We start from the raw sequence: 57,036 nt of genomic DNA, 5'->3' as shown, positions 1-57,036 counted from the left end.
ATTCTTGATATTATATGTATGAAAACATGTCTCTGTTACTTAGGAGAGAACATTCAAAAATAACTAGATAGTATCTCAAAAAATAAAAAATCATGTCAAAATACTGAAATACTGTAATAGTAATAATAATTTAGCATCTCAAAATGCCAAAATGTATTTATGTTTCATAACTTTTAATGTTACTATTAATGGTATATTAATACTACACTTAAAGGTGAAGGATAAATGAATAGTTTAGGGAAGATAAACGGTTGACCTCTACTGGAGGCAGGTCCATCACTAACACTGAGGTCAGAGCTTCAGTCTGTAAGATATCCTGTGGAGCTTTAGAGCTGTTTTGGTGGGACAAGATGAGGGAGGCAATCACAATATTAGTCGGGCAGTTTTAATGTTATGATAACAGAGAAAGACTCAAAAGTGATTCATAAACAGCTTGTCTCTTTAATTTCAACACTAAAGCTCAGTAGAAAGCACATTATTCCTGGATTTATCAAAACCGCTTCCTCCAGTCACACAAGTAAAAATAGACGCTTTGATTTCCAGCAGAAAGATCAGCTTTGAAGCTGGAGGAGGTCAGTTCAGCAGAGTTTTCTCATCACGTTTAATCAAGTTATCTATAATCTCCACACAAAGCAACGTCTGTCTGCATCTGTTCTAATTTCTGCAGCTCCTGATCTCATTAAAGGTGCAGGGGCAGTGGTGTTTAGGTTTAATACACAGAAGTGTGTGGTTGATAACGCTAGTTACGTATGTAACTGTGGTTATGTGAATAGTGGATGACCGCCAGGGCGGTGCTTTAATGTGAATGTATCACTGCCGTGCCCACGGCAAACCGAGAGTAGTATACCAACGAAGTCACTCACGTGACACAGCGTGTGACGCATGAAGGGGTATAATACCCCCTGGCACTCGCTGCTCCTCCTCAAGTCCTGGTTCTTCTCGCAATCCGAGTGACCAAGAACCCTGGCGGTCATCCACTATTCACATAACCACAGTTACATACGTAACTAGCGTTATGTTTCATAGTTCCTGACCGCCAGGGCGGTGCTTTAATGTGGATGAAGCATACCAGCGATGTCACGAGGAGACTCCGGACAGAACTGCCGTAGATAAGCCCTCGGCGGCTGCCACATTCATACTGTAGAAACGAGAAAATGTGCATGGTGACGACCATGTGGCCGCTGCACAAATCTCCAATAAAGACACTCCGTGAAGCGCAGCCCAAGATGTGGCGATACCTCGAACAGAATGTCCTGTAGTCGGGGCAGACAGGGGACGATCCGCAGCCCTGTAGGCCCCTCGAATAACCTCCACCAGCCAGTGGGATAAACGCTGCTTCGAAAGTGGTTTTCCCAACTTTGCAGCAGAGAAACAAACAAACAGCTGATCCGTCTGACGAACAGCCGTCGTAGCTGACACATAAGCCCGTAGAGCCCTCACAGGGCACAATTTCAGTCTCCTGGTATCAGAACTGTCCACATAGGCTGGAAGATCAATGGTTTGGTTCACAAAAGCAGGATTCAACACCTTAGGCAGAAACGCAGCGTTTGGCCTCAGTCTCACACTGCAATCATTCAAGCCCCATTGTAAACACAAGGGGCTGACAGATAGCGCATGCAGCTCACATCTCCGCTTTGCTGTACAAACAGCCAGCAGGAAGGCAGTTTTAAGAGAAATCCATTTTAGCTCCGCCAGCTCCAGCGGTTCAAAAGGAGCCTCACAGAGAGCGTTCAGCACTAGCGGAAGATCCCAGGGGGGATGCCGCAGCGTATGAGGGGGAGCCAGTCTCTTCGCTCCCTTCAAAAATGCAGTCACCAGCTTATGAGAGCCTAAGGAAGTACTGTCCGCAGGTATTAAGTGGCAGGCTAAGGCCGCTACGTACACCCTGAGCGTTGAAGCAGTCCTGCCTTCCTCCAGTAATGTTTGAAGAAAGGATAAAACTGTCTGTAGCGTGCAGAGATGTGGGTCCACACCCTTGTTAGCGCACCAAGCTGCAAACACCTTCCATCGCCCTTATATAGAGCGCGCGTAGAAGGAGCTCTAGCATTATCAATTGTGTTTTTGACTTGGGCCGTACATGAGTCTAGCTCAATGGTGGGCCTAAGGGCCACAGCCACAGCTGGAGTTGTTCCGGCCGTGGGTGCCACACTTGTCCGTTCAGTTGTGAAAGCAGATCCGCTTGACGCGGGATTTCCCATGGAATCCCGCGGAGTAAGGACAGCAGAGTCGGAAACCATGGTTGATACGGCCACCTCGGGGCCACCAAGAGTACCCGATGCTGCTCCAGACGCACTCTGTCCAGGACAGCCGGGATCAGTGGTAAAGGGGGAAAAGCATAGAGCAGGGTTCTTGGCCAGCTGTGAGCCAGGGCATCCTGGCCCAACGGGCTGTACAGCCCTGTCTCCGAAAACCAGAGAGGGCAGTGTGTTGTGTCCAGTGAGGCAAACAGGTCCACCTGGGCTTCTCCGAACCGTTCCCACACCAGCTGCACTACACCTGTGTGCAGTCTCCATTGCCCTGGGTGGAGGGAATGGCGAGATATTGGTGGTGCCCGTCACATGAGATGCTCTTAGAGACAACACTCTGGGGTGAACCCACGTCCAGAGCTCCTGTGCAAGTGCCAGTAGCCTGCGGGACCTCGTTCCGCCGAAGTGATTCACGTGATAAACTGCTGAGATATTGTCTGATCTCACTAAGACATGTCTGCCGCGGAGCACCGGGAGAAAATGTCTCAGAGCGAGCGCTATTGCTCGTAACTCCAGGATGTTGATGTGGTCCCGTGCTTGCCACCTGGACCAAGTTCCTTGTACAGCTCTGTGGTTCCAAACGGCCCCCCAACCGGTGGCTGAAGCGTCTGTAGTGATCACTTCTCTGCGAGAAGGAATCTGACCCATCGTCACCCCTGACAGCAGGAAGGGTGTAGATTTCCAGACATCGAGGGCAGTCAAACATTCACTGGAAATGCGAACGAGTGTGCGCCTGTGCCATACAGCGTCCAGCCTCAAGCTGATGAGCCACATCTGGAACGGTCGGATGTGGAGCATTCCCAACGCGACAACCTGTGCAGCAGCTGTGAGAAGTCCCTGCAGTCTCAAAAGCCTCAAGTATTGCACCTTGGCGCCTTGTCTGAGGCTGTGAATAGCCGATAATATATCCGCGGCGCGGGCTGGAGGTAGGGTGGCCAGCATGCGACGCGATTCCAAGACCATGCCTAAGAAGGTTATTTTCTGAGTTGGAGCCAAAGCACTCTTGTTCCAGTTCACCGCGAGCCCCAGCGCCTGCGTGTGCTGCAGCAATCTGAGTGTGTCTGTGTGAGCCCTCTGCTCTGAGGGGGCACACAGCAGCCAATCGTCGAGATACGGTAAAATCTTTAGCCCCTGGGCCATGAGGGGGGATAAGGCCGCCCGCATACATCTTGTGAACACTCTTGGTGCCAGTGAAAGGCCGAACAGCAGAACTCTGAACTGAAACACTTTGTTTTGAAAAGCAAACCTTAGAAAACGTCTGTGTTCTGGAACAATTGGAACATGAAAATAAGCATCCTTGAGGTCCACCAGGGTAAACCACTCTGCTTCGGAGACCGCGTGAAGAACAGCCGCGGTGTGTAACATCCGAAACGGGAGAACCTTCAGAAACCTGTTCAACCGACGGAGATCCAAAATCGGCCTCAAACCGCCGTCTTTCTTTGGAACAACGAAATAAATGGAATAGAACCCCTCGGGGTGAACTTGAGGGTCTACCAACTCTATAGCCCCTCTGGCCAGGAGAGAACTGATTTCCCACGAGAGGCTTGCAGCCCGGACGGGATCCCGAACTTTGGTCACCGTAGGGCGAGAGCATAATGGTGGCCGGCGACGAAATTGCAGTCTGTAACCCTCTGTCATGGTGCTCAGGGCCCACGGGTCTGAGACCGTCTTTTCCCAATAAGCCAGATGTGATGGCGAGAGCAACAGTGTCACCGGCCGTAACGCGTCAGCGGCGGTCAGTCGCAGCAGCTGTGCGCGGCTTGGGAGGGTGGGAGTGCCGCTGCGGCGCTGAAGCGCCTCTCTCGATCGTGCCCTCGAGCTCACTGCAGCGGGCGACGAAAACTCTGCGGTTGCCCGGCACTATGTAGCTTCTGAGCCTCCGTCAGGGAGGAGCGCCGCTCCAGGGCTTCCTTGGCTGCTGGCCCGAAGAGAAACCCGGGCTTGAGAGGCACAGACCATAGCGTGGCTCGACACGATTCGGGCAGGGAAGACTGGGCTAGCCACACCTGGCGTCGAGCATGCAGGCTCGTAGCTACGAGCCGACCAGCATCGTGGGTCATATAGCCCGCAGTCAAGAGGGCCAAGTTCAGGAGCTCCTCTGAGCTATGTGAATCCTCCGTGGATGTGGGGGAATTCTGCAGCGCGATGAGCAGAATGCAGAGAGAATTCAGCAGTCTCCCTATCCACGTCGCTGAGTTGTGCATCTTGACAACCAGCTCGTCCGTGCACCTACACTCCGTGCACCTGCATCTCCTGCCTCTAGGCGCTTGAACAGCGCGTTAGAGCGTACACTCCCCGCTGCTGGTGTGTCCAGGCCAAGCCTGGCCAATGCTAACTTAATAGTTTCCTCCACCGAAGCCCTGCGAGAAGCTGCGGAGGGTGGGTCCTCACTTCCCCTGGCTTCGCCTGAAGACATGGAGAGTGGAGGTACAGGAGAGCTGTTGGTCGGAAAAGACCCAAGCTCCATCTCATGCTCGAGAGCCGATCCCTGCGTGAAATCCTCGTTGGAGGCAGCTGTGGACAGGATGTCAAAATCAGCCTCCCGCCTTGGTGAAGCAGCCTCTATCAATTCAGCCGAGGGGGTCTTGTCCGCTCGGTTCTCTGTCTGGCTGTTCATAGCTAAGATCAGGCTCTTTAGCTGGTGTAATTCCGAAACCACCGAGTCCACGCAGTTAGAAAGCGCTCCATAGCTTTTCTTTTTCCGTGGTGGCTCTAACGAGCAATCCACGCTCCTTTTTCCGCAAGCTTTGGTTGCTGCTGTGGGGAGGGAGGCCTCACTTCGCGCCTCCAGGCCTGCTAGCCGCTCGTGGCGGGTAGCCATGGGGATCATAGCGCAGTTGATGCACGGATCAGAGAGCGCTTTGCGCAGATGGTCCAAGCCCAGGCAAGAAGGGCACAGCCGGTGTCCGTCATAGGGCTCCAGGATGGCCGGGCATTGCATGCAGCCGATCGGAGATAGCATCGCTGCGCTAGCCAGGCCGCGGCTCCGGGAAAAGCGCTGAAAAAGCCGCCCACAGTGGCCGCTAGCCACTGGCTAGCCTCAAGTGTCAAGCGCTACGCTGCACGCTAGCGTGAACTCGGTGTACCGGGCACCAGACAGCTAAGGCAGAGATAGCTTAAGAGGTACCGAAGCTAAGCTCGAGCTACCGTGGAGTGTACTCACCGTGCTGAGCCTCGACGAAGAAAAGCACAGTGACTCGAAGCTTGGAGCACCAAGCTTCGTGTGAGCACTGGGGAATAATCCAATAAGATGAAGAAAAACAGCTCTAGAGGTCGGAAAAAACGAAGCTCTGAACGAGCTGCACTCAATCGGTTCTGGGCGAGAAGAGAAAGAAGAGGAGCAGCGAGTGCCAGGGGGTATTATACCCCTTCATGCGTCACGTGAGTGACTTCGTTGGTATACTACTCTCGGTTCGCCGTGGGCACGGCAGTGATACATTCACATTATAGCACCGCCCTGGCGGTCAGGAACTATGAAACATAACAGTTTGTAGCATCTAAAACAGCATAAAGTGAAGTGTATTTAAAATGTGTACTATCGGTTTTAGGCTTAATTAAACAGAAATGCAAAAATATAAATCTATTGTTAAATTTAAAACATAAACATGCAGAAAAATAACATTAAAAAAATATTTGCCAAGTTGTGTTTCTTGTTGAGGACTTATTGATTTATTTACACTTGTAAATTACCAAAATGCTTGTTTGTAATAGGTGCCAAAACTTTTGCGTAAGCATTTAAGCAGCATTGTCACTTAGTGGAAGTCACATTGATGACATGCCAGTATGTAACTGTCAGAAGACAGTTTTCCTAACCATATAATTCACACAATATCAATATATGGATTCGTAAATGGTAAAACAAACATCACATTAAATACAACACTCTTAAGATGAACTTAACACCACTGTATTGGGACACCTGCTTAATTAGGCTACGCTTACATTACAAGCCACATTGCTCAAATCCAATTTTTTGCTCAGATCTTGATGGTTCACATTCACAAATGTAAGTGGTTTGTATCTGTGGATAATGTGAACAAATCTGTTCCTGAAACATCTCGCATGCGCACATCATTACACGTATAAACGTTGCCTTCTTCACCAACAACAAAAAAACTCATATTTGGAGCATATGTGGAGCATCTTTTGCTGGAGTGGAGAGTAAACAGCTGGTCTGAAGTTCATGCTCAGGCCGAGGATGAGAAAAAAGGCCAGGCTGTTTGTTTTTGCAGCTATAGCTGCACAGCTGCACCAAGAGATGTGTGGATACGAGAGAGAAAAGCTCACATTCATGTCACAAGAAAGTGTACGTATCCGATTTAGGAAAAATTTGGATTTGGCACGTTCACACAGCTATGGAAAAATCTGAGCCACATTGAGAAAAAAATTAGATTCAAGTCACTTCAGCTTAGTAATGTGAACGTAGCCTTATTGTTTTTCTCAAAATCAAGAGTTTATCCTACTTTCGTTAGTAACTTTCTGTTAGAATGTTGGATGACCACCACCCAACTTTATACTCAAATGCCCTTCTCATTCCCAACAAAAGGACTGGATTGAGCACCAACCATCATTTCAGAGAACACAGTCCTTTTGCTCCACAGCTCAATTTTTGGGGCTCCAGAGAATCCTATTCTTTTGGCAATACTTCTCTATAGTGACTAGACAAGCTGCAAGTGTGTATATGTGCATTTGCTCATTGGTGTCAGCAGTGGATGCAACTTAAAATATCTGAATGCATTCATTATAAGATGCTGTTTTCTGGATAAATGTATAGTAGATTAAAAAGAAAATATAGAAAGAAGGATCCCAGACAGGGATTAAGCATAGTCATAAACTATGCTTTTCTTTCAATGGAAAATCTTTATACAGAATGATGTGTAGTCCAAGACTAGGTTTAATCCCTGCCCGGCAACCGATCCATAGTGTGTATGTTACTCTGTTTAACAAACTGATGCATAAACCTTAATTATCTAAGATAATAAATGAAATATTATTGAAACACAAATATTCAACATTTTCTGACATTTCTTATAACATGTTTAAACAATTTGTGGTGTCACATCTCTGTGTGCGACATCTCTCAGGGTTGATGGACTCAGTATGATGGAAACAATGAACTGAAAATTAAGAGTAAAATATAAGAAGTTATAATGCCACCTATTGGCAAATGTTCACAGAGCTCTTTGTGATGATGTGGGCCAAAGTCTTACAATGAAAACACACCCTATAGGTCATGTTACTACTTCAGGTGAGAAATAAAATGACATTATATTTCTTTTTCCTATTTTTTTTTTGAAGTTATGCAGATAAACTGTGCTGAAATTCAGCTAGCCGTTGGCCCAGTGTTCCAAGAGAATCAGAAAATACAGGCTGACAAATTAGCATTTATTTCACTGAGATCATTTGACTTGTTGTAATTATCAACAGTGTAGTGGTTAATAACAGCAGAACACTCTGCTCACTGGTTTGGCATGTCAAACCCACAACACGCTTACATAAAAAGTGTAATTAAAACTGACAGCCCGGGAGAATCTCCAAGATTTTATCTGTAGCCAGAGGGCAAATCACCAAGCAGATCTTCTCAGTGTTGCCCAATAACTTAACCCAGAGCCTATAGTGTCTAACAGGAGGAGAGATGAAGGTCAATTTAAAAAATCTCAATTAAAATAAAACTGAATGTATAATCTGAGTAATAATAATTTTACTTCTACTTAATTTGGCATATAATTTTCTGAGCAGCTGGTTTCCAAAGTCCAAGTTTTGGACCTCAGATTCTGTGCATGTTTGAGTTTTCCTTACCCTAACTGCTCTTTCTTATTTGATAGAGTCATTAAGTGAGACTTTATGTTGGTTTTGGGTGTTTATGTGTTTGTTAGATAAATGAGATAAATGGGGCAGTTCTTACGATGGAGCATTATTATTTACTCTCTTGCTGTTGGTTGGACAGTGGAAAATGATCCCCCTGGTGAACTGCCATTTTATGCCTTTGGACTCTATTTTAGGGATTATGAAACTGATATTAAATTTGACAGCAGTGTAGTTATGAGCATGAAGTGAAGAGAACTGTAGGGTTATGGGTTATAAAATAAAGATATGCTCCTCAATTCTCTGAATCTCAGTGTTAACAATGTTAGTGCTGACTGGTTCAGTGGCTGTCAGTATGCAAATCCATGTGGCTTCTTTTCCTGTCAAATCTATGTAAATAAGTGCTTTGCACCCCTTTAGGATACATTATATATGACATAGATTTGGGTGTCAATTTCCCTGATTATTATCGATAAAAGACTTCAGTTCAATTTATTGGTCTATTGAAATACTGTGCACAGCAATTTACTGGTTGAATCAATAATGGTGGTAATCACTGCCATCCTGTAGCAAATATACTACTGCTATATGCCTGTTATATTACAAGTATATCAAGTTACAAAATGTCAGAAATTTAGATTTTTTCAGGGGGACAGCAATAAAGAGAACAGTAATATAAAACAATAATCAATACTTGCATCATTTTAAACACATTTATTGTTGCATTTATTGCATAAACTTTGTAAATGCTGGTTAATTCGTCAGTATTCCCTTTTAGAATCGAGCACAGTCCTGAAAAGACTGACCAAAGCGGACGAAAGCACTTCTCCAGCCAGATTACTATAATTGTAAAATCCACAGCAGGTTCAGTCCTCTCTTTACAGGTGTGCACTTTCACAGTTTCTTTAGAAAAAAAAAACTTCTGGTGGCTTAGAGATCAAACTAAATGTTCAAGTTCAATCAAAAATGAAAGAACAAAAATGGCACAATCAATATAATAAGGCTGTGTTCAATCCTTCATAACTCATACTGTATACTTTTTCCATTTTGCATAACAAACATTAACGGCCACTCTGGTCCAGAGAAGCGCTGGTAGCCATCATGTGTGTGTGTGTGTGTGTGTGTCAGTGCTGTTTCACAGAGGAACAGTGTGAGTGTGTGGTCTCCTGCGCTGGGCAGACCAAACCCTGCTACAGTACTAAGGTTCTAAGTTCTGAGGCACATCCCGAGGCGAGGACTGACGGATGGACGTTGTAGAGGTTTCAGAAAGTGCTTTGCAGGAGACAGTGGCAGCCGCAGCCCGTAGGACACACTTCTTGGGAGCGGAACCACTCCATCATGTGGCTGGTGTGCCCGCCGTGCCCACAACTCAGGCAGAAGTTGGAGGAGCCACGGACAGCCACGTGGCAGATGGCACACTGGAAGGTGAAGCGTTTACAGACGGCACACTGAGTGCCCCGGGCCTGACTCCGACAGTGACAGCAGTACACCCCAAACTCTGCAGGAACACAACACAGCACAGCATGGAGGAGGAGGGCCAAGAGTGATTCAGGCAGCTGATGCACTAAAACTATTTTATTTTAAAGTCCCTTTAAATGTAGTCCAAATATCTAAGATTCTCTTTTAAAGATTATTGTAAGTATTATTAATACTATTAGAGATTTTATTAATTTTGCTTTTAACTTTTTTCATTAATAAATTATTCATAATTAATTTCTCATAAATAAAATAAACAGCCTAAAATGTCTTTTTTTGTCTTGCAAAGCTACAATTTATAAATATTTATTAAACACTGAACATGATTACCACCCCAGCTGATTGCACTTTAATTGTGTGATCAAAAATGATAAATTATTTAGTTTTTTCATTTATTCAGCCAAACATTAAAAATAATTTACTGGGTTCATACACTTTTTAAACAATACATTTCCATGATATTTTCATGACTTTCCATGCCTACAGGGCAATTTTTCACGACCATACGATTTTAAAAACATCAGTGTAGACATGGACAAAATAATTGATTTACAGTAGGTCAAAATGAATCTGATAATATTTGACACACAATCTTTGATAATAAAATGTGTGTCAGATCCTTAGAGCTCCATTGTGTAGGGCTAAATCATTGAATTAACTATGTGCTGATGTATTTGTTAGCTCAAAATAGATTTTCTCCATTGTTAAATGGAAACTCATTATTGTAGACCTAATTTCCATGACTTTTCCCAAAAATTCTGGGTGTTTTTGTTTTTATGACCGCATGAACCCTGAATTTAGAAAGAAAAATGCAGTTTATCCCTAATTATTATAAGATCATTACAATTATTTTTTTAATTTGTTTTAAGTAATTCTGAAAGTATTCTGTTGTCAGACAGTATTTTGCTCAATTTAATAATAACAAATTAGCTTTTGTCATGAAAAGGCAGTGGAATAGGACACTTTCAAAATACTTTAAAAGATTAGAACTTAAAACAGGATCACCTAAGTTAGTAATTATTAAATAAACACTAAATAATTTGAATAAATACTGAATAATCCTAGAAATATTTTTTAAAACAATGTAAAAATGAGAAATATCAGATATTGGAATAGTTTAGAAGATTTAAAACTTCCCCAGTCTGCAACCCATTACACTACCTGATTAACAGAGCTCAATCTTGCATTGTCTTGTTGTCGTTTAAATTCATTGTATGTGATTATGCACCAAAAAAAGGACAGGTTTGTGCTTCCAAACAATCAGCAGAGCATCTGGGTCTTACGTTTGACATCCATTGTTTGAGAGTTTTAATGTGTGTGAACTTACCTACACCCTTATGTGGTTCTGGAGGACAAGAAACAAATTTCAGCACCTCTGCCCTTTTCTCTTTCAGACCCCATCGGTACAGAATTTCTCCATAACACTTCTTAAAGTCATCAAACTGCAAGGTATTGGCTGGGTCCAATAACCTACAGTACATACAACAACAAGACTTTTAGTACAGTTGTAATTAAAACATTAATATATCAATAGCACTTCTCTCTTACTGACTGATGAGGTTTAAACGCAGTGATTACCTTTTGTTCATGTCGTGCTGCTCCTTCTCACGTTCTCGTGGGTCTGTGTATAGCTGATTTGCATAGCGATAGTCATCAGGGGAAGACTCTCCCCAGGGAGGGACCTGCTCTGATTCCCGTCCAGCTAAAAAAAATGTCTTTAATTTCAATTTTGCCTGTAACACTGATCATATAGGAGCACAATAGGATTTCCGCTCTTGCTCATAAATATTCATACATGCAAACATATCGCCTCTGATTGGCTAACAGCACCACGAGGCAGCAAGACGGACAACAGTTAAGAAAGGTATTAAAGTAAAGACATTTTTCCACTAATAACAGACTTTGCAATCTCATATGTTACTTTACAACATGTGTAATTCCCTGTTAAGTACGGTTCAGCCAATGACCTAGTCTTAGAGTCTCTGTAAAATGCGAAATCCACTGGAGATCCTATATAAACAGATGTAAACACACGGAGGTCCAGGGTCCGGGGTGGATTTTTACTTTCTGGCTGGACTACTCACCTCAGTGTGCTTACACAGGTTTACGTAAATCTCTGGTGGATTTTGCATTTTACAGAGACTCCACGTGTAGGTCGTGATTCAAGGTGGGTGAGGCCATGAATACTAATTCACGAATTGATTTAGACACAAGTGCTTTTCCTGATTGACTCGTGTTTCTGAACATTTTCTTTTCTTAGCTTCTGCAAACAATGGAGACGGAGGAAGAGTTTTATATGCTGCATGCATTTACAACTCAGAGAGACATCACAAAGAGTATTTCACAAAGAACAAGAAAAATGGATTTTAACATAAGGACACCTTTAAATCAATAAAATGATTAAGTTTGTCCATATATTGTACCATAAATCGATAAATGCAATTATTGTGACAGGTCTATTAATAAAGAAACCTAATATACCTTCTAACAAAAGAAGCCCTGATTAAAAAATAATCAGCTACCAAAAACACAATTAAAGTCAACCTAGTTCACAAACAAACAACAAAGAAAGACAAATAGATTAGATAATCTAAAGCAGCAGAGTCAGTTCATTACTCACTGGGGTTCCAGTTAGTGGAGGTGGAGTCTGAGGTACTGGAGCAGGAGCCAGATGTAACAGAACTGGAAGTGTAGCTGGGCTGAAAATGAGGTGATAAAAAACTGACACCATCAATACATCAGGAAGTGAAAGACAACACTGTGAAATCAGTTTAGCTTCCAAACAGTTATGCAAAACATGTAGTTGAGGAGAAGACTGTGGAGGTGCGAAGAAGAGAAGACGTACATAGCGGGAGTGGTGTAGAGTGAAGCCTGAGGAGCGTGGCCCGTACAGCGTGAAGAAGTCCTGGGGGCTCCCCTGGCCTCTGAACACACTGCACAGCATGGCCAGACTCTGCACATCACTCAGATGACTGTAGTGTTCAATCCTGTAGAAAATGAGAGAAACAGATAAATTAAACTGATCCAATATTGTAGTGCCACCAATGAAACGTGACACTGGAGAGCTGAACACGCTTGGAGGAGAACACTAACTGCCACAGACAGTCACCCATCTTTTAGAACAGAATCTTACAAAGTTGCAAGAAGTTTTCGTCCAAAGGGGTGCCTGGCCCAAGGGGTGTCAGCGTCAGGATCCGAGTCAGGGCAGAGGTCTTGACTGGTAGCAGCAGAAGCAAGGGCCCAAACCTTTAAAAATAAGAAAAATTATATATATATATATATATATATATATATATATATAGTAAATAGATTCATACAGTACCAGTCAAAAGTTTGGACACAACATAAATGTTTTTTGCAATGTCGATTAATAACTTTGAAAGTATTCTAAAATGCAGTCGCAAAGATCATTAAACATTATGATGAAACTGGCACTCATCAGGACTGCCCAAGGAAAAAAAGACCAAGAGTTCCCTCTGTTGAATCTGTCTGACCGGATAAGTTTATCAGCGTTTCCAGACTCTAAAAAACACCGGTTAACAGCAACCCAGAAGTATCAACCTAAATGCTTCTTCACAGAGTATTTTGGTTTGTTTAACACTTTTAATTTACTAGATGATTCCTTATGTTTCCTTCATAATGGAAATTACTTTAGTATTCATTTACAATGTAGGGAAAAAAAAAAAACATTGAATGACAAAATGTGTCCAAACTTTTGACTGGTATCTAAGATACATTGCCTCTAAAGTTATATTTTTACTTATCTAGTATACACTGCTCATAACATTAAAATAACTTGTCTAAGGCTACATTCACATTACTCAAATCCGATTTTTTGCTCAGATTGGATTTGGCTATCTTGAAAGTTCACATTTACAAATGTAAGTGAGCTGTATCTGTGTGTAACGTGAACAAATCTGTCCCTGAAATGTTTCACATGCGTACATTGATACGTGTATAAACTTTTTCTTGTCCATTTTTTACATCCACATGCGCTTCCTGCCTAATATGTAGCTTCACCCTTATAACAGATGCCACCGAAACCAGATAATCAATGATAATCAATAATCAAGATAGTTAATGTTACAGCTGATCAGTGCACATATTAAAGATCTAAAGTGTTTTTTTTTCTTTTGGCAAGTGTTACAGGACCTACCTTGGCTAAATCTCTGCGTCCTACTGCCAGAGCTGCAGCTGCATTCTTTTGACACGTGTCATGTATGTCGTTCACATTTAATCTGAAACAAAAGTCAAGAATGATGTTAAGACCTTGTGCACAGACTCATTATAAAGTCTTAACTTGTTAAATTGTTTTTAAAACACTGCAGAACTTACACGTAGGTCTCGGCGAGGGCTTTGTGGATTGGAAGCAGACAGGAGATCTCCTGAATGATGACTTTTCCCGCCAGTTTTATAGGTCTGTTGCCATAGTCTGTTCCCTCACGTTTCCCTTTCCAACGACGTGATTTCTGATGCACAAATTAGCAAAATGGCAAAAACAATCATGCAAGTCATTATTTGACAGGTTCTGATATGTGCCATGAACTATCCATGTATATATTTGTCGTTGTCATGCAAAAACCTTGTATCTTTGAAATTGCAATGTTACAGGACAGGAAAAAAAATTCTTAACTTTCAATGCAAACAAAAAAAAAACCCTGCCAAATTCACAGTATATTAAAGGGGAAATTTGGTGTAAAATGGACTAGGGGTGTAGTAGTGAAACATGATAACGAGTACAAACTTTTGTTGAATAGCACTCCATTCTCCCCCCACATTCACAAAATACAGAGCTTTTATTTAACACTTCAAGGCTTACCATGCTAGTGATAGGGGCATAGTGTTACCCATGCAAAGAAATGGCTGTTTTTACATTATTAACAAGCTCAAAGTAGTTCCACACGTCATTGGTAGAATTTTGAGGACCTTTTAAAATGAGGCACTGAGAATTTTTAAAATGCACAGGTAGTTTATTAAAAACACTGTTTATAGACACAGTACCTTCAGGTAGTTATCTGGGGGCTGCCACTTTAAAAATTAGTCAAGATAAGTTAATTGAAGAACACAAGTGAATAGGTGGAATAGGGGAACATTTTCATGGGCAAAGCTATGCCCCCATCACTACCATCATAAGCCTGTTGGGAGCATTAGATAAAAGCTCTGTACTTAAGAATGCTGCAGGTAAATGGAGTTGGGCTAGTCGACAAACTGTTGTACTTATTATCATGCTTCACTACACCCCAAGTCAATTCCACACCAGATTTATTTGAGCCAATGAGGAACTGTAGTCACTGTGAAGTCGTCCTAGTTTTTTTTTTACTTCTCATTTCTCTCTAAACAAATGATCTGAATGATTTCTGGGAACAGTTAAAAATGTAGCTCACATGAAGTGAGATCTGTAGTTTTTCCTGCAAACACTGATGTTGAAGCACATTGATATGTGCTTATTTGATTATATCACAGTGCACAGTGTTTACTCAGAGAAACCACCTTAGAAATGATCTTTGACCCTGTATCTATGAAAATCACAACCCAAATCTGCCTTAGTTTAATGGTTTGTATCAGTAAATCTGACATTTTTAATGAAATTTTCTGTGCATCCCTAAAGGGTTAAAAAATGAAAAACAACAAAAATAGAAGTACCGGTACAAGGTTTTTACTCAACAGTGGTGATATGTTAATGCCTTTAAATTATTGATTATTTTTTGTTTGTATTAGTGATTTCTAGCCTTTGATTTATTGTATTCTTCATAATTTATATTATGTTAACAATTAAGATTTACTCTGAATTCAGTTTACTCAGAGCTTATTAACGTTTTGTAAAATGACTGAGTATATTTGCAGGAAAGCACAAGTCTTGACAATTACGTCATTGTCCACCTGATCAGTAGGGTTCTCTCAGTAGGTCTGAGTTTGTGCTGAACTGCAGGGTGCAGCACTCTGTAGCTGACTGCTTATCTGTTCCTTAACATTGAAAATAAACACCTTTAATATTAATCAGAAGGAGTTTGCCAGTGTGCTATTCACTATTCACTATCACTATGATGACTGTAAAGATTATCATGATGATTATGAGGATTTTAGCACCTGCTATATTAGCCCTGATTTGAATGCAAGATTATGAGGTTAAGCAGCTGCAAGTTACAAATGAGCAGAAATGAAATAAATCAGGGGAGATGAGAGGGCAGGATAGTGATGATCAGAGGAGGCAGCTTCTCCCACATTAGAAAAGAAAGAAAGAGGAAGAGAGAGAGAGAGAGAGAGAGAGAGAGAAACGAGGAAGGAAGGGAAGGAGGGAGGAGAGGCAGATCAGTACCGGACAGTCATGAATAGTCTGCACAGACCAGCGACGAGGGGCAGACAGAGGGGGCTTCTGATTGGTGTTGGGGATAAAACAGACCACAGCAACATGTGTGAGGGAGACATGCCACCAAAACACAAAAGGAAAGAGAACATGAGGATACAGCACAGAACACATGAGTGGGCATGAACAGGCAACAGGACCAGAGCAAGCAAATACTGTAACTGGTAACGGACTGGGAATAGCAGGTGTGGATCAATAGAGGAGCAATAAAATGCATTCTTTAAAACCCTAAAACTTAAGCCCTAACCGGACGGGATTAGTTTATCCAGGGGGAGTGATAAAACTCTTGCATCTGGACTGCAATTAAATACAAAAAACAGGAGAACCAGTGATTTTTTTTTAGGCTTTCTCAGTCATGACATAGCGTTCAGTAGCTCCTCCATTTCCACTCACTGTTGTGTTTATGTGGATCTCCATGGAAACGCAGTGTAAGTATTTACTTGACAGGGACAGTGCTCATTATTTAACATAATAGTTACAGATGTTTTATCTATGGAGAATTGGTTATATTACTAAAAAATATAGTCATATGAAACATTAGAAATATTTACTGCTATCTCTTAAAATTGTTCAAATTGATCAATTAAAATTTGTTCAAATATCTACAGTATTTGTTTAAATAAAGATATATTTTATTTTCACAGGATATCCTTTTTTTTTCGCAACTGTACAAGCTTAACATACCTAGAGTCACACACTGATGACCCAAAGAGCATTTATCTATCTGTATCCTAATTTCTGTAACCACTCACAGTTACCCCCCCACCCCCTGGTCTTACCCGTTCCTTATAGTAGAAGGAGGAGATGGAGACGTGCTCTTTATCTGTGCGTGTAGGACTGCCGCTGTACAGCCTCAAAGAGGTCTGAGACTCACTGCGCATCTTCATGGGTGTCATTAGGCCACTGTGATACGCAGAAAGTGCTGAAAGTGACCTGGAACAAGACCCAACCACAACCAATAATTGTTCAATTATCTTAATTCACTACACATAATGTTATTATGGAAATCTATTATTAAATCTATAAACCAGGCTCTGAAGGTTTACCTGGGAGTGGGTTCAGCAGGAGGGACGGTGCGATGCATAGACATGGGCCTGGTAAAATACACTAGAGATCCTGTAAGAACGAGGCAAGAAGCACAATTTCAATTTCATTTAAAACTACAGCAAGTAGGGGGCTCTGACTGGTCCAGCAGGCTAAGCGCAGCTACTATGATCGGGAGATCGCTGGTTTAAATCCCATTCATGCAGCTTGCTATCAGCTGTCAGAGCCCTGAGAGAGCACAATTGGTCTTGCTCTCTCTGGGTGAGTAGATGGTACTCTCTCCCCACATCACTCCAAAGGGTGATGTCGATCAGCACAAGGTGTCTGTGAGCTGATGTATCAGAACCGAGTCAATGCACTTTCCTTCAAGTGAGCTGTGATGCTACTCGGCAATGCTGCATCAGCAGCAGTTCAAAAAGAGGCAGTGGCTGACTTCACATGTATTGGAGGAGGCATGTGCTAGTCTTCACCCTCCTGGTTTTGGGGCATCACTAGTGATAGGGAGAGTCATAATGAGTGGGTTGGGTAATTGGCTTTGTAAATTGGGGAGAAAATAGGTAAATCCTTTATCCATGGAATTATGGATTTTTTTTTTACTATGAAATAATTAATTCTTGCAACAGATAAAACAGTCATGTGAAAAAAAGGGGCACACCACAAAAAAACATAAAATGTAATTTTAAAAATCTTTTGTAAAATGTAATTCATAATTAAACAAATTCTCAAAGATGTTCAAGTAAAAAATCTCTTCAAACAGCCCACCTGTGCCAAAGAAGCGTGCACCTGAGGTGCGTGGGAAGGGAATATTAGCATCCTGGTATGAGCCATAGGTGTTAGTGACGCGTGGGAAGGCAGGAAGAGCTGGGGTTACCGAGTTGGCAAAAGCATGGGGATTGGTGCCATCCTCCTACATTACAAAGAAACAAAAAGAGACAAAAGATGTATGAAGAAATGCACCACATAAAAAATGCACCAAATAGAAATGCAGCCAAATAAAATGAATAAAATCTCTTTACATAGACTTTCAAAGAAAGTTTTTCCTTCTCTTGTATAGCTGCTATAAATCTGATACGATGTTTAGTTCTGACATTGTGGATATACACTTCATTCAGACAGAAAATCAAAGCATGGTCCAAAATGACTGGTCAAGCAACACTAACCATATCTGACTCTAAACAGGACACCAGCTGCCTCACGCAGGGCTCCAGGCAGTTCTGATTCCTTTTGACTTTCTGAAGTGACGTATCTGTCAAGATCTGTAGAGAAAACGCAGAATATGCGATGATGCTTTTCAAAACAAGTGATAACATATCAGAAAATATACATTTCAATATATCTCACATAGACTCGCAGGATGGAAGCAAACAGTTCCGTCAGTATTCATAATTTTGTGAGAAATCAACTAGTCTGTACCTTTTGGATCTTGGTCTTCATGGAAGATGAAATGTTAGTTGGAGGGACGAACTGGAAAGATGGTGCAGCGTTGTTTGGGTACTGTGCCGGAAACTTTACCACAAGCCTGACCTGATTGACTCCACAGTGAGCAGACACAAAGCAGGTGCGGTTTAAAGCATCCATCTACAAGATAAAGAGAGAACATGTGATTTTTCATTTCTGAGAACCTGTAATTAGTTTGAACACATACAGAACCGCTAAGGTCTCAAACTGTTCAGAGTTCCCACAGAGAGACAAACATCCCCTCAGCACCAGACTGCAGGTACAGTACCAGTTTTGACACAATTTCAAATTTAATGTTTTTCTTTATTTAATTTATTTTCAACATTGTAGATTAATATTAAAGACATGAAAACAATTAAGGGATACTAGTAGAGAAGTTAGTAGTAATCAGTAAAAAAAAAAAAGTGGTTGTCCTCCACAGTCCTCTGATCTAAACCTGATGAACTGAGATGGTGATTTGAGGTGATTTGGGATGACCTGGAGCTTCACAGCGTGAAGGAAAAGCAGCACGTATTGTTCAGCACCTCCAGAAACTCCTTCCTTCAAGACGCTGAGAAAACTATTCCAGGTGACTCTTTATCATGAAAACACTTAGATTAAAATATAAAAAATGTGCAGATCTATCCTTAAAAGATAAATGTGCTACTTAGAATAATCTAAAGTACGAAATAATACCATATCTGTTCCTGTATAGCTTTAATATAGTCTTTAATGTTAAATTTATTATGTAAAAAAAAGAAAAAGAGAAAACACACTGAATAAGAAAGGATGTGTCCAAAATTTTGAATCTTACTGTATAGTATGACACAAACACATACTCGTTATTCACAGTAAATAATAAATAATTAATAGTGGATACTAAAACGATAATAGTGGATATCAAATAGTTCTTAGTGAATACTAAATAAATGACAGTACTCAATAGTTCAGAGTACTTAATAGTTAAGAGTGAATACTAAATAAAAGTAGACATTGAATAGTTCATAGTGGTTTCTGAATAAATAACAGAAGATACTGAATATGTAGTAGTTATTAGTAAAATACTCATAGTAGATACTAAAAACTCACTGTGGTTAATAAATAATTTATAGCAGTTATTGAATAATACTAAATTTTTTCGTAAATAATTTTTTTATGTAAATCAGACTTTTTTTCATTTAAATTTAAGTATGACCATGGGGTTGAAGGGGTTAACTCCAGATTAACTACAGTTTATAGACTACAGTCTATGTCACAGGAGCCTTTTAGCACATTTAACAGTTAATAAAGGAGCAGATACAGTAGAGGACTGCTGGCTTGATGTCAGGGTTTTTAAATGCAGGAACTGACCTCTACATTGACATTGCGGATCTGCAGGTTGACCAAAGAGAACTCCTGCTGCAGGGTCTGGGGCAGACCAGGGCTGTCCTGCCTGCCGCTGGACAGCAGGCCAGACTGCAGACTCTCTATCTGACCTATAGAGAAGAGAGATGATAGATCTTTATTATACTTTTACTGATTTACTGTTTCCTCCTGTGTCAACTGTTTATTACAGCCCCTGAATGTTCAGATCTCTTCAGTACTGTACTGAACTCTCACCTTGTGAGTTGTCTACTGTAAGGCTAGGACTGAGCGGGGGTTCAGAGTCTGGGGACCGGAGTGTCTTCTCTGATTCAGTTGTGAGGGTCATGCCTTCCATCAGCTCCTCCACAATGTCATTAGCACACAGCTGCAGGAGACAAACAGGTTTTGAAAGTTTTTCATGTTTAATTGAATACCATGTGTTAGTTACTAACAGGAAATCTGCACACTACTGCCTATACTACATACACTGGACTTATTTACAGTATACCCATCATTCACCATGCACAACATACTCCACTAAGACAAATGTACTGGATCATAAATCCAATCTACCTCCCATATTAAATCTAAAGGCATTCATTTGAACCCCCCCCCCCCCCCCCTATATGGACATATAGACTTATTCAACTGTGCCGTTAAAAGAACTGTACGCACTTGTTCACTTTACCAGCCTTAAGCTTTCATACCTCTATATTTGCACTAGCATTAATAAAGGTAGTCTAACTATTGTCTAGTGTCTCTTGTCTCACGTATGTCTATATCTGTGACCTTGTTGTATTGTACATTTAGTGTCTATCATTGTTTTATTATTTATAATCTTATTATTGCTGTACCTTTTAGAAAGGAGACTAATGTAATTTCAATCCTCTGTGTGTCCTGTACGTATGCAGTATTGACAATAAAAATACTTGACATGATTTAACTGCTTTTTCTGAAATCAAGAGTATTAATAAAACAGAGTTTATCCTGCTTTTGTTGGTAACTGTCTCAGAACTGCTGTGCAGCATTGCTGTAAGAATTTTAATGCACTCAGCAACATAAAGGTTAGAGAGATCAGCTTATTCCCAACTATCCAAGTCCTTAAAAGTCCAACTCATTCCAAACGTACAGGATGGAGCACTATCATTCCAGAGACCACAGCTTAATGCTTGGTATCCCTTTTATGTTTTTTCTGCTCCAGAGTCCTATTCTTTTGGCAATACTTCTCTATAGGGATAAGGCAAGCAGTGGGTGTGCATTTGCACATCCGTATCAGTAACGGATGCCACTTAATGTAGCCGACTGCATTTATTAGAAGAGGTGTCCACAGACATTTGGACACATAGACTGACTGTCTGTCTATTTATCTATCTAGAAAGAAAATGTGTTCACAACTGTTCCCAATTTAACACTATCATCAAACCTAATCCCTATCAGTGTAAAGAAGACATGGCTGGGCAAGAAGCTCAAAAACGTATGTATATTTCTATACCCCTACTGACCATACAGCACATATATATGCTCTTATAAATCTCACCTTCTGTAACTGAGGATCTACCCTCCATATCCTCAAAGTCTGATCTCTGGACCACGTAACAAGCTGGCAGTCCTTGGAACCTAAAAACAAATGTACATTAAAATGTTAATGTTAGATTATCTATAACGCACACTTATTGTATGTCTTATCAGCAGATAGACTCACCTTCTTTCTGAGGCCTCCACTGGAACTCCAGCACCACGTCATCATGGCCCACGAAAGCGTGAACCGGACTGTTCAGGTCCAGAGTGCTCCACAGCAGCAGACTGTTCTCCCGTCTGAGCTGCGGCACCATCACTGTCACCAGCCCGTTAGAAAAAGGCTGAACAGAGCAGGAGGTCCATCAGTAAATTTACCAAAGGCAACTGCTAATCTAATATATTGTTAAATTTAACAATGTGGCCCATATTACAGAACAAAAAAAAACACTCACAGACATGAGTAACTGATGATCGCTGTAACTGATGGTTATTCTTAAAGTTATTTCTGCAGTTTTTTTGAACAGTGGGTCTTAAACAATAAAGATTAGATCATATGGAATGTAATAAAACTTATTTATAATTCAAACTAAAGAAATGTGTTCTAGCATAGATAATCAATAAATAGGTAGTAGTACTATTTTGCTCAAAAACAGAATACAGTATGTGCAATAAATATAAGAAGGAAAATTAAATATTTGTAATAGATATGGTACATGTAGAAAGTTTCAAAACTGCATTATAAATTAACCAACTGGAATGATCTAAAACTAAAACCATATGCTGTATACTAGATACAGTAAACTGTCCAGGAAAGCTGGTTCTTTTTAGAATTTTTAGAGAACTGCAATGAGGATTTATCTGCATTTAGCAAGAATAGCATTAGTAATGTCAGAATGTTGGATGATCACCACCCCACCTCATCCCCAACTCATCCTAAAAATATTGGAAGGAGCATCGTCATTCCAAAGCACACAGTTCCGCTGCTCTACACCTTAATGCTGGGGGCATTATATCCTTCTAGCTCACACATTTAGGTTCCATGCCAATAGGTTTATTTTATCCGTTCATTTATCTAAGTAATCCTTTTATATTACCAATACATCTCTACAAAGACTAGACAAGTTGTCTGCCTGCATTTGCACACGTTTTAGTAATGATGGGTGCAACTTGTAACACAAACATGTATAATACTGTATATAAGTAAGTGCGCATGTGTGTATACGGTACCAGTCAAATATACGGTACCATTTTTTTTATATTAAAAAAATCCTGCATTGTATATTAACACAACAGTCATGCAGACTATGAAAAAAATGTGTTAAATTATTACAAATAATTAAAGTAAAGTAACTAATAAGTGTTATATTTTAGATTCTTCAAAGTAGCACCTCTTTTTTAGATGACAGTTTTGCACATCTTGGCTGGATTTTCTTAGTCAGCTTTATGAGGTAGAGTCACCTGGAATGGCTTGCAGTTAACAGCTGTGCTGAATTTGTTAAGAGTTAATTACTTAAATTTCTTGCCTCTTAATGTGTTTGAGAGCATCAGTTGTAAAGTTGTGAAGAGGAAGAGTTGGTATACAGTGAATAGCTCTGTTTGAGTAATGTTCTAATCTATGATTCTTTATGTATTCCTTCACAGGAAGATATCTATTTTATTTACAATGTAGGGAAAAAACTTTTGACTGTTACTATAGTAAGTTAAAAAAATATATGTACATACCGTGTATCTCGCCTTCCAAACAGGAACTTGACAAGACAAGATATTGAGGTACTTTCGAGGTTGTCTGTAGTCCCAGAACTGCATAAGTCAAAACAGACAGATTAAGGTCAAAGACTGTTTCAGAATCAGGTTACTGCACAGTATGTGTTAAATATAATTTTAATGATTATCATCAATCATGACTTAATTAACCCTAACTCACCCTAACAGAGTTGTCCTGGCTGGAGGTTGCAAGGATATACTCATTATCAGGGTGCCAGTCCAAGCCATGGATCTTTGATAAGTGAGCGGCCACATATTCAACAGCGGTGTTCGGTTTCTGACAGGAAAAATACAATCACTGATACACAAACCCTTATCAACATATAATGAAGAAATTACCATATGAACAAATGCACACTATCAGTGTCACTGATCATCAGTAATTAACTTGTATAGACAGAGTACGTCCTAAAACCTTTTCTTTTACAGATCTTTTGTCACAGAATATAATAAATGTAATATTGTACATTGTATTGTATAATATTTAAAAACATACCATCAATACTGGTTTTATTGGAGGGTCCCATGTTTTAATCTTCAATTTTTTAATATAAGCCACAATCTGTGCTTAAAACCAGGCACCTGTCTGCACTCTATCAAAAGCATGAAGCTGCTAAATGAAAATGGCATCTCTTTATGAGAATACAATAACGAGATTAACAACATATGCACATATAGTTCCAGTCAAAAGTTTGGACAGGCCCCTTCTCATTTTTCATGTTTTTTCTTTATTTTGATTATTTTCTGCATTGTAGATTAATATTGAAGGCATCAAAACTATGAAGAAACACATATGCAATTATGAAGTAAACAAAAATGTGTTAAACAAGCCAAAATATGTTTATATACTTAGATTCTTTAAAGTACCTTTTGCTTTGATGTCAACTTTGCCCACTCTTGGCATTATTCTTTAAGTCATTTTCATGAGGTAGAACCTGGAATGGTTCTCCAGCTGTCTTAAAGGACTTCTAGAGGTGCTGAACTCAACAAACACTTTTTTTTTGTCTAAAAACTGATTGCATATTTGTTCCTTCAAAGTTTTTACAGTATTTATTAGTATTCACAATGTAGTAAATAATACAAATAAAGAACTAATATTAAAGAATATTAAAGAAAATGTATGTCCAAACTTTTGAATGGTACTGTATGTACATAACCAGTGTCACTGATTATTAGTCATTAATGTGCACAGATATGTAATTTAGCCCTAGTCTTGAATCATTTGCCATTAAAGATCGTTCTAAGATACGTAATAATCAAACTCTTATTTTGTTCAATAAATCAACTCATTTTCCAAATGTGACCAAACAATAAAGCTTCCTGTCTATATAAGCAATGTAAAAATAGCATGTTTGTTGTGCCACTTTGTGAAATCCCTGAGGGATTCCTATCCTGGAATCACTGCGCTCCTCTCACCCTTCTGTCCCAGATTCTGACATCTCCATCATGACTGGAGGCGAGGCAGTTCTGATTCCTTCTGTTCCACTTCACCTGGGAGGCTCCCGCTGCACCATATCAGAGAGAGAGAGAGAGAGAGATTAAGATCAATCTGGACATTAATCTCAGCACTATCTCAAGGGGATTGTGTACTCACCCACTGCAGACAGCGCTACTGTGGGCTTTCGAGTATCTCTGGGGAAAAAATCAAAGGGGTAAAGCAGATTCAATTTACTTAAACCAACATGTATTTAGAGAGATTTTTACAACGAATGTAATTTTAAAATAACATTGCAGAGACTCCACAAGGTCCAAAGGACTAAGGATGTCACTATAATACAAGGATCATGCTGTTTACCATCAGCAGCCAGAGTCAGAGAGAGCACAATTATCCATGCACTCTCTGAGTCAGTAGATGGCACTCTTTCCCCTTATTGATCCTAGTGTGATGTTGGTCACCACAGGCATCTGTTAGCTTTTGTATCTGAAAGCCCTGGTTTCCCAGTGCAAACCTTACATTAGGAGTCATGAGGAGAGAGGGCACCATCTACCCAGAGAGAGCATGCCCTATTGTGCTCTCTCTCAGACTCTGGCTGCTGATGGCAAGAAGCATGGTCATGGATTCGAACCAGCAATCGCTGAGTCTGAGACTTTTTTTGATGAAGTCAGTAAAAAAAAAACTCCCTCCATGCATGAGGAAGAGATAATGAGAGAAACCCATCTTCTTCTGGGCGACACCAGAGAGAAAGTCTGCTGAGCACATTTTACCCCGAACCCTTACCTTGTGTCCCAAATGTAGATGTACGTATCCACAGAACTTGTCACAAGATATTCTGGCTCAAACCATGACCAGTCCAAATCACTGACACCAAATAAAAGAAACATCATTAGAGCTATTTAATAGCACTGAGGAATTTCCATTAGATAACATGCAGTGTACAAACTTCACCAGCATCTTACCTTATAACTCGTGTGTGACCTTGTAGAGAATTGTGAGCCTCTCCACATCCATCCCGCCAAACATACAGGTCAACACGCTGATTACTCTGAACAAGGATGTCAAAAATGAACAAACTAAATAACACAGGCACTAACACAGGCATGCAAAGAAAGTATATTAAATAGTACAGAGTACACGTACAGTCCACATGTCCATGTGGTCCAAAACAGTTTAAAGGTATGTATTGACAAGGTATTTTAAATGCTTATAGTGACATTTGTCATTTAAATTGGTAAAAAATACACTAAAGTGTGCAATACTAAAGACACTAAGAATGTAATTAAACCAAATCATTCTCATAATGGAAAGATACCCTAGCTCTTAATTTTTGCCATGTTAAACTGTATATAGTCTTTAAATAGTCTTTAATATGACTATTGCACATGCATACAATGCGATAAAGATATAAAAACAATATATTATGTAGCCCTAATAATCACTGTAAAAAGAATAGGCATTTGGAAATCAATCAGTATTCTGTTGATACACTACCTTAAATAAAAGGTCACACACTTTAATATTTCATTAAGCCTCCTTTAGCTTTATAATTTACATTATAGTAAGTTTAACTCTTTCATTATGAGCAAATTGTCCGCACTAGGGGTGTGCTATATTGTATTGTATGCCATAAAATTGGCAAAAATTTTGAATATCATCATTGCAAACATACCCTGAAATATTGTGACATTATTTTTGGGCCATATCACCCACCCCTAGTCCACACTAATAAAGTGAATTGGGTTTAGCACAGAATATGTTGCTCTGCTTTTCCCCTGCCTGTGCATGGATGTTTTTTAACACACTACTGCTTAGGCTGTCCTCCCACCAACACTGCCAACCAGTGAACACAGTTGCTGACTAGTGGATAGTGTGTACTCTTAGATGGCAGTGGTAGTATTATTACAAGAAACCTCCATAGTAGCTCATCTACAGCCAGAATGTTTTTATTGTGGTTTAAGCCACTAAACTCCCTCCTAACTGTGATACACATTCACACTTACTGATGCAGCAAACAGATGAGCTTCTGCTCTGTGAGGATTCCACTGCACAGTCCCAACGTCCCACTTACTCTGACGACCTATTTTTCGGGGAGCCTCTGAAGGAGTCTCCAAGTTCACAACATACAAGAAGCGTCTCCTAAAACAGGTTCACATTTTCAATTAGTTTTTTAATCAATTTATTTTACTATTTCACCACCAAAATATTAATCACATTACAATAGCATAGTTAAAATGAAGAACAACAAAAACAGTGTAGGGGTCAGCTATGTGTGTGTGTTTCTGTGTGTGTGTGTGTGTGTGTGTATAAAGACAAATGAGGGCAGGATTGTTCAGAGGACATTCCACATGCAGGTGAGGCAGTACACACCCAGACAGAACAGCATGGTGTCCGAGACAGTCCACTGACATTGCAGTAGCCTGAGAAAAACGCAAACACAGGAAATTAGAGATGAAATGAAGTGTAATAAAGTTATTCCTCACTGATCTAGGCTTTCACATTATCTTGCTAGTTAGTTATTAGCTATACAACTGGTCTTCACAGACTTCCCACTGCTTATTACAACCTTTTAACCTCTCTCTGGATCTTCTGAAACTGAAACAGGCTTAGATTAACTAAAAAAATCTATTGTAAAACAACCTAAATATCAGTGTACTCACTCCTACTGCAACTGAATGAAAACAGCACACTTTGGCTATTACTCATCTAGCATACGAACTACAGTTCTCACTGTTTATTACAGCCTTTTAACCTCTCTCTGCCTCTACTAAAGCTGAAACAGCATTGGAATAATGAAGAAAATTTATTAAATACTGTAAAATTACTTTAATATCAGTGTACTAATGCATCTCCAAAAAATTTGAATATCATTGAAAAGTTACTTTATTTAATTAATTCAGTTGAAAATGTGAAACTTATATATTATATAGTTTTATTACACACAAAGTGATCAATTTTAAGTGTTCATTTATTTTATTTTTGACTATTGTTGACTATAGTTTACAGCCAATGAAAACCCACCCTAAATTTTAAATTAGAATATCATATAAGACCAATTGGTACTTTGGGCAGTGTGGGCAGGGTGACAAGTCCTGCTGGAAAATGAAATCCTCATCTCCATAAAAGTTGTCAGCAGAGGGAAGCATGAAGTGCTGTAAGACTTTGTGGGAAAAAAAAACTGCACTGACTTTAGACTTGATAATAAAACACAGTGGATCAACACCAACAGATGACATGACTCTCTGAACCATCACCGATTGTGGAAACTCCACACTAGACCTCAAGCAGCTTGTGTGCCTCTCCACTCTTCATCCAGACTCTGGTCAGTGATGGTTTGGAGAGTCATGTCATCTGCTGGTGTTGATCAACTGTGTTATAACAAGTCCAAAGTCAGTGCAGTTTTGTTTTCCCACAAAATCTTACAGCACTTCATGCTTCCCTCTGCTGACAACTTTTATGAAGATGCTGATTTCATTTTCCAGCAGGACTTGGCACACTGCCAAAAGTACCAATAGTTCTTATATACTGTAACATTCTATTTTTCTGAGACGCTGATTTTTGGGTTTTTATTCGCTGTAGGCCATATTTATGAACAATAAAAGAAATCAATGCTTAAAATAGATCACTCTGTGTTTAATACATCTATATAATATATGGGTTTTAACTTACATTTTAAAGACAGCACACTTTGGCCATGACTCATATACTGTAGTTAGCTATACTACAGGCCTATACAGAACTCTCATTGCTTATTATATCTTATATCCTCTTTCAGGTTTTTCTGCAGCTGAAACAGCATTAGATTAACTGAGTACATTTGAATTTAATACAGTCAATTGGTTTGAATTAATGAATAAAGAAGCAGTCTGCAGCTTTAGTAAGGTTAGTTAGCTCCTGAACTTCCACAGCCACACAGCTCACACCAGCCTGTCATTGTCTGTATCCCAACACAAGGAAAGAAGGGCAGCTATAGCAGAATTTAGGACAGTCTAAACCATAAACACGAGCTAAACTCTGTACCTGAGCGTCCCTAAACTCCACCACCTCATTCTCACTGGTCCAGCGGGCCGCCATGATGCCCCCGACAAAAACATCAACAAACCAGAGCCGCTTTACCGCGAGACTGCCCACTTCCTGTTTCCACAGTTATATCAGTACATGACTGCACGCGCTAGAGGGAGCCCGCGAGGGAGACATTAATGAATGGGGTGAATTGAGCTAATCGGCAAAATCCTCTAACTAAAAATATTTTGTAACTGTTTATCTGGACATTTCTTTTAATTTTAGAAAGTATAATAAAGTATTTTACCAAATAATTAAAAAAATCTGCCTGCGTATTTAAATTGTTCTACAGTAAACCGGTTTTAGGCAGTAGACAAGCTAGCATTACTTCTGTTGAAGGTGGTGGAGGATTTGTAGGTGTTTGTAGGTGTGAACGTGTTAAAGGTGTTGAAGGTGCTGAAGGTGTTGAAGGTGGTGAGGGTGCTGAAGGTGTTGAAGGTGGTGGAGGTGGTTGAAGGTATTGAAGGTGCTGAAGGTGGTGGAGGTGGTTGAAGGTATAAAAGGTGGTGAGGGTGCTGAGAGTGTGTAAGGTGGTGTAGGTGGTTGAAGGTATTGAAGGTGATGAGGGTGCTGAAGGTGGTGGAGGTGGTGGAGGTGGTGAGGGTGTTGAAGGTATTGAAGGGTTTGAGGGTGCTGAAGGTGTTGGAGGTGGTGAGGGTGTTGAAGGTATTGAAGGAGTTGAGGGTGTTGAAGGTATTGTGGGTGTTAAAGGTGTTGAAGGTGGTGTAGGTGTTGAATGTGTTAAGGTGTTGAAGGTGGTGTAGGTATTGAATGTGCTGTAGGTGTTGAATGTGTTAAGGTGTTGAAGGTGGTGTAGGTATTGAATGTGCTGTAGGTGTTGAAGGTGTTGAGGTGTTGAAGGTGGTGTAGGTATTGAATGTGCTGTAGGTGTTGAATGTGTTGAGGTGTTGAAGGTGGTGTAGGTATTGAATGTGCTGTAGGTGTTGAATGTGTTGATGTGTTGAAGGTGGTGTAGGTATTGAATGTGCTGTAGGTGTTGAATGTGTTGAGGTGTTGAAGTGTTGAAGGTGGCGTAGGTATTGAATGTGTTGTAGATGTTGAAGGTGGTGTAGGTATTGAATGTGTTGTAGGTGTTGTAAGTGATGATGTGGTGTTTCTGTTTTTTTTGTTATACTTTTATTGGAATAAAGGTATTAAACTAATGGAAAATATTTTGTGAAGTAAAAGTGGAAGTAGGAGAACAAAGAAAAAGCTTTATAATACTGCAGTAAAGATACAGTCTTTTAGTACTTAAGTACAACCCCAGATAATTTGCCTTTTTGACCAGATCTCTGATGAAGACACAGCCAGAGAGTGTTTTTTAAAGGTTTATAACTGGAGTTTTTAGATCTGATAATGTTCTGTGTTGAAGAAATGAGAACAATTTCCAGTTCAAAAGTGATCAAACATTTATAAACTCTGATTTTGCTCAATTGCTCCATTTGAACCCATTCATTTTGACTCTCTCGGAAGCGCCCTCTAATGGTCTCACAAACTCAGAACACATTCTCTAAAGTACATGTTCTCTTTTCCAGAGATGATGACCGTGTTTGTGTGTTCTCGCGAGATGTGGGTGAGCGTTGAAGATGGCAGCGGCCACGGTGGAGCATGTTGTGGCTGATGCTGCAGCTTTTTTGAGAAAAGCTCCTTTACACGTGAGTTTAAAGGCTGGGAGACTCCGCATTTACACTGTTTTATAGTAAAATACCCAGCTTATGGTCAGATGACCAGATTCCCAGTCTCACAGGGGCTTTTTTTGTGTTACACGTGTTTAGCTAGCTGTATGGCGTAGCTTAGCTTAGCCTAGCCTAATAATAAAGCCGCTAACTAATTTGTCTAGTTTTCTAATGTAATAAAACTTGTTTTTTTGCCAACATGTGTATACTAATCTGGAGCTCACATGGGTGGAATAAGGGTAGTTTGGCTCCAGGTGGGCATGAGCACGGGCTCTGAGTGGGTTTGTGTATATACAGCACTAGAAAAAATAAGAGACTCTGAAATATAATCATGAGGAAGATGGATGATCACAAGGCACCAAACCAAGCTGAAATGTTTTTTTACACCGGGAGTGGCATAAAGTATCCAAAAGCAGTGTGTGAGACTGGTGGAGGAGAACATGCCAAGATGCACAAAAACTGCTGTGCATCCTTTTTTTGTTATTTCAGCCATTTCTCATTTTCTGGAAATACATGCTCTAAATGAGGATCAACGGAAAACTTTTACAAAATTTGGAACCCAATTTTTTTTTTAACCATAAGGCAGCTCAAGATTGGTATTAGGGATGGGATGGGGTTGATAGTGTGGGGTGTTTTGTTTTTTGTTGTTTGTTTGTTTTGGGAAATTATAATGTAAAAATGTTATTAGTTGCTTGTCTTTCGAAAACCTGTTCAGTTCAGTTAAAAGTAATTATAAAAAAATATAAATGCTCTAAATGTCAATATTTTTATTTGGAATTTGGGAAAAGTTTTGTCCTTAGAATAAAACATCATTGTTTATTATACTCAAACATATACCCATAAAATAAGTGTTTTATCCTCTTCAGTAACACAGATACCATTAAGTGACTTATCGATATATTGATATGTAGTATCATTGTAATATATTGAGTACCACAGAATCCCAGTATTATTATATCATCGTTAAAGTGCGATGGTCTGTGATTCCCATCCACAATAACTACAGTGATATTATGGCATTTACTCTTATATCAGGGTATATCATGGCTCTGTTATGTATGTGTGTTTTATGGCTAATTGTAAGTGACATGTTTGTTCTGTTCTCCATGTTTTAGGAGATTGGGAAGAATATTTACACTCTGAAGGAGGTTGTGAATGAAATCCGGGATAAACAAACCAAAAGGAACTTGGCCTTCCTACCCTACCAGCTCATCTATAAAGACCCATTCCCAGAGCATGTGCGCTTTGGTGAGTATTCACATCAGCAACATTTTCACTAGAAAATGTAAAGAAATATAATTTAGCTTTACAGAGGTAGACAATATGACGATATTTCATTCTATCACTTATTATACATTTTAAAGAGAGTAAAAAAAAAAGACATTTTGTTTACAAAATGACAAAAACCCCACACTATAATATAAATTAAATGAGTCTCTGAATACATGTGTGTAAGAATCTGCCACTGATGTCTGTGCGGCAAAACATTGCTTTAAATATTTGTGTGTCATGAAAAGACTTACATTAATACAGGTGTGCAGGTGAGTGGAACATACATAGTTTATTTTAATGACAAAAACACAATATAAACAAAATAAAAATAAGTAATATAATGTTAAGTAAGTATAGTGAAATTTTGGGCACTGAGTGGTCTAGCGGTCTGATCAGAAGATCGCTGGTTCGAATCTCGGACATGCAGCTTGCCATCAGCTGGCAGAGCCCTGAGAGAGCACAATTGGCCTTGCGCTCTCTGGGTGGGTGGTGGGTGGATGGATGGAGCTTTCTCTCCACACGATTCTTAGGGTGATGTCGATCAGCACAAGGCATCTATGAGCTGTTGTATCGGAACCGAGTCGCCGCACTTTCCTCCAACAATTCTGTATGTATGTTTTGTATCTGTATGTATCTTAATGTATGTTTTTAATGTAAGTATAAACTTGGTTTAATGTCACTGTCCATGTTTGTTTGAGAACAGTAGATTGCTTTTTAATGTCATGGCAATACAATTATATTTAGCTTGCATGCCTAAAAAAATCGTCCTTTCATCATTTCCAGGGGGATTCAATCTGTTTTTCTGCATTCATAGGGAATATCATTATTCCCTATAGAAACTTAATGTATTTCCATGCTAAAATTGTCTTTTTATTTTACAGTCACTGAATTTGCCAAAAAGACAGGAGATTACCCCAGCCTTTCAGCAACAGACATCAAGGTCTTAGCTTTAACCTACCAGCTGGAATTGGAGAATGCTGGGGCAGAACATTTGAGGAAAGCACCTGCAGCACAGGTATGCATATTTAAACATACTTCATTTAAAATAGCATTTTAAAAAGCTGCAGATAAGTTTACACAGTTTATCTTTGCTTAAACTTTAGGTTGAGGTATGCAGCACACAAAGACACCCAGAAGCCCCGGTGAATGTTGCTGGATTCCACCTTCCCTCTAAAGTAAAACTGTTCTGCCTTTTTTAACTGGTACTTTAATTTAAAGGCATCTCATCAATTAATTAATTAATTAATTAATTATTATTATTTTTTTTTCATTTCCAGAAATCTTCAAACAAATTAGGCACTGATGTTCACAGTGCAGCAGAGCCAAGTGTTCTTAATGCTGCGGAGAGCTCAGAGTTTAATAGTTTCCAGTTTTGGAGGACCCCACTACCTAGCATCGAAGCTGATTTGCTAGATCTGTTGGTGAGTATGAGTGCATTTCAGGAAAGTTATCATTATTTTAGAAAATTGTAATTTTCACAGATATAATGAATACATGTCTGCAGAATTCATACATTCAGATGTAAGTAAAGGGGAGTGAGTTTGGTGTTCTGAAACGTATCAATTCTGATATTTTATTTGCCTTGGTGGTGACTGGACAATGACAGCAGTGCAAATATAACCAGTTTAATTGCTAAATAAATAAAATATTTGGATATTAATGTACACAAATATGACATTTAGTATTAATGATAAAATGGTAGTAAGTGGTAAAAAATATATACATTTTATTAGGTATCAGCTTTTAAAAACCTTTCTGCTATCAGGCAGTGTATTCATATCCATTTTGTATATTAATGTTCTGGGGAGTGGGAGTTTAACTTTTTAGACACAATCCATGCCAAACCTTTTTAAGTTGACTGCTTATAATGACTTGCCAAAAGTCATGGGATAGGTTATGAGGTGCTATCTTGTGAGTGAAGTAGCAAGTCAATATGAATTAGTGCAGTTTTAGTGAGGCCTGAAATAGTTGGCACCAGATTGATGGGACAATACATTGCTGAAGTTAAAACGTCATAGAAGGCATTATCACCCACAGTGGACAGCACAGTGGGTGGTAATGTTTGTGATCAGTGATATCTGGCTAAAATTAGCTTCGACAGGACATGGTGTAAAATTCAGCAGACATGATACTTGTTCCATTTCTGTGGGGCATACATACACATTCCTACATATTCATGATTTAAAGAAGGCATTTTAAAAGGTGCTGTAGCTGCCCTTTAATGGATAAAAGCAGAATATTAAACGTGCTGGTGTGAATGTTGTGCAGGCTGCAGATACAGTTGTGGTAAAGGACGTCACAGAGAAACTGGATTCTGTTGACTTGTCAAGTGGAGGTCAGAACACAGAATCTCAAACAGAACTGAAGGAAGATGGAGAAAATGAGGATGAAGATTTAGAGGAAGAGGGGGAGGAGGAAGATGAAGAGGAGGAAGATGATGGTGGAGGCTGGATCACTCCCAGTAATTTAAAACAAGTTCAGCTGGATGCTGGTCACTCGCAGCACTCAGCTAATGTGAAAGTGGGCTGTGTGACAACAGACTTTGCCATGCAGGTACGTAAGAACTGATCTAGTTCAGAGTCTTAATGTTGTGTTCTTTTTATTGACGTGCTTTCAAGCTGAATGTGGTTAAAATAAATCCATTTAAATAATTGAAGTTAAAACATTCAATTTAATTTTCTTTTATATTTTGCCCTGTTCCTTTTTTTTCTCCAGAACGTTCTAATTCAGATCGGTCTCAATGTTCTGTCATTGAATGGAATGCTGATCAAACACACAAGAAACTACATCCTCCGCTGCCATGCCTGTTTCAAGTGAGTGAGACCACAGTTACCAAACCACAGAATGTTACTTTACGGTTAGCAATGCCAACATTAATGCTTGCGAATAATCTGGAAACTTAACATGTTAATTTTTACAATATAAATTGATAATGTGACAAAGTAACTCAGCATTACTCACTGTTGAGTTCAGAAGATGACTTTCTATTTATGCTTAAATTTAGACACACACAAGCTCTTTCCGAGTTGTTAAAGGGGTAATATGGAGCTATACTAGCATTTATTTTCTTCATTAAAGCTCTGTTAAACTATTATTCTAGTGTAAAAATCATCAAAACTGCCCTAAGGAGGAAGAAAAAAAATTTAGTCTGGAATCTTTTCTGCCGAACCTAAACCACATTACACTCTCCCAAACATACAGGGCAATACCAGCATTTAAAAAAAAGAATCATGATTTTTATTGCTGTGGTTAAGTTTTTTTTTTTTTTTTTTTTTTTTTTAAACAAACTACACCACTAATATTATCGTAATATTATCTACAGATCCTTTTTCAAAATATCAATTATTAAAAGCTTAGTCTTAGGGGGGGAGAAAATCCTATTTTAAACTAACTGACAGCACTATTTACAGTACATTTACCTTAAATGTGCTCTTCTTTGCACATTTTCCCCCTCAGAACCACAACAAACATGAACAAAACCTTCTGTCCACATTGTGGAAACAACACACTAAAGAAGATTGCTGTGACCGTCAACGAGGACGGCAGTCTGCAGATGCACTTCTCCAGGAACCCCAAAGTGCTGAACCCTAAGGGCAAAAGGGTATGCAGTGTTCTTGTTCTTTCACAAGTGATAAACTGGTTTAAAATAAAATATATAGTATAATATTATTTATGAGTAGGCTTAATGACTGTCTGGGAAACTGACCCTGTGTATTTAAAAGTTTAGATCTGCTACACTTGTAAAAATAAAAGTGCTACAAAGCTGGATGCTATAGTAAAACCATTTTTTGGTAAATAACCTTTTACACTGATTTTTATTTTTTTTTTCCTCACGATAAAATGCTTCTTCTATTGAAGAGCTGGAAACCCTGTAGTGCCATTTATTTTATTATTATTTTTAAGTAAGGTATCAGTTTATGATGTCACACATGGAATATTAGCACTAACCAGTCATTTTCTGCTTCCTTTCCAGTTCTCTTTACCTTTGCCACAAGGGGGAAAACACGGAAGTAACCCCCTGCTGGTGGAGGATCAGCGCTTCCCGCAGCAGAGGCTGTCTAAGAAAGCTCGAGAGAAGACTGATGTTTTTGATCCAGAATATATAGCAGGCGGCTCCCCGTTCTCGGAGCACGACATCTACAGCAGAGCTGCTAACTTGCACATACGCGACGGTCAGAGTGGAGGAGGAAGACGGCGGGCCAATCCCAACGCCTCTCGCAAGAAATTTGTGAAGAAAAAGTAAATCTGTTCTTCTGATAATTAGATAAGTTATGGGAAGACCTCAAGAGAAGTTTGGAATAAAATTAAAATGGCTTCCTTCAGAAATTTCTATTTTCAAGCAATTACTTAAAACCAAACAATGTAAAACATTTAAAGAGATGTGTCCTAATTGTGAACCTAATTGTGAACTTCTACTAACTAACTAGTTATAAATTATGTAGTACATCATAGAGATAAAACATGCAAAGTTAAATATATTCATATATTTGGTATACTCAAAACCGGGTGTTTTTGAGTGTGGTTACAAAGGACACCATTATCCCACAAAACAAAACAAAAAAAATATATATTATATATAGAGTACGTTTTAGGCACCTAAGCAGATTACACATTCATTTATCTTAACAATATAAATGTTTTTGCCTGGAAAAAAAGCACCACATATGATTTAAACAGATGCACAGTAAAAAGTAACAAGAATTTATCATTTTAGGTAAGTAGGTTGTATCCTGAGCCAAGCTGTAGAACAAAGTTTAATTCCAGATTCTCCTGGATGCCCTCAGCCAGCATGTGTATATGTTCAGTTCCGTGAGCAGCTCACCTGATTTAACATCAGTTAGATTTAATTTACCAAACCAGTTGTTATGATGAGAACTAGAAATAAACTCTATTAAACTCAGTTGGAGGAGAGATTAGATGTTTTAAGAAAATTTGCTGCTTGTATTTATTGTAATGAAAGTGTTTTACTGAGTTAATAAACACTTACTGCCCAGATAAGGAGCATTTTGCTTACTTAAAATTCCCACAGGTGCCTAAAACATTTGCACAATACTGTATATATAATACAAATGTGGCATAATATAGCAAGTGCAGTGGCAAACATCCTGAACTTATTTTATGTACTACCCGGCTAAACCCCCACCATTGTAATGAATATATATTTTATAACTATTAGTATTAGTGCTTAGTATGCAATTGGGACACAGCCCACATCTTCATTGAGTAAGTTCAGTCTGGATTGACTGCTGATGTTTGGAGTGTGAAGGTGTTTCTATTCTCCCACCCTGATAAAGATGCTACTTAAATATTTTTATGGTGCATTAACCACTTTGAAAACCCCCCATGTATTTATCACAGACTTGCATAACTAGCATGAGAATTGTGCAAAATAAATACAAAAAAAAATAATAAAAACATCTCATTCAATTGTATGTATCACCATTTTTCTATATAATACACTGTATAATATACTGGACACGAAACACTTTAAACCCATACAAATTTAATCTCATCATTCAGTTTCGAAAGACCCAAGGAAAACTTTTATGTACAGCCAGTCATTTCAAACAATTTATATATTAAATACATTAATTTCCCAGGAGAAGCATAGTAACTCAATCCAGCATTTCCCAAAGACAGGAAGTAGCCAGAAAAGTGCAAGTATATTAACATAGTGTTCAGGTATTAAAGGTTTTAGTTTTAACAGATGCGATAATCGTAAATCTTCATTTCACTCAGATAGTAGCATATCTTCAGATTGTGTGACTGCTGGGGACAATTCTTCTGGAATGCTTTTCTCAGCATCTCCAGTTGCAGGTTCTGCGTGATTTGAAGGCGATTCAACAGTAGGTTCTGTCTCCGGTATCTGCTGGACATGGGAAGAAGGCTGCTGAGCGTCCTCAACTTTCTCTAAGGATGATGAAGGTTTGATTGGTAGTAGAGGTTCAGTATCTGTTGTGGTTAAACCAGTCATGCCAACAGAGAGATCCATGGCAGGGAAGATGGGCTCTCTCTTGGGGAGAATGAACTCTAAAGGCTTCAGTATTGCGCTCACACTGATACAGCCGATATTACCGTATTTATGAACTTGAGCTGGTGGGACACCTAAAGAGAGAGTGAGAATTCATGTTAAATCAAAAAAGTCTGAAAAAGACATTTAATAATATAAACACAGCAACATTTTATATACAGTTGGATCTAAAAGAAAAAAAATAGAATATTATTGACAAGTTACTTTATTTCAGTAATTTAGTTTACAATGTGAAACTCATATAGATGTATTACACTTGGAGTGATCTATTTTAAGCATGTATTATTTTATTGTTGATGATTATGGCTTACAGCTAAAGAAAACCTAAATCAGTGTCTCAGAAAATTATAACATATAAGAAGATTTTCTGGGAAAACACTGCAATGACTTTGAACTTGATATAACACATTGGACCAACACCAGACACTCTAGACCTCAAGCAGTTTGGACTGTGTGTCTCTCCACTCTTCCTCTATACTCTGCTCCCTTGATTTACAAATAAAATACAAAATTTACTGATGATCAGTGACGGTTTGGAGAGACATGTCATTTGCTGGTGTTGGTCTATTGTATTATATCAAGTCTAAAGTCAGGGCAGCGTTTTCCCACAAAATCTTACAGCACTTCATGATTCCCTCTGCTGACAACTTTTATGGAGATGCAGATTTAATTTTCCAGCAGGACTTGGCACACTGCCAAAAGTACCAATTGGTCTTGGAGCAAATACAGTTAAGGGCCTTGTTTAAGGGTGGCAGATATAAGCAATAAAGCCACAACTGCTCCCACATATTTAACAAAAATACCATGTTGTGAATCTTTGCTCAGACTTTAGAGGTGCTTTCACACCTATCAAATTTGGTCCAGACCTTCAGACTTTTTGCTTGTTTTAAACAAATATATCAGATGTGAAAGAAGCCTTAACCCACAGTCTGGACCAAAGGACCAAAATTTGACCAAAGGATGATATCTGGGTCTGAATCATGGTTTGGTTTATTTAAAATGAGACTTTTCTAGATGGTTTGGCAGAAAAAAGAGGTGCTGATTCCACTTTACATGCACACTAATCACAACAGTACAGGCACAATAGATCACACTGATGAGTCCTGCATCTACTGTAACTGTAGATTTATAAACAGAAATACACAGAATCTGAAGGTAATCTAATGCTTATTCTACTGTGACATGAATGCATGAGGGGAGTCACATTTTGGCAGGCAGGCAGAATTTGGCACAATGCTTGGAAAGACAACTTGCTGAACTGACAACATTTTTCAAACCAATCAATGTCTGGTATAGGGAGATGCACCCTTTGTGGATGATGACAAGATATAGTAAAAATCCCTTAGTGTGCTCACTGCTTAGTCACTAAACTGCTGTGTGTAACCAAAACTAACCAGACCAAATTGTCTCCAATGTAACAAATACATTAACCTAGGTTTAAACTCTGCTCAGGTGTGGGAAATGATGAGGCTGATTTATTTCTTACCAAGAATCTGTGCAAGCTGAGCTGGAGGGAAGAGAACCTGTAAACATCGGTTCAGGAATGGCACCAGGTCCTCAGCAAAGGCACAGCAGAACTGAACGAATAACTCCCGCTCACGAGTACTGAAGGCCGACTCCTCTGCTCGATGGAACACCAGGATTAATTTGGTCACCTGTGGAGGACAAAATTTGGACCTTTATGTGTATGTTGGTAGAAACACACCTTTGGTCCAGTTAAATATAACTGTGACAGATTAAAACACAGCAGTCGGATTCATATAAAGCAGTATGTTAGCCTACACTATTAAATAAATGCTTAATTCTTGAAACCTTGATTTGTTCAAGGCCACATGCCAGTGTTCTAGGCTTTATAGGTTAAGCTGTACTCAAGCAAGGTGTACGCAAGTTTGAGATAAACAAGTTTGTATGTGCCAATTAACACACAAATGGCAAATGATTCAAATGCACAGAAATATGCACTAGGGCATTTTGCCGGTATTTAATTATATGTGGTTTAATTTTTCACTCCAGACACGTCTGAACAATATTTTGAGAAAAATGTTCTATTGTGACATTTTGGTATGCCTGGATTTATCCCTGTGTGAAATAAAACCAAATCAATTCAGAGTTAGACCAGAAAAAAAGGAAATATTGATGTTAAAATTCATAAACAAAAAGTAAAACCATTGTGCAAAACTACACAAAATGTCAGCATACCTTCAGAAGAGCATCCTCAAGACATTTGGTAACTTCTTGGGCTAAACCAATGGGGCAACAGAGACGCAGATCATTGAAGGCTGTTAGGACATTATTCAGAAAGCAGGCTAACGGAGGGAAGTCCAACAAGGCCATAGGAGGCTGGAGAGTGCCAGGCTGAGTACTTGGAGCCACAGGGGGGATAGTATTGCCAAGCATTGACGGGAGAGAAATAAGAGTGTACAGATTCATGTCTTCTTGAAACTTATCAACAGCTTCTTTCACAGCTTTCTGGAACGTGTCCATGGCTACTTGCTGAAACATCGGTGCAAGCTGCCCACGGAAGTCTGCCCCGACACGACTGAAGGACAGACCAAAGTACATGCACTGGCCAAGCAGGGAGTCCAAGCGGCTTCCCACTCCACGCTTCAGATCTCTATCCAGGGTTTCCAGGAACTGTGAGATCTGCTGCACCACCCAGCCGTGAAAGATGGCACTTTCATTGACAACCTGTCCCCCCGGAGGCAGCAGGGGATCCTCATCTGAGAAAATGGCGCGGTACTGGGTGATGATATCGAACAGATGAACTCTGCAGGCCTCGATGGTTTTGGTGATGTGGAAGTAAGGGTCCTCGTCAGGGACGGCAGCTAAGACAGAACGCAGCCAGCTGCCACGAGCTTGCAGGAACTTCACACGTAGTTCTGCTTCCGTGAACACGTCCATTCTGCGCAGGTAGCCAATCACCCGGAGGCAAACCGGCAGCTGGGAGTTGCTGCGAAGCTGTTGAAGGAGCTGGTTCAGCATGAGCTGAGCTGACTGTCGAACCTCACGTACTATTCCCTATAGCACAAAACAGCACAATAACAGAGTGAGACAGGTCTATTGTATCTGACAGCAGGTCCCATCACAGCTGTAAGAACATCACTGTCTGTACCTGAATGACAGGAAGAGACGAGTGTTTCTTCTCCAGCCTCTTCACATAGGTGGCCAGCTCCAGCGCCTCCTCGTAATACCCATTACGCACACAGGTGTCCATGAGCTGGGGGATCTCCAGAATCTCCAGGATTTCTGTGTGGCGATTCAGGGTCAGACTGTTCATGCGTCGGCTCAGGCCGATCTCTTCTGCTTCTTTTACAAAGCCCCTGAAATTAAAATACAAAAAATATATAGTCACATATATTTAATGACTGCTTGCAGCAGCTGTGATTGGCTGGGTAGTAGTTGGTAAGCCAAAAGCGACCTTTGTGATTGGTAGTTCATCAGTAGTCAACATTCTATTAAAAGGAATCATCTGTCCCATTTCCCCAATTACTACTTCTTCTTGCTACTGCTCAAATTCTGTTTTTGGAATAAACTCTTGTAAGTTAATATCAACTCATTTTAAGTGTATATACCAACTACACTATATGACAGAGTTAAAGTAACTATTTTCTGGGAGATGGCCTTTAGTAGTTAAATCTGAATTCTATGACCCGAAATCTAATTTCGTGATCATTTTGCCACCTGTCCGAATACTGGAGGAGTACAAAAGAAGCAACGTAAAATCCTCCCTGAAGCTGCTTCCAGCAGAGGATACACCACAGTATCCTACCCAGGAAATGTTTTAAAGATTTTTGAGTGGCATCACTGTGGCCACGCCCACACAGCGCCTAAGCAAAAGTTAAAGAGGAGAGAAGAGAGTTCAGTAAAAGTCTTTTTTTTGCTAATTATGTTACTATTAAATGTTGATTGGGATATAAAACTGTTCTAAATGAACTAATAAAACACTAATGATACAATATTGTTGATAAGTTAAAGATAAATAGCAATACTGACGATAATAAATCCTTTATAAACAAAATACTTATACACTGAAACACTGTTTTGCCATTTGTTTCAAACGTGTGACATACATTATTTTAAGCTAGTTTAAGCTTCTGAAGGGCGGGTTTTAGACTGACTTTGGGCTGGATATTTTTTGTTGGACCTGGCAACCCTGGGTGTGTATTTACCAGCTCACAGAATGAGCTGTTCCCCCTCACAGACCTGCATTTTTCTCCGAAGCTGGGCAGTTTATCCAGCAGTTTGGACAGGCTGCTCTCCACGCGGCCGAAGTCTGTGTAGATGTGTTTGGTGCAGTGCGCGGTGCGGATGAAGGTCTTGTAGTTGGAGAAGGCGAGCTCGCGGGTCTGCTGTAGGATCTGCGCGCGCTCCTCACTCAGCCGCTCCGGCTCCCGGCCCAACCGCTCCACCCCCAGCGAGCACAGCTCCGCCAGGTACGCGGCGAAGTCCGGGTTCTCCCGCCAGTTCTCCGGGAAACTGTCCTTAAACACGGACACCAGGATACTCTCATCCTCCACGTCTACTGCCGCCATCTTTACTCTCCGGCAGGAGAAGGGGGAGGAGCCACGGCGTGACAGCGCTGACACTGCCGCCACTGCGCATGTGTCACAGCTTTGCACTCACTGCGCATGTGCCACAGCTTTGCACTCACTGCGCCTGCGCCACAGTTTTGCGACAGTGCTCACACGTGTTATACACGGTGCTCGCTGCTCCTCTGATTCCCTGTGTTTCTCTGTTTTGATCTATTTCTGCTGGAAGTTTGATTATTAATCTGGTTATAATGCGGCCGCTGACGGACGAGGAGACTAAGACCATGTTTGAGAAGCTCTCTAAGTAGTGAGTAACATTATATTAACGCTTATAGACCGGGATGTATACAGGAATCTTAGAGCCTAGCTAAGTTAGTTAGCTGCTGCTGGTAGTAGTTTAGTTATACAGTGGTTAGTTAGCTAATATTGGTCCATATCAATGTTTATCTTTACCCTGTGTCCACTATTTATAAAGCAAAATATAATCAAAGCATGTAATAACTATTTAACGATAAATGTATTATTTATTGTTAGTTGTTGTTACTCCTACTACTTAGTGTATAACCCATATGTCTTATAGCCCATGTGTCATAGACTCTTTCTAAACTGTGTAAAGCATCCTAAGGAGCATCGCTACAGGACAGAGTGTGAATCTTTACAGAATGGAGGAATGGATGTGTTAGTGCTGCAGATAATATTACCTCCCTTTAAAAGTGTATTTTATTTTTTAACAGTGTATATTTTATTTTATTGCAAATTGTCTTTAAAATATATAGTAACTTTTAAACTATTAACTTTATAAAACAAAATACCTTCACATCTTGTATTAACCATTTAACGGTTTCATTTAAAATCAAATCAAAACATGTATTAACTATTTAACTATTAAATCTATGCATTGTTGTTATTAGTAATTGTTATTAGTAATTAATACTACTTAGTGGTTAACACGTTGTCAAAATATATAGTAAATATTTAACTATTACCTTTTATAAAACAAATATTAAAACTATAGGTATTACATTTACTGGTACTACTCAAATACCGTGATATGCATTTTTGGTCATCCCGCCCAGCACTAATTCTGACTAATAATGTGTTCAGTCTGATTAACATGAAATCTCTCTAACTGTAAAAAGGTTTATTTATTAATAACCCCTATTAAATTTTACAGGTTAGTAGTTTACTAGTACAATTTTTACCATTTACAATGTAAATATAATAGGAATTACACTTTCTAAATAAAAGTTTGTATGTTTGTATTTTTAAATATATGCCTCCTTTTTGTTTGTAGCATTGGTGAGAACATCAAACTGCTTATTGATAGACCTGACGGAACATACTGCTTCAGACTTCACCATGACCGTGTTTATTACATCAGGTAAGAGTTTAAGTACAATGTATATCCTTAGTTATTTTAATCAACAATGAGTTAATGTGTGAGTCCTAGCATTATTTTCTTATATTTGTCCAAACAGTGAAAAGATGCTGAAGATGGCCACCAACATCTCTCGAGACAAGCTGGTATCTGTTGGCACGTGTTTTGGAAAGTTCACGAAGACTCAGAAGTTTCGGCTACATATAACAGCTCTGGATTTTCTCGCTCCGTATGCCAAGGTATTGTTTAGGTTTCTACTAGCAGCACTGAAATGTCTGATAGATGTCTGCTCTAACTGATTCTGAGCAACTCTGAACTTATGCATTTTTCCCCAGTATAAAGTGTGGGTGAAGCCTGGAGCAGAGCAGTCGTATCTCTATGGCAACCACATCATGAAGTCAGGCCTGGGACGGATTACAGAAAATACTGCACAGTACCAGGGAGTGGTTGTGTACTCCATGGCAGATGTACCTCTGGTGAGAACCTCTATTTTTTTTATATATAAGGAATTGTTTTAAGTTAATTAAAATGTGTGCATATATAAAACATTATATACCTGATCTGTTCTACATGTGCAGGGCTTTGGAGTGGCGGCAAAAAACACACAGGAGTGCCGGAAAGTCGACCCCATGTCTATTGTGGTTTTCCACCAAGCTGATGTTGGTGAATACATTAGATGTGAGGACACGCTGACCTAAGAGAATCACGGATTTCAACATGGACTGATAATTACTGTTTGTTAGTGGCTGGACTGAAGAGAGCCGTCTGTTAAATGTACAAGAGACCAAAATGTGCAAAATGTGTTCCATACATTAATGCCATTTTGGACCGGTCTTTGGAATCATTGTCTCACCACCTGTCGAAGAATAAGGTGAAATAATTACCTGTGTCTCAGACCTTGCAGACAAGTGTTTCCTGCCATGAATGACTTTTGCTGTGACATACAGTGTATTTGACCTTTTCTCACATTGTTAAAAAAAATCTGAAATCTGTTTTTTGTATTTTGTGGCAAGAAGAATATATAAACATAAAAAAAAAATATTTGTTGACTTTGTTTAAGAAAACCATTGCATTTTCTGCCGTCGGATCAGTAAACAAGTAAAGCTTGTGAACTATGCACTCCAGAACTTACAGTAAGGGTTTAAAGATTAACTTAAACAAAGTAAAAGCCAGATTTGTATACATTTAATTATACAAACATTGTTGATGTTGGCCATCACAAAATGTGCATCATATTTTTTTAAGATTCTGGCAATTTGTATGATTTTAGTTTTTGATATGTTTTAGATTTTTATATAATAATTGTGATTTTTTGAGTCAAGCATACAGAGAATTGAAAAACCTTTTCATTTTAATACCTAATTAGAAAAGACTTGCTTGGCCCAACAAAATGGGAAAAACTGCATCATAGTAGTAATAGAAAAAAATGTATGATGTAAAAAATATATATCAGGAGAGGAACAGATGAGGATGATAGTGGGTGAGCTATGAGGAGCGTGTGTTTGAGCCTACTGTCAATCTGCCCTTTTTTTGTTGAATATTGGGGTATGACCGTATATCAGAAACCAATTTTTATTTATATTATTTATATTTTCAACACCAATACCAAATAGTCATACTGCCTGCACTTATTTATAAAACATGGAGTTAAACACAAAATTGGGTCACCAAACCTAAACTTGGTTCATAAATGCAGCTTCTTGTGCCTGAGAAGGCCATCTGTTTGATGATGTCTGCAGTGATATCTGCTTTCAGTTTAAAACGAGAATCAATCGTAAGCTTGGAACTTGAATCTTTGAACCTAACAACTTTATTATGCAAAAGAGCTTTACATATGAAAGAACAATTATTATTGTTTGACACAATTGAAAATTTCTTGATAAATCAGTAACCATTCACACTGTATTTAATAACATCATCTGTGTGTGTTTTCCAGTCGTAAAGAACAATGCTTCCAACATTCTCTTTGATTGTATTAGAACTCTACACATAATCTTGACCACAGGTTCCACAGTTGGCATGGGGTTTTAAACTTGATTATCTCGACTAGCCTACATGTGAATAAAGCTCTGATATTATATTCTTTGCTTCTACAAGCAACCCTTTAATGCAGGATGTATGTTTGTGTGCAAAAGCTTTTCCCTTGCTTCTCAACTCTATACGGAAGGTTAACACACTTAACACACACTCCTGCAGCACCAGGGGCAAGACTCTTATGTCGAGGGTCAGTTTTCTAGACAGGGATTAAGATTACTCGTAGACTGTATAACCATGTTACAAAGTGTAGGCTGCATTTTTCAGCCGCTGCCTCACTGAAGAACCATTTGTTAACAGGTGAGACATGCAGCCGACGTTCAGTGCACGTCCAACATGTGGGAGAAATGAAGAAACGAACAAGAGCACCACAATAATTGGGCAAAAAATGTCAGAAAACAAGGGAAACTGTTCCAAATTTGTGACCAACAAGCTACTGAGAAGGACACTTCATAGGACAGTTGTATCTTGACTGTAGCCTACACTTTGGAATGAAGTATATAATTTCCTTCCAATGAAAAATCTCCACTCAAAATGCTGTGTAATCCAGGACTAGTCTTAATCCCCGTCTGGGAAACTCTCCCTAAGTGTTCTCACAGGAATGCTAAGCTGTGGTGGCCAACCTGCAAGTTCAATGAGGAATTGATGCAGTTAGGCAGTACTCCTTCTGTAGTGAGGATAAGGAAAGCATAACAGCACATATATATATTTTTAGTGTCAATAAAATGTTCCCTTTCCATCTTCTTTCTAAATACTTAGATATAAAAAGCACAATATACATTCTCAGTGACATACATGCTAATAAAAGGCAAGTTTCCTCCAACATCTGCAACCAGTAGAACCCAATCAAGAACTATATGTAGGTTGTGAGCTTTGTTTTCCTTCCCACTTGACAGCATCGTATTTATACCCCAATCTAATCAGCCATGACATTAAAACTACTGCCAGATGATGTGAATATCATTGATGATCTGGTTCTAGTGGTTACTAAGCAGCAAACACAGTTCTTGGTTTGTTGTCAGGCATTAGAATCTGAGACTCTCTGAATAGATCAGGCAGTTCTTGTAGGGTGTTCCCAGTGTGCAGTGGTCAGAAGTGCTCCAAGAAAGGATTTATGGGCCTCCAATGTTCACTGATGCTCATGGAGGCCCCACCTCACACCTTACATGATCTGCTGCTGTAACCTCCAGATGCCTACAATGCAACAAAATCCCTTTAGAGGACCTACATGATATCAGACCAAGTGTTTTAATGTTATGGCTGGTGGGTGTAAATCCTGTATTACAGAAAAAAACATTGTCTCAAGTAAACAGTTAAAAAATATTAAGTTATTCCACGAACTGTATTTGAACTACAGTAGATTGCACTCGGCTAACCATCCAAAAACTAAGATGTCATTCAGGTGCAAGTCTTTCTGTTAGGTTATCAGTATGGAAAGCCATTGTTAAGGTGACATTACAGCATTTCATTTTTTATCTGTTGACACTCATGACTTGATAAAGTGAAAGTCCCTACATTTTAGGGATTTAGAGATTTTGAGACCTCTCTGGGTGACCAGATAAAGACAGAGTATGTTGTTCTGAGTATGTTCGTTTCTCCATGTTTAACATGCGAGATCCTCCTTTAGAGGCTGTGCATGTGGTGTAATTACATAAAAAAAACACATGACATATTACCGCAAGAACCTACCAGACCTCTGTTTTAACAATAATTATACAGCTCTGGAAAAAAATAAAAGACCACCTAAAATTATGAGTTTCTTTGAGTTTACCAAATTGAAAACCTCTAGAATATAATCAAGAGGAAGATGGATGATCAAAAGCCATCAAACCAAGTTGAAATGCTTGAATTTTTGCACCAGGAGTGGTATAAAGTTATCCGAAAGCAGCGTGTAAGACTGGTGGTGGAGAACATGCCAAGATGTTGCATGAAAACTGTTATTAAAAACCAGGGTTATACCACCAAATATTGATTTTTCTTAAAACTTTATGAATATGAATATATGAAATATTGCATTATTTAAGGTCTGAAAGCTCTGCATCTTTGTTATTTCAGCTACTTCTCATTTTCTGCAAATAAATGTTCTGAATGACAATATTTTTATTTGGAATTTGGGAGAAATGTTGTTTATAGAATAAAACATCCATGTTAATTTTACTCAAACATATACCTATAAATAGCGAAATCAGAAAAACTGATTCAGAAACTAAAGTGATCTCTTAGTTTTTTTCCAGAGCTGTATATAAGATGTTTCATTGATGGCCACACCAACATGCCAAATGATACTATTATTTAAAATAGTTTCTTCCCACCCTCCTCAGGAATACTACTGCTTTCAATTTATAAGAAATTATATCAAATCTTAAGGACTGCTGCTTTAAATAACCAGTAAGCAGAATCAGAAGTATGGACTGAAGTGCTGAAACACTGGTCACTGCAATAAACCAGAACTGGGAAGAGGCCACCACAACAGGACTAACAAGTTGCTGAAAACATCAATTAGCATGAACAGAGAACCAGCAAGAACCAACACTGTCAACTGTCATAACACTAAACCACTAAACAGGCCAACAGCCATGGCAGGTTCAGCTCTGTTGGTGGGAGATTGGCGTCTAGTGCTTTTTGAACATGTTTTATACTCTAGATTGTTTTGTATTGTATTGCATCATGAGTACATACTGAAAGATAAAATATTATACATTGTGTTCACTCTATTTAGTTCGTAAAACATGTTTTCATCTGCAATAATTATACATATATCGTCATAAAAATCACTATTAACCGCTGAGGTAAAAGCTCCCGTCTTACAGAGAAGTGAGAAATACAGTGAAGATTAGAGAGTGAGGTGCAGCCGCAGCACCGTACCACACAGTGCTGCCTCTGCATCAAAAAAGGACAAGGAGCTTGAACCAAACATCTGGAAATATGAAACAACAGCTGGGTCTGACTGAGCCCTCAGATGTAATGGCTGAACTCAAATGTGCAAAAGGGTGCAGGTCATGCTTTCATTCTGCACACCCTAAAGTGATTTGTCTTGATTCTTGCCATTCAAACAGCTTAAAAACTGATCATGACTGCAGCACTGAAACAGTGCAGTGATCTAAATACTCTCTACAGCATTTACTGCCATTTCTATAATCTTCAAGATTGTGTAAATAAGGCTTTAGATGTATTATTGTCTCTACAACATAATAAGCTAAAATAATCTGTCATCTGTCATAATTTCTGATTTAATGTTTATCTCATGATTTTATGTATAATCTATACCTAAGACAGGGGAGCGTTTTATTACAGCTTCATAGCAAGCACTTAATGCAGAATATGGTTTAGAACTTTCTTGGCAAATAAGACATTCTTCTCCAAATTTCAATTTGGTCCGTAGGATTTTTTTTTTGGACCAAGATTCACTGACTGTAAAGAACTTGACTACTTTGACACTAATGCTCTGAAGCAATACCCTTATAAATGCTGATGTTCTTGGTACCTTTTTAAAGCATTGAGTCAATATCTTGTATTATATCTACACAAAAAAATAGTCCCTTAAAAACACAAACAAACGGAAAATCTGTTCGGATGTTCATGAAGACAGGTCAGGCACAGCCAACGTAAGCAAAAGTAAAAATTATGATCCTTCTGTTGAGGTCCAGTGGTTTAATAGAGAGTCTATACGGTCCTGGCCCAGCCCCTCTCCTCCTCCTCCGGGCCAGCAGCTTTAAGTCTATTGCATTCTCTTCACTGTGTTCTCCTACCTGCACCACCAGCTAGGAGAGATGTGCCATGTTCTCAATGTGTGGGGTTTACTGGCATGTTAGCACACACACCAGGATGCTGGGATGCCTCAGACTGAGAACTCTGAGCCTCCTTTGCGACTGTGGACCATCCGCAGGCGCCTGAGGCGCAGTCCAGCAAAAGGATTGAACCACAGAAGAGAGGGAGGACCCCCAAACACTGCCTTCATCCCCTCCCAGCGCACCCGCCGCTCCCACGTCGGCTTCTCATTCTTCAGCCTCTCGATTTCCTATAAGCATTGAGTGCAAAGATAATAGGAATTTATTCATTAATGCACATACAGAGGCTATTATATTAAACAAGTTAAAATACATAATTGAATTCTTTATATAACACACACTTCTTCAAAGTTCTGTAAGCCTGCATATTAAACTTGCACATTAAAATTCATCAGCTGAAGTTAATTATTAGTATGTAATTAGCCCGTTTCATTCAATATGTCTATTGTATAATTAGTTTATATAATTAGCCCATTAGCAATGGATTGAGCTCTTGATTAAGTGTAATCTGTGCATGGAGAACATTATCTACAGGCTGTTCTGCTTGACTCACCGTCTCATCATTGCAAATGGAGTGAATTTGTGTGCCGAACATGACGGCGGTGAAGGTGAGGAAGAGGATAGCCTCCAAGCAGAGGAAAATGAGGAGCATGACGGCCACAGGAGGGGAGAAATCACTGCACTCTGCAAATTAACAAAATTTGGTAAATATTAAAGCAATGCCAAGAAATACAACTACATACATTAGAATTCACAAATAATGCAATGTTTGTTTCTGAAGTATAAAAAAGTCTAATTTTATAAATATTCTAAGAACAATCATTAGTCTTCAGAATTAATCTTGGCAGTCTGAGACATTTTAACCTACAGGAATTAAAAGGAAGTTGCTCTTAAAGTACTTCTTAAAGTTCTATTTTTAATGAAAGAACATATTGACTTTCAAACATTATAACATTATTAGTTTTCACAATTTCCAAAGAGACATTTTCTCCCTCACTTCAAGGTTCTGTTTAAAAAAATAGGAATACACTGAAATAAATGTATTTACCTAAAACAACATATTTTTTTTAAGGTTTTCATTCATTTTGAATTGAACATTATCATCCAACTAGACATCAATATACTGGATGAATAATTGTGATTTCTGAATATTTGGTGCACCCTTGTTTACTTTTACTAAACCTTTTTTTTATATTAAACTCAACAATAGAAAAGTAAAATGCAGAATAGAGGCTGGGATAAATACAAAGATTGTCTTAAGAACAAACTATTAAGACTTTAAGAGATCATTCAAGAACGTTTTTTTTTAATCTAAAGATAAGGGAGTAAACTTTCTGTTTTCATCAGGAAGACGATAATATTAAAATTACAGAAACAGCTGGTTAGATCAACAGGTATCAAATAACAGCTGATTATTTGGGTCAGCTTTATATATAAACACAGTCTGAAATAGGATACCTTCTTTCTGTTCTCACAAGGGCTTTTAATATACATATAAATATAATGGCAAACAAGTGAGTGAGTATGAAGGTCTCCTATTAGTACGAATATGAATTTCTGATTCTGGGGTTGGTCTGCCTGGTGATGTAATACAAAGCAATAGACTTTGTAACACAGTAGTAGGTTTTCAGCTGTGAGCAGGTCAGGAGTGACAGGAAATACTGCATTAAAAGAGCATGAGGAAGTAACACTGGAAGAAATGAAGACTTACAAGGGACATTTATTCTCTTCTGATGTTGTACAACTATAGTAATAATGATGTCACCTCCATAAATGCAACATAAAGGTCCTGTTGTCTATGGCTTAGCCGGTGCGAGTGACCTACGTAGTGTGCTTGTTTATACTTCTGTGTCTGTACCACCGTGACTCTGTGTTGCTCCTCAGTTTAAACCGGGAAGGCAGGAACGTGAGTAGGAAGAAGAGGCTAAGACCAGACGTATAAATTGGCCTTACCTGTACCTAGAATAAAATCAAGGGTAGTTTGTCCCTGAAGCAGCTGTTTCAGAGTAATAGCTCCCTCTTTTGAGACCTATAGTCTCTCAAATAATATAGTATCTCAAATAATACAAACAATGATTTTCATCTAATTTAATAGCTGTTATTGTTAGTCTAGTGAAAAACTGATGAACATTCCAGCTGATTTATCAATAAATGAGCTCTTACACACATACAATTTAATACATCACAGCACACGCACAACAATTACAGCAATTAAGCCTGCCATAATTAGCCTTCCCTCCTAGATATCTACAGGTAGGAACCTTTTGTTCAGCCAACCATGATAAACCCTAAGATCATGACTCACCGCTCCACTGGACTTTGACACAGGTGAAGAAATGGAAAAAGCTGAGGCAGAGGGCATGCAGGGAAATTGAAGCTATATACATCTGCACAGAAAACAAAAGAACAACAGTCAACCGAAGCAGTTTTAATTAACAGAAGCAGTGAGAAATATGCACATGTGAATTCTGGCACAGTTTCCACACGTGCAAAACAACATATTACAGTAATATTGTATGAATCAGAAATATATCTGGTAAACAAACTTCTCGTGTATACTAAAGGGATTCTCTACAAACTTTCTGGTTCGGGTTTTGGGTCTGGGTTTCTGGTCTTTTTCTTTATAAAATATGTAAAAATATTTGTCAAATTTTTAGTGTCTATCTGTACATTTTACATAACTGAAATAACAGTCCATTTAACCAAATTTCCCACACACTTTAAAAATTCAAATATCTGCTAATGTTTAACCCAGCAAGGTGATAGCAAGGTGGAAACAAAGAAAACCAAACACCCCCACATTCCTACTTACAGTGAACAGGACAAAGAACCGCTGATTGTTTTCTCCCACACAGTTGTTCACCCAGGGACAATGATGATCCATTTTCCTGATACATCTCTTGCAGATACTGGGACAAAGACAGACAGTATAAATAACTAATAAAAATACATCAATACTACTGTCTATATAATGTATGTATTGTTTGTGCATTAATGTGTGTACTATATATTATCTGGAATACCATACACTGTCAATGAATCTGATTCTGATTAGTTATGTTTTTTTTTGAGAGCAGGACAGATTTCATATTTGTGAATGTAAGGGTAAAAACTAACCTGCAATGATGGGCTCTCTCTGGCTTGATGCTACAACATTTAGGGCACTTATAGATGACCTCCCCAGGTTTCAATTGTAGACTTTCCATGTACTCTTTAGTGGCATTACCTTTAGGGACCGCTCCCTGACAAACACAATATTCACGTGATCAGTTACAGTGAAGAACCAAGATGCCAAATCCCTATTAAAACCATACAAATGTACAAATGATTTATATAAAAATGTTGGAAATGTTCCAAAATAACAGCAATCAGACACATTACTCAATACTCAGTAATCAATATTTTCATTGACCATTTAAGAAAGCATTCTCATAACAGAACTGAATTATTTTAAGTGCTTGTTAAAAACGTATTAAAGCAAACCAGCAAAAGTGAAACTGAGAATAAGCTACAGCAGTTTAGAATTGCAAATCTGGCAAAGCAGTCTTGGCCCACCCCTGCCTCTCACACAGCACATCTCCTAACCCATGACCCTTCAGTGATTAAATTAAAGTTAACCCATTAAGAATCTTGTTAAGTCTTTCCATATGGTCTTACCGGATCTGTCAGCATGGTGCGTAGGTGCGATGCCAGCGCCAGCACAGCCAAGAAGTTAAACGCCACTCCATTGATTAAAGTGTACCAGAAGCTTTTGGAGGGAAGCAACATGACAAAATTCACCACGAACTGTGCATACAACACCAGAAACCAGGTCATGAAGGCGCACACCATGCCACAGCCATCCTGGATAAACCAGACACGGCCCACTGCCACCTCCTCCTCCCCACTGCCCAGTAAGGGATGGTGCTGCTCCACATCCCGTAACCGGTGCCCAGAAGACTGCATACTTGTCTACCTGTAAAAGAGAAGCAATGAAAAAAATATTTTTTGCACTGTTTAACTGAGCTTTAAAAGTCTGGTATTCAAAAAATAGACTGAACCAGTTCACATGAAGGGATTATTGTTAAGAAGTAAACATCCACAATTTTTAAACACATAGAATACGATTAAAATATATATATAAAAAAAACCTAAAACCTGGAAAAGGAAGTGAAATGCTTAGCTCATTTTAAAAAGCAGATTAATAAGAAAAAAGAGAAAATATTAAATTATCATCAGCGAAAACCAAATCAATTATAAAATGTCTTGCACTAATATTGGTCACTATCTACCATAAGCCAAATACACACATAACTACATGGAAACTATTAGTGAGATTAGCCTTTCCTTTTTATTTTGTACTCTTGGTCATATTATATAATACTATACAATTTAAACACAGAATAACAGTTCAGCAACAATATTTGATCAAAGTCTAAAGACTTCTACCAGTCTACTAATCACCATGCAGCAGCAGGAGGGGTTAAATTGATATTACCCATCATCAACATTACATCTCCTTCTCCCACCACCCTCAAGCTCTCTCTGATCTCTGGTGAACACTGATTTATTGTCCTGATTTTGAAAGCACAAAAAAATTACTCCTCAATCAGCACTTCCACCCACAAGATGAAAGACATTTCCATTAACCGATCTGAGAATCACTGGAATTGTGCTGCCAGTCAAATGCCCAAAAGATGCAAAGCAACTGCTCACTCAGATTTCCTTTTTTTTTCCGCAGGAGGGTTCAGTTCGTAAAAGTGAACAAAAAAAATGACATATGTTTTTTTTTGGATCAACAACTATTTTATTTATGACTTTTTTTTTTCCATGTGTTGAATTAACAACTTAGTTAAGGCTAAAAAGAGAGCAAACAAGCTGAGACGGAAAATTAGCACGTTTTACCAGAAGGGGCAATTTCTTTAGATACAAAATCCCAAATAAATGTAAATTATTAGAAACAGAAAAGAAATTATAAGAAAATGAGTTTTTTTATTTCTGTATTTGCATCTTGTAAACTATGTTACAGATTTTATGGCTGTACAATATTGGAAAAAGGTTTACATTGTGATATGCTGTTGCTTAGAGATATATATTGCGATAAAAAAAAAGGTTTGCCAGAAGTCAATGATTCAACAGGTGACATAATATTGAATGTCCAGTACTGTGATTTTGCACATGTGAATATTGCACTGCTTTAGTTAAACAGAAGGAGTGATTCATTAAACAGTGTGATAACTGTTCGTGTGTTTGAATATAAACCTACAATTTTTGAATATTTCTTACTATGTGCAATAAAAAGTTTCACTTATTGCTGCTCCAGCGCTCTACTTTGTGCAGTATCTAAATTCACCATGTGTTGTATGATCTGTTTACTAACTATGTGCACTATTACCACTTATTCTGGCTTGCCACAGTAAAACAAACAAACAAACAAAAAAACGTCATCACATCTGCGCGTCACGCCACACTCCAGCAAAGACATATCAGATGCATGTAGCCTAGTATGAAGACAGATAATCAGTGGCAGAGACTCAAGAGAACTCAACTCTACTAATTCTCTTTAATCTATTTGTATTGCACTAAAATGCTTTCATTTTCAATGGGCATATATTCGGCTGAAACAAGGAGCCTAGTGCATCCCAAATGTTTTAACCATAATATTTTAATATAACATTATAGTCATTATGGATTTAGAAACATGTGTTTTGGGGAGAGGGTAGTGCACTATAGGACTTTTTTCCATTACATTACTGTTACTTTCATACTTAAAGTAGTTTTGAAAAGAGTACTTTTACTCTTTTAAGGGAGAAAAAAGCTTTAGTTGATAGATCAACTTCTACTGAAGTATTTTAAAGCCTAGTATCTATACATCTAGGGTGGTGAAGGCTGCAGAGAGAACTGTCAGAGTCAACATCCCCAGCATCACGGGACATCTACACCTTCAGATGCAGGAAAAGGGCCACCTGCATCAAGAAGGATCACCACTTTTTTTCCCTCTCCCCTCAGGCAGTACTGAGAAACAGCTTCATTCCAGAAGCTGTAAGACTCTTAAACCGCACCATTTTTTTTAGATTTAAAACAACAATTTTTACTTTACTTGCACTGAGACAATTATTACACTTATCCATGCTGCTATCGCAAAACTTGCACTCTGGACTTCATGTTGCTGCTACTTTGCTTCTCTACTTTACATTTTGTTTATTTATTTTGATCTATTTTATTCTGTTTCATTTTATTCTATCTTTATATTCATCTTATTATAACAATTGCTTTTTTGGGTGAAACTGGATTGTGAGAATACAATTTTGTCCCACCTCATGTACCACATGTGATGCGAATGACAATAAAGTCTCTTTAAATTTTTTAATCCTTCTACCTGAGTATTAAAAATTAATACTTTTCCACACCTTTGCTCATCATCTATCTGTACTCAATAACTTACTTTTCTGACTGGCCCTCACACAGACATGCCGTCCACCCCAATGACCTGGGCAGCACTGTCACTACATCCACAGCGTTCAACCTACAGAGGAGACACACACACACAGAAATAAGATCACAAGCAGATAAGTTTAGCTGACACAAGCATATATATATTTGCCTGACATGTACGAAATATGATATGAAGCTCTCACAGCAGCTAGTGTAAGCTAAGTTAGCAAGCTAAAGCTAGCTTAAGTAACCTAAGTAACTATGTAGCTAGACAGGTTAGCTTGATGGCAAGTTAGCTCGCTAGCCACCCAACAATATTACTGATTGAAATAACTGTTATAATTACATATTAGGACCAACTTATGAATATCCATGCGTTTAATAAACGTATATAAACATAACATATGTTAAGAACATAGACTATTAGTCTAAAAGCGAGGAATTTCATAATAGGAGCTCTGGACGCTAGCTATGCTAACCTAGCTAACGTTAGCTTAGCCTAGCAACGAGAATCGCTAATGTAGTTAGCTTAGCTAAGCTAAGATAAGCTAGCTAGCAACTAGCTTAACAATGAAACCAAACGGACTACAGCTAAGCTAGCTGTTAGCTTGCTAGCTAGATAGCTTGCTTAGCTAATTACGAAGAAATCACAATAGCTTACCCAGTTAGCTACAGTCTAGTCAAGCTATCTATATAACGCTAGCCAGCGATCTGATGTAACCAAATAACTTACATCGTCCTTCAGCCAATATTCTGCCACGAATTTAATATAGTTAACACATTTAATCCATAATTTAAATATTTCTGTTTCATTATAGCCCAGTTCCAGTTCAGTAATAACACTGACAGCAGCAGCAGCAACAACACACAGGACGATTCCTCCAAACACAAATTCGTTCCTACCGAGATTAGCGAGTCGTGCGGTGTTTACCCCCGCAGTCTCCGATGGCCGACAGCGAGATCAACCCGTCTGATTTCATTACAGCCGAATAGAAAAACTCCTAGCTTCAGCAGATTGTTCAAAACCGTGTAGAACAGGTCATACAGGCTTCCTCTTCCCACCCAGTCTTCTTCTGTCTGCAGCTGAAGGATGATCATCAGCCTGTTTCTGCCATCCACTGGCCTGCTCCTGACCAGCCTTCTCCCAGACCTCACCCAAGGAAGTTAAGTCAATTGTAGGTAATTACAAAATACAGATAGTAACATAGTTCCCTGTTTCTATTAAAGCAGCAGTGCCTAATATTTTCTCTTTTAAACAGAAGCCACTAGCAGTATTCAAAATATTACAATTTGTAATCATCTGATCTGTAACAATAATTACAGATTACAATAATTAGTGTAATTTCCCTGGCACAAGATATACTAGTGCATCTCAAAAAGAAAAATGAATATCATTGAAAAGTTACTTTATTTTACTAA

General features: G+C 39.0%; 5 protein-coding genes across 7 annotated transcripts; 2 read left to right on the top strand and 3 right to left on the bottom strand.

Moving 5' to 3' along the window:
• Positions 1 to 8,750: 8,750 nt before the first annotated feature.
• Positions 8,751 to 28,538, bottom strand: wdr59 (WD repeat domain 59). 2 transcript variants are annotated; one of them, XM_007244036.4, is made up of 27 exons: positions 28,454 to 28,538; positions 26,804 to 26,853; positions 26,437 to 26,572; positions 25,396 to 25,481; positions 25,217 to 25,297; positions 24,593 to 24,630; positions 24,415 to 24,503; positions 23,159 to 23,275; positions 22,957 to 23,034; positions 21,419 to 21,575; positions 21,254 to 21,333; positions 19,972 to 20,101; positions 19,723 to 19,847; positions 18,349 to 18,513; positions 18,096 to 18,191; positions 17,698 to 17,842; positions 16,938 to 17,007; positions 16,671 to 16,824; positions 15,844 to 15,900; positions 13,863 to 13,996; positions 13,684 to 13,765; positions 12,661 to 12,773; positions 12,373 to 12,514; positions 12,148 to 12,226; positions 11,106 to 11,229; positions 10,855 to 10,997; positions 8,751 to 9,549 (listed from the first exon to the last, which is right to left on the bottom strand). In XM_007244036.4, the coding sequence occupies exons 1-27, from the start codon at positions 28,505 to 28,507 to the stop codon at positions 9,314 to 9,316; spliced, it is 2,961 nt and encodes a 986-aa protein (XP_007244098.3). In that variant the 5' UTR covers positions 28,508 to 28,538; the 3' UTR covers positions 8,751 to 9,313. The 2 variants fall into 2 exon arrangements, with proteins under 2 accessions (XP_007244098.3, XP_007244099.3); XM_007244037.4 differs by lacking the exon at positions 15,844 to 15,900.
• A 1,495-nt stretch (positions 28,539 to 30,033) lies between these two features.
• nob1 (NIN1 (RPN12) binding protein 1 homolog) lies at positions 30,034 to 36,870 on the top strand. The gene is made up of 9 exons (XM_049483286.1): positions 30,034 to 30,150; positions 31,287 to 31,419; positions 32,325 to 32,458; positions 32,547 to 32,618; positions 32,721 to 32,864; positions 33,712 to 33,996; positions 34,159 to 34,256; positions 34,900 to 35,044; positions 35,417 to 36,870. The coding sequence occupies exons 1-9, from the start codon at positions 30,082 to 30,084 to the stop codon at positions 35,684 to 35,686; spliced, it is 1,350 nt and encodes a 449-aa protein (XP_049339243.1). The 5' UTR covers positions 30,034 to 30,081; the 3' UTR covers positions 35,687 to 36,870.
• Positions 36,871 to 36,929: 59 nt separating this feature from the next.
• On the bottom strand, positions 36,930 to 42,049 carry cog8 (component of oligomeric golgi complex 8). The gene is made up of 5 exons (XM_007244039.4): positions 41,678 to 42,049; positions 40,587 to 40,794; positions 39,674 to 40,492; positions 38,961 to 39,129; positions 36,930 to 37,548 (listed from the first exon to the last, which is right to left on the bottom strand). Exons 1-5 carry the CDS (start codon positions 42,004 to 42,006, stop codon positions 37,175 to 37,177), a joined length of 1,899 nt encoding a protein of 632 aa, XP_007244101.2. The 5' UTR covers positions 42,007 to 42,049; the 3' UTR covers positions 36,930 to 37,174.
• Positions 42,050 to 42,119: 70 nt separating this feature from the next.
• Positions 42,120 to 44,445, top strand: nip7 (NIP7 nucleolar pre-rRNA processing protein). The gene is made up of 5 exons (XM_007244035.4): positions 42,120 to 42,310; positions 43,298 to 43,384; positions 43,482 to 43,620; positions 43,717 to 43,857; positions 43,960 to 44,445. Exons 1-5 carry the CDS (start codon positions 42,255 to 42,257, stop codon positions 44,077 to 44,079), a joined length of 543 nt encoding a protein of 180 aa, XP_007244097.3. The 5' UTR covers positions 42,120 to 42,254; the 3' UTR covers positions 44,080 to 44,445.
• Positions 44,446 to 45,173: 728 nt separating this feature from the next.
• On the bottom strand, positions 45,174 to 56,823 carry zdhhc7 (zinc finger DHHC-type palmitoyltransferase 7). Of its 2 annotated transcripts, none has more exons than XM_007244034.4 (8): positions 56,521 to 56,823; positions 55,628 to 55,708; positions 52,861 to 53,158; positions 52,321 to 52,445; positions 52,016 to 52,112; positions 51,509 to 51,590; positions 49,757 to 49,887; positions 45,174 to 49,433 (listed from the first exon to the last, which is right to left on the bottom strand). In XM_007244034.4, the coding sequence occupies exons 3-8, from the start codon at positions 53,146 to 53,148 to the stop codon at positions 49,254 to 49,256; spliced, it is 903 nt and encodes a 300-aa protein (XP_007244096.2). In that variant the 5' UTR covers positions 53,149 to 53,158; positions 55,628 to 55,708; positions 56,521 to 56,823; the 3' UTR covers positions 45,174 to 49,253. The 2 variants fall into 2 exon arrangements, with proteins under 2 accessions (XP_007244096.2, XP_015459972.2); XM_015604486.3 differs by lacking the exon at positions 56,521 to 56,823 and adding an exon at positions 56,351 to 56,469.
• Between the last annotated feature and the right edge of the window lie 213 nt (positions 56,824 to 57,036).

This window comes from Astyanax mexicanus, chromosome 9 (genome assembly GCF_023375975.1).
Source record: "Astyanax mexicanus isolate ESR-SI-001 chromosome 9, AstMex3_surface, whole genome shotgun sequence".
Lineage (NCBI taxonomy): Eukaryota > Metazoa > Chordata > Actinopteri > Characiformes > Acestrorhamphidae > Astyanax > Astyanax mexicanus.
This window is presented reverse-complemented; position numbering and strand designations above follow the sequence as displayed.

Excerpts from the sequence above, each read along its gene's own strand:
- wdr59 (XM_007244036.4), bottom strand. The coding sequence starts at position 28,507 with ATGGCGGCCCGCTGGACCAGTGAGAATGAGGTGGTGGAGTTTAGGGAC. Across the intron at positions 18,514-19,722 it reads TCCGCAATGTCAATGTAGAG|ATGGATGCTTTAAACCGCAC; the intron begins GTCAGTTCCTGC and ends TTTATCTTGTAG. Across the intron at positions 13,997-15,843 it reads AGACTATTCATGACTGTCCG|AAATCACGTCGTTGGAAAGG; the intron begins GTACTGATCTGC and ends TTTGTGCATCAG.
- nob1 (XM_049483286.1), top strand. The coding sequence starts at position 30,082 with ATGGCAGCGGCCACGGTGGAGCATGTTGTGGCTGATGCTGCAGCTTTT. Across the intron at positions 30,151-31,286 it reads TGAGAAAAGCTCCTTTACAC|GAGATTGGGAAGAATATTTA; the intron begins GTGAGTTTAAAG and ends TCCATGTTTTAG. Across the intron at positions 35,045-35,416 it reads TGAACCCTAAGGGCAAAAGG|TTCTCTTTACCTTTGCCACA; the intron begins GTATGCAGTGTT and ends CTTCCTTTCCAG.
- cog8 (XM_007244039.4), bottom strand. The coding sequence starts at position 42,006 with ATGGCGGCAGTAGACGTGGAGGATGAGAGTATCCTGGTGTCCGTGTTT. Across the intron at positions 39,130-39,673 it reads TTGAGGATGCTCTTCTGAAG|GTGACCAAATTAATCCTGGT; the intron begins GTATGCTGACAT and ends TGTCCTCCACAG. Across the intron at positions 37,549-38,960 it reads TCAGCTTGCACAGATTCTTG|GTGTCCCACCAGCTCAAGTT; the intron begins GTAAGAAATAAA and ends CTCTCTCTTTAG.
- nip7 (XM_007244035.4), top strand. The coding sequence starts at position 42,255 with ATGCGGCCGCTGACGGACGAGGAGACTAAGACCATGTTTGAGAAGCTC. Across the intron at positions 43,621-43,716 it reads TTCTCGCTCCGTATGCCAAG|TATAAAGTGTGGGTGAAGCC; the intron begins GTATTGTTTAGG and ends ATTTTTCCCCAG. Across the intron at positions 43,858-43,959 it reads CCATGGCAGATGTACCTCTG|GGCTTTGGAGTGGCGGCAAA; the intron begins GTGAGAACCTCT and ends CTACATGTGCAG.
- zdhhc7 (XM_007244034.4), bottom strand. The coding sequence starts at position 53,148 with ATGCAGTCTTCTGGGCACCGGTTACGGGATGTGGAGCAGCACCATCCC. Across the intron at positions 51,591-52,015 it reads GGTTCTTTGTCCTGTTCACT|ATGTATATAGCTTCAATTTC; the intron begins GTAAGTAGGAAT and ends TTTTCTGTGCAG. Across the intron at positions 49,888-51,508 it reads TGTCAAAGTCCAGTGGAGCG|AGTGCAGTGATTTCTCCCCT; the intron begins GTGAGTCATGAT and ends GTTAATTTGCAG.